This window comes from Papilio xuthus, unplaced genomic scaffold, assembly GCF_000836235.2.
Source record: "Papilio xuthus unplaced genomic scaffold, Pxut_1.1 DF827756.1, whole genome shotgun sequence".
Taxonomy (NCBI): Eukaryota; Metazoa; Arthropoda; class Insecta; order Lepidoptera; family Papilionidae; genus Papilio; species Papilio xuthus.
In genome coordinates, this window is record NW_013530893.1 from 807,836 (window position 1) to 874,899 (window position 67,064).

The 67,064-nt window shown below is 33.9% G+C and overlaps 2 protein-coding genes across 2 annotated transcripts in view; one reads left to right on the forward strand and one right to left on the reverse strand.

Moving 5' to 3' along the window:
- Positions 1-29,760: 29,760 nt before the first annotated feature.
- LOC106116206 (homeotic protein empty spiracles) lies at positions 29,761-55,235 on the reverse strand. The gene is made up of 3 exons (XM_013309961.1): positions 54,682-55,235; positions 46,110-46,282; positions 29,761-30,180 (listed from the first exon to the last, which is right to left on the reverse strand). Exons 1-3 carry the CDS (start codon positions 55,130-55,132, stop codon positions 29,983-29,985), a joined length of 822 nt encoding a protein of 273 aa, XP_013165415.1. The 5' UTR covers positions 55,133-55,235; the 3' UTR covers positions 29,761-29,982.
- An 11,281-nt stretch (positions 55,236-66,516) lies between these two features.
- Positions 66,517-67,064, forward strand: part of LOC106116075 (beta-1,4-galactosyltransferase 7) — a 5,953-nt gene continuing 5,405 nt past the window's right edge. The window contains exon 1 of the mRNA XM_013309814.1: positions 66,517-66,806. Within this exon, the coding sequence (XP_013165268.1) occupies positions 66,689-66,806 (118 nt within the window). The 5' untranslated portion in view covers positions 66,517-66,688. The remainder of the gene's footprint in view (positions 66,807-67,064) is intronic.

Genomic DNA, 67,064 nt, shown 5'->3' on the forward strand with positions numbered 1-67,064 from the left:
TCATTTGTTTTTGGATTTTTTTGTGTGTATGGAGTTTTATTTGAACATTACATGTCTAGTAGTTAAAAACATTAGTATACATTGTTATATCTATCTGATCGCTTGTTCATTGCATATCTTACTGTGTGTTGAGTCATATAATATTGCTATGCTGTACGCGGCCACATTATCGTCGCTACTAAATTGTCGCGCGTGCGACGAATACATTTGATAGTGCAACTAAAGTATTGTGCATAATGTTTAATTTTTATTATACTAGCTATCGCCGCGACTCCCTCCGCACGGTATAAAAAAATATCCTATGTGTTCTTCCATACTATGTTCGATATGTATAACAAATTTCATCTAGATCTGTTCAGCCATTTTAGAGATCAAACATCCATCCATTAAAACATTCGCATTTATAATATTAGTTAGACTAGCTGTAGCTCGCGAATGCCTCTGCGATATTGAAAATAGTAGCCTATGTGTTCTTCCAGACTATGGTTTACATCGATACCAAAATTTATATAGATCCATTTTACCGTTCTGCAGATACCTTCTAACAGTGTGTCCTAAGATGGATGTGTGGTGTGACAAGAAAGGATAAAGTTAAAAATGTGTATATTAGAGGAAGTTTGAAAGTAGCGCCAGTGATCGAGAAATTGAGGAGTAAAAGATTAGCGTGGTTTGGACATGTTATGAGGAGGGATGATGATGATATAAGCAAAAAAGTAATGAGATTGAATGTGGATGGCTACAAAGTTAGAGGAAGACCAAAAAAAGTATGGAATGACTGTGTGTAAGAAGATATACGTAGGAAACGGGTAGATTCGGATATGACGGCTGATAGAAATGTATGGAGGAGTAGTACATACTGTGCTGACCCTCAATAGGGGTAAGGGCAGGATGATTAGATACCTTCTAACAATCATGTATTCATCTATACATCTAAACTTTCGCATTTATTATATTAGTAAGTTACGTATCATTATTACCCTGTATTGTTTTTTTTTAATTCCGCATGCGACTAGTGTTTTATAAAATACTTATGTGCACTCACCTTAATGTACAGAGGTCCACCAATAGGTTAATTCATATCGACTTGTCGAAATTTAACGAATCGATTGACGAAAATAATCGTTCTAGGAATATACCTTCCGATTGACGAAACAAACTATTGTTTGAAACAACGACCAATGGTGAAGATTTCTACATCCTGTTTTAGCTACTTTTTAGCGTCTAAATGATTTGATTTACGAAAATACCTATTGATATAATAATTTAAGGGGATTTTCATTCAATGGACAACGTTTCTTGGTTTCTATATATGTATATATCCGAGATATTTTCGATAGTAGTTTTATATCTTATGTATAGCTTTCGCCCGCGACTCTGTTCGCGCGGTATTAAAAAAACTTAATTAGTAGCCTATGTGTTCTTCCAGACAATGTTCTATATGTATTTTAACAGTGGTAGAGCCCGTAACATCTTCGCATGAATTGACACGGCTCGCCCGGTGAAACACCACGACCACACAGAAGACAGGCGTCAAGTGAGTGCTTGAACCCTGAGCCACTGACGCTCTCATTAATTTATACGATGAATCAAATCGGTGAAGGAGATTTGACCTGCAGAGATGCTCTGCTATCCTGGTTAGTTCAATTCAAGCAATTCTTTATAAGTGTCCACCGGGCGAACCGGGTTAATAAGTGCGAAGATGTTAAAGCGGGCTCTACCATTGCCTTTACCTGCAACCTTGACGTTGGCGAAATCATCGAAATTAAACGATAGGGTCCACTAGTAATTAAAAGAACACACTGTAGTGCCTAAATTTTCCAAAAGATGTCTCTTAAAAGCTTATTTAAATCCCTCCAAACTATAAAATCGATTTAATACAACACAAAAATCGATAAAAACTCAACATAAATCTGATGACAAAATCCGTGGTTATACAAAAGTTTTATTGACCGCATTTTGAACACATATATCTTCCACAAAACGGCCATTAAACGACCTTAATGCCCATTAATAAGCTGAGATATAACATCAATTATAGAATGGTCGAGGTGTGGGTATGTTTTGCCCGCATAGCCTTACCCACGCTTCAAATCTTTATGTTCGTTTTGTATTGGGGACATCAAAACCCAATGACAATATCCCATTAAATCTGTAATTTAATTTTACAGATAATAATGTAACTTTTGATTTTTTAATTAATATTGCACGTTATCTGTAGAGCGTCGGCTCAGTGGTTAAGCAATTGACTTGTCTGCAGGTCCTGGGTTCGAATCCCGTCATGTACCAATGTGTTTTTCGATTTCCGATTTACATATGTACATTTATCCGACATTACGGTGAAGGAAAACATCGTGATGCACATATCTGAGAAGGAATTCAAAGATATGTGTGAAGTTAACCCGCACTTGGTCAGCGTGGTTGACTATGGCCTAATCACCCTTAACTTAGGGTAGGCTCTGAGCCCCTCGGTGGTGACGTATAGTGAGCTGATGATGATGATATATGTTTGTCTCAACGGATCTTGATGAAATTTGACAAAGATGTAGAACATAGTCTGGAAAATCACAACCCATTTAAGTTATTTTTTAATTCTGCACGGACAGTGTCGCGGTTGACAGTAATATGGGCAAATTAAGAAAACATTTTAAAAACCGCGATATTTTTTTTTATTTTTACTCTGTGAATGTCAATAAAACTCAAAAGTACATCAAGTCAGGTTTAAATTATAATCTTACGAAGTTAATGAAAATTTATTTACTTAATTTGATATCAATTATTTAAATTGCTTTAAGGGTATGTTAAGGAGTTATGGTAGATGTGTTTGTGAGTTGGGTTCATAAGTCGCGGCCAATTATCATGTAAAACAAACTGCATTGCCGCGACAAGCTACACGACGCGCTGGGATTTCACTGTCCATGTTTTTTTTGGGCTATCTAAGTGTGGAGTGTGCTTATTTTAAGCAGAAACAAGTTATAACAAATGCTACATAAAATTTAAGACAGACAAGATAATATTTTACCTATTATGTATATAAATAGTATTCACTTTTTGCAAAAGAAATTATGAACTTTAAATTTGACGTAAGAACAACTTCTTACGTCAAATTTAAATTGCGCATACATTCGTTGAACCGTTCTGGTGGTGCCTTTCAATACACATGCAACAAAAAATTAACATTTAATATTAATAAGATTTATATATATTTTTAAGTAAAAAATCCGCAATAGAACACTTAGGTGAATTACAGTTTATATAATTGTAAAGTATTTGAATAAAAGTCCGTTTCCATACTTAGCGGGCCGCGTGGTACAAACGGACGTTTATATTAAGTTGAGAATAAGTTATATCGCTTATCATAATCTAACAAAAGATCACAATACGATGTTACACCATCATCAATATATTATGTAGCTCTCAACGATTCACACGTTTTGATACTTTAATACAAGACTATTGATTCATATGCATTCTTATATAATATTAAAAAATCAAATACCAATATAAATCCTTAATTTTTACGTCGATTAAACCAAAGTAAGAAATTTTACTTATATTTCTAACAAAAAAATCGTAAATACAGTTGTTCTAGCAAGCTATTTGTGGTAATGCATGTAGAAATATTAATATTGATAATATCGTTCTAAAAGTATCAAGATGTATTATTCCAATTAAACATCCCACAATCCAGATTCACGGAGGTGAGAGTGGCGTGAATTACCGACGCAGCGGGGCGCAGCGGGCGCAGCACCCCGGACACCGCGGGGGGCGCAGCCCGAGGGGGGGACGTTCCGGGAACTGATGATCCGATAGCATTCGAGACTGATTCCAAACCCATGAGATGTACTCTCATCTAGTTATGCGTTCCTAGTACTTACAGCACAAGGGATTTCTACACAGACCTAATCTTCTAGTTATGTACTCCTAGTACTTTAATGGTTAAGCTCGCTACACACCTTTAGTTTCAAACTTTCTTCTAAAACTACGCAGTTCGTCTGTTTAGTTCGTCTGTTTAGTTAAATAAGGTGTGTAGCAGACTTTATACTAAGCAGTTTTTCAGCCAATGTCGTGGCATATACTGGGATATTGAGTCGGGGTTATGCATTCCTAGTAACTTCTTTTCACATGCAGGATGTTTAAAAAGATCCTAAAATCTAGCTTTAATAATTAATGATCGTTTTTTTATATTTATATAGCGGTCACCCGCGACTCCGTTCGCGTGAAAAAAAAACATAATTAGGCCTTTGTGTTCTTCCAGACTATGTTCTATATTTATGCCAAACTTCATCGAGATCCATTCAGCCGTTCTGGAGATACCTTCAAACCATCCATCCATCCAAACATTCGCATTTATATTCTGTTTATATATCTGTTTTCAACAGTTCATTTTACTTTGTAAAACTAACCAACAAAATAACTCATCAAATTAACAAACTTAATCAACGGCTATAAAACGATAAGTAACTTAAAACCAACACCATTTTAACGCGACAAATAATATAAATAACATTATAATACACAATAAATAAGTCTGTGTCGTAAACGTTAAAAATAACCATTTGTCCGGTAAGTCGCTTCGTTAGGAATGTTACTGGATAACTCAATCTTTCACCTACGGGACTACAGGACTATAAAATATGTATGTTATTTAAATTTCTTTTGGGCGAAGTACACTTTACTTATATTTTGGTTCCGTACGTCCAAAATTGTACATTCCTAATGCATTGTCACGTTAAGTTCAATGATTTTAACATTTATGTAACCTAGTTTAAAGCACAAAATGTACTCTTATAAGGCAAGGAAGCAGTCTGAATGTGTCGACATAGCGAACATCTGACCATAAAAATCCGAAATTACAAAAGCGCCTACCGTTAATGGACGCTGGCAACACACAGAAAGAGAATATTTCCCCTTCTTATGCATCACCTTCTTTGTCGAATCCACTTCCCCTTCTTGACTAAAATTAGGCCTCCGGGACACACTCATCAGACTGTAAACGGAATTGTTTCCAGTTGACGCCTGTCTACTGCATGGACGTATTGCACCGGTCAGGCGTCTTTATGTGCACAAATATTAGAAATGTAGACGAAGACTAAAAAATGTATGGAAGACGGCTGATGACAGATGTATGGAAAAGTACATACTTGAGAAAGGACATTATTATCTTGCTAATATTATAAATGCGAATGTTTGGATGTATAGATGTTTGTTGGAAGATATCTCCAGAACGACTGCATGGAAATCGATGAAATTTGGTATAGATGTAGAACATAGTCTACAACAGTCATTCCCAAAGTGTGCGATAACGCCCCCTTGTGGGCGCTGCAGGTGTCAAGTTGCGGGTTATAGTAAAAGTTTCCTTTACAATTCTCCGTTAATATACATATATAGGTCACAATAATTAATTAATTTAATTTGAAGTTATATTGGTTTTTAAATATGTGAAAATATGGGGGCGCTAAAAAAATCCTAATTCCCAAAGTGGGCAGTAGACAAAATAAGTTTGGGAACCACTGGTCTACAAGAACATATAGGGTACTAATTAAGTTATTATTAAATAAGCGAACGGAGTCGCGGTCTGAGTTTATAAAGTTTGTTTGTGGTGTTAAATACCTTTTCTTTTCTAAATAACTGAACCCTAAAAAGCTTTGGTTTACAATGAAAAATCACAAGCAACGATTCAATCGTGGTACTAAATGCCTACGCGAGGTATAAAGTATCATTTAAAGTATCAAGTTACTGATGTATGCACGGAGCGAGGCGTTAACTTATCCCTAGGGACGACGCGATACTATCACATCTTATTGTTTTACGATTTAAACGAATCGATTAATCGAAAATTTAATCGATGTTAAAAATAAAGATAATAAATCATTTTAAATAAAAGACTTTGTTTATTAGTGATATAATTCATCATCATCATCAGCTCACTATACGTCCTATACGGGGCTCGGAGCCTACCCTAAGTTAAGGGTGATTAGGCCATAGTCAACCACGCTGGCCAAGTGCGGGTTGACTTCACACATATCTTTGAATTACTTCTCAGATATGTGCAGGTTGCATCACGATGTTTTCCTGCACCGTAAGAACGTCGGATAAATGTACATATGTAAATCAGAAATCGAAAAAGATATTGGTACATGGCGGGATTCGAAGCCAGGACCTGCAGATTGCAAGTCAAGTGCTTGACCACTGAGCCACCGATGCTCCATAGTGGTGGATGGATAATTCATAGTGGATTTTAATAATTGAAAAACATGCAATAATTTTAAACTGATCTAAAAACGGCTTAACACTGACGTATATTCGTCCGGTGGCGGCATCGACTAGTTTCGAGCCCATCGGAGGCCCTTCATCAGGAAGAGTGGTACTAGTATTATTTCGCGGACGCGGCCCGTCGCTCGCTGAGTCACCGGACGAATATACGTCAGTGTTTAGCCGTTTCTATATCAGTTTATTATAATGTCTCACGAAATTTTGAATAATTTAATGTAATATTTTGTCATTTTTTTAATGTCAGTGTTAAAAACTCTCACTTTATGTAAATATACAAATATATAAAATAAACTTTCATCAAACTTATCCCAAAGTAACTAGTGACACGACCTAGGACAAATATTTCAAAATTATATATTAACTGTCGTCCCGAACTCCGTCCGCGCGGAAGTAAAAAAAAGCTTAATTTCAGCGAGATCCATGCTGCCGTTCTGATGCCTTGTAACAATCGTCCATCCATCCATCTCAATTTTTGCATTTATATTAGTAAGATAGTAAGACTTGTTGTCTCCCTTTCTCCATTCGCACAGAATTAAAGAGAAATTAGTAGCCTATATGTAAAATTTCATCTATGAAACCGTACTGAAGATAATTTCTAACAAACATCAATCCAAACATTCCCATTAATAATATTAGTAAGATTAACGCCTCTGTTTATTTTCTATTCTATATGATATTGATGAATATCTACATTTAAAATAATGGTTTGTCAGTCCCGTCACATTCGTCGGTCAATTATTTTGATTCCCCGCCGTCGAGCGCAACAGTGGGGGGTAAAATGGTAGTCACAGCTCCCCACCATTTGCTTAGTGAGAATGTTTGACGCCTCCATAACTCATTTCGTCTCAGGCGTATTGTAAATTACTTTTCTTATTAGTGTTTGACGGATTATTTTATGATACTATACGATAGAACCTTCTAACAAACATCCAAACATTCGCATTTATAATATACTAACTATCGCTTCGTGTGGAATTAAAAAAACTTAGTAAGCCTATGTGTCAGACAATGTTCTACATCTATGCCAAATTTCAGCAAAATCTGTTGAGCTGTTCCGGAGATTTCTTCAAACAAACATCCGTTAATCTTAACATTCAAACCACTAAAAGCTAGAGTTATTCGTTCTCGTCGAAAAACCTCTATAAGGTAGAAATTAAGATTAAAGAGAAATTTCAACCGTACGTGATTTAGAGTCCAAAATCTCCGTTTAAAACTTGCTATCTCTGTTTTGTCAAAGATAAAGACAGTGATGACTATGTTTTATATAGACATTTTAGTCTCAGAAACCCACGTTAAACGAGAAAAATACCGCGATCTTTGATTCTTACTTATCCAAGTATCAAGGCTAAAATTACAAAACTAAAACAAACTTAAGTAAACGTTAGTTACCTTATATTATAAATGCGAATGTTTGGATGGATGTATGTTTGAAGCTATCTCCAGAAAGGCTGAACGGATCTCGCTGAAATTTGGCGTACATATAGAACATAGCCTGGTAGAACACATAGGCTAGTAATTTTTTTAATACCGCGCGGATGGAATCGTCGGCGACAGCTAGTAAATAACTAAATAACAAACATACTAAAAATATATTCCGTTAAATCTTTATATATATAATTCTTCTGTGAGTGTGTATGTCACTGAACTTCTCTCAAACGACTGGACCGATTTTGATGAAATTTTTTGTGTGTGTTCAAGGAGATCTGGGAATGGTTTAGACTCACAATTTTCATCAAATATTAACTTCATATTAATTTATTCAAATTAAAGACGTGTAGACAGGACAACGTCTGTCGGGTCCGCTAGTTGTCATATAAAGTTGGAGTAACCCAACACTTGAATAGTCCTTTTGGTTTTAGAATTGTAATTCTCTGCCTTGGATGTGTGATGAAGACATTAAAGTTGATAAGTACCAATGTTCTATGCTATCGGGTTACGATTATAATACTATTTATTTTAGTTATAGTGAAATGTGTATAGGATTTTCAGCTTTAATGGTTTTATGTCGACATCGAAATCAATTTGTCTAATTTTTTACGTTCGACATCGATTAAGAAATATACTTAATAAGGGTCATTTTTTTTACTTTTTAGTACATTTTGTTTATGAATGTTTTTTATGAAGTCGGCTATCTTTTTTTTGAGAAATGTAGATATTTTTATGTAATTTTTTTTAATGGATGTTTGTTTTTCAAGTATTTTTAACAAAAATACAAAATCGAAGCACCAGAGGCGGAGTTACGCTGTGCTATACATAAAAGAACTACAGACGAATTGATAACCTCCTTAAAGTGTAATAAGTATTGATGGTTTAATAAACTGATGAAAAATTGTAAATATATATATTTTTACGGTATGTTTTTAAACTATATTGAAAGTAGAATACCGCGACTTTCCCTAATTGTACATTGTAGAGATATTCTGATAAAAACGGACTTAAAAATATGTAAACTTGTTTACGAAGCTTACATCACATTGTTTCAACTTAAACTTAGATGTTAAGTAAGATATAACTTTAAACATTGTCCGTCTCGGATTCACACTATTGTACATGTCACCCGCAAATCGAAAACACCGCACTTTTAAAATGTACCTAGGTCGTATAAAACTATGCAAATTTTATATCATATTTTGACACTTTCTCAATTTTCATTACTTCACTGCATCTAAAAAACATGAAAACCTTCACAAACTATCTTAGTTCATATCAGCTCACTATACGTCCCCACTGAGGGGTTTCAGAGCCTACTCTAAGTTAGTTGACTAGACTATAGTCAACGCCGATGATAATGAATTCCTTCTTAACACATTTTGTCCATCTATAACTATTTGACGTGGCAAATTATAAAATGGCGGTATTTACAATTTGTAGGTGACAGATTTACACTAGGACACATAAAATTTTATCACAAAGATACTTTTATTATAAAATTATTGGACGAAATGACCAGTTATAAAGCGTTTACGACGTCCTCGACTCGTTAAAGTCTTCTTTTAAAGTATTTGTTGCAGTTAAGGTATCTCTTTATAAGGCTATAAAGACTTTAATCGTGTGTTCAGTTTCTAAAATATACACAAACATTTCTAGTAATGTGAATTGAACGTGTACGCAAAATTCACCTTTAATGTTTTCATGACTTTTAGGTTTCGTAAAATAAGATCATTTGCTTACTTACGAGTAGTAGTAGTAGTTCCCGCGACTCCGTCCGTGATGAATTAAAGAAAAAACTTAATTAGCCTATGTTTTCTTCCAGACTATGTTCTACATCTATGACAAATTTCAGCGAGATCCTTACAGTCGATCTAGAGATACCTTCTAACAAACACCCATACATCTAAACATTCGCATTTATAATATTAGTAAGATAAAACAACGATTACTAACTAAATAATATGTTTTATTCATCAGAACACTTACATTAAGACATTCTCACATCAATCACGTGATAAAATTCGATTCCAACATTCGAGAATCGAGAATTAAAACAATTTAAGTTTAAATATAAGATAAAAGATTGTGAACAACATTAAATAACAACAATCGTTTAATCAAAAAAAAAACAAACCCTTTGAACTAAAATTAATTTTCACAAACAACGCTACAGAATAAAAAGTGACAAGCAAAACAAAATGGCGCGCTAATAAAGTGAAGTTCGCGCAGTAAACGTCGACGCCGACCATCTTTACGATGGGCAAAAATATTTATTTATTTCTATATAATTTGGACATTTGTTAGTTTAATTTTATATTGAGCTTTCACTTTTCTTAATTCGTGAAAATATAATTTCTATTCGCGTAATAAAGACGTAATTAATTGCAATGACCTTGACAATCTTACTTATAAATGCGAATGTTTAGATGGATGTTTGTTTGAAGGTATCTCCAGAACGTCATGGATGTAGCTAAAATTTGACTAAGAACATAGTCTGGAAGAACACATAGACTACTAATTACGTTTTTTAATTCGAGTACTTTCTTTAATAACAGATATATAAAATCCCTCATTTTTTGTACAAAACAAAGATATTTTTTTTTTATAAAATAAAATATTAGCAGATTTTTTTGTAAATTTACTAATATTTCTTTTATCATTCCAACTAAGTTTTATACTTGTGCTAGGATATGGTTTACAATAGTCGAATGACGGGATTCGAACCCCCGACCTCGTTCGGAAATCCGTACCCTTAACCATTAGGCTATTAACGCTTTTGTTTGAATACAAAGATTTCTACAGTTTATTTATTCGAGGCAAATATTAATATCTAAATGAATTTGTTATAAAAACAATTAAAACATATATAATATAAAAGTAACCACAAAACGATTCGCCAAAATGTTTATTCAAACGTCCGATCAGATTACAACAGCGCATTTGTTTCGACATCTTTATTTATATTGAATTAAAATTGCCTTCGACACAATAAGTTCACATATAACGCGTAATAAAATAAATTGGATACGATTGTATGGAGAACAATTTCGTTTATTCTTTTCGATCGTGTTCAAATACGTTTTTATATTTATTTAATTCAACTTTAGTTAAAAGAAGTTTGCGATATTAGTTTCAATTGATGATGCATTACAGATCTTACTAATATTATAAATGCGAATGTTTAGATGGATGTTTGTTAGAAGGTAAATCCAAAATCCTGAACAGATCTCGATGAAATTTGGCATACATATAGAACACTAGCGGACCCGACAGACGTTGTCCTGTCTACACGTCTTTAATTTGAATAAATTAATATGAAGTTAATATTTGATGAAAATTGTGAATCTAAACCATTCCCAGATCCTGAACACACACAAAAAATTTCATCAAAATCGGTCCAGTCGTTTGAGAGAAGTTCAGTGACATACACACTCACAGAAGAATTATATATATAAAGATAGTCTGGAAGAACACATATACTACTAAGTTATTTTAATTCCGCGTAGACTCGCGGGCGATAGCTAGTATTATAGTAATCTTTGAATAGAAGACTATTTGTACATTAAAAAACTAACAAATTATCTATGACACTCAGATGAAAAAGTCGTATTGAATTAACCGTCGGTTTCTGAGACCAAAACTTCTATATCATATCATCACCTCTGTCAAAACAAAGTTAACAATATGTTTCAAACGTAAATTTTTGTCTCAGAAATCCACCGTCAGTTGTTTAGGATACAGGAGTTAGCACGTATATGTTTATAATATTATTAATGCGAATATTTAGATGGATGGATGTTTGTTTCAAAGTAGCTCTAAAACGTCTGAACAGATCTCGATGAAATCTGGCATACATATAGAACATAGTCTTTAAAGTCCGAACAAGTGCAGGCTATATTGGGACTCAATATCACGACTGCCCTAAGACAAGCCGAAGACAGGAAGGCGTGGAGGCAGCTGGTCGACACAGCCGTTAAAGCTTATCAAGACAAGCGCGACCTTCAGTAATGAAGAATACGAAGAAGAAGAAGACTACTTATATTTTTTTTATTCCGCGTGAATGGAGTCACCGGTGATAGCTAGTTTTTTTTATATCATAAGGTGGCAAACGAGCGAGCGGCCACCTGAAATCGCTAAATAGCGAAGTGACCTCTGCCCATAGACACACGCAATTGCATATGCGTTGCCTACCTTTAATCGACGGAGGAGAGGATGCACAGAAAGAAAACATTTTCCCCTACCATGCATCCTCTTATCCGGAAAGTCCATTTCCACTTCCCATCCTTTCCTTATGAGAGAAAGGGTGGGAAGGGAAAGAGGACAAAATTAGGCCTCCGGGACGCACACTCATCAGACGAAACGCGGAATTTCATCCACTTCACGCCTGTCTTTTGTGTGGTCGTGATATTTCACCGGGCGAGCCGGGCCAAGTCGTGCGAAGATGTTAAAGCGGGCTCTACCACTGTTAAATTTCTTTTCTCATAAACATCACCATCTATTATGCTTTATAAAAGAGATTTAAAGATATAGAGCGGACATAAAGAAGTAAACGCCAAATAGATAAAGAAATTGTACCTATAGTAAATATTTTTGACAAGACTTAGTTTCGTCCTGTCTATTAATACGTATATCTTAAATGTCTACATATATTATTATATCTCGTTTCCACAAACTACTTATTAAAGCGATTATATAATAATAAATATCACATTACGAACATTAAAAACAAATTATTACATGTCCTGCTCACGGAGATACAGACAGACGAAACTGTTTATCTATTTAAATGACGATTAAGGTAATAAAATTAACATTTTCATATAAATTTAATGAAAATATAAATCAGAGAGTTTTATTTAACGACATACAACTGCCACGAGATGGCGCTGATTTACTTCTTCAATGTTTTTAATCTTATAATTATAATTAACTTGCTGCTGCCCGTGACTCCGACCGGATGGTTTTAAAAAAAACCTTAATTTGTAGTCTATGCGTCAGTGTTCTATATCTATGCCAAGTTTTATAGAGATCCATACAGCCGTTCTAGAATTACCTTCTAACATAAATACATCCAAACATTCCCATTTAAAATATATATTCGCTCAAAAAGCGATGCGTATGTCCATAGACACGCACAATTTTTTTTTATAAGAAGGGGGCAAACGATCAGCGGGAACACCGAGGTGATCAACGACACCCATGGACATCTGCAACACCAGAGGAACTGCAGATGCGTTGCCTTTAAGGAAATGGTATGCTCGCTTCTTGAAGTAGATCGGACGGAGAAGAGGACGCAGATATAGAGAATATTTCCCCTTCCTGTGTTTGCCATCTATCAAATCCCCTTCTGAAAGAGGACTGAAATCAGATTTTTTAACTACATACATAAGCTACTAGTTTTTTTTTTTATTTCGCTCCGACGACAACTAAAAAAAAAAATATTTTTTTTATAGATCAACCTAGTTTATACCTTAAAACACAGCAGTGATTTTTACATGTAATTACCATAGACATAAAATAAAGGAAGAAACGTGTATTCACGTTTTTATTATCGTCCCAAATAATTGTATGTTTTAATATTTTATTGACCAATTATAAGGAACGATTGGAATATAAACGATTAACAATCTTTGCCGTACTGGGCCATGATTAAACGCTTTTAAACCAAAATAATCGCCTTTAAAAATAAATATTTCGCTCGTTTTGGTCGCATCCTTATAACGCCATTATGTTCCCCGTTTCAAATCACGCGTAGCTTACAGAATAGTCCATCTCTGTCTCGCTACTGTGTTTTGTGTATTGTGTTGCAGCTGTCTCGCTCATCAAGTTTAGCAATTTGCTGGCATGTTGTTAAGTTGCAATCAATTGCTCTGCGCAAACACACGCCTATGATATATCCAATTAAGTCGCCTCTGTATAGAAATACGTAACTGTAAATTTTTAATAATTTATTATTATTAATATAATATTTCTAAAGACAATGGATATTTAATAAAAAACTACGTAATTTTGAATTTATAAAACTGTCAAGGAAATATTTTTATCTATGTTTAATAAACTTCTTTTTACTATATGGATACTAGTAGGATGAAAATAGTGCTACTGTTACATAAGGTTACTGTTATATAATGTCAGTCAAGGCTTATAAACTTACTAGCGGACCCGACAGACGTTGTCCTGTCTACACGTCTTTAATTTGAATTAATTAATATGAAGTTAATATTTGATGAAAATTGTGAATCTAAACCATTCCCAGATCTCCTTGAACACACACAAAAAATTTCATCAAAATCGGTTCAGTCGTTTGAGAGAAGTTCAGTGACATACACACTCACAGAAGAATTATATATACAAAGATAGTTTAAAAACTTTTTGTACGAGGCTTTTATGGCCAACTAGCTGTTGCCCGCGACTTCGTCGGTGTATATAAAAAAAAACTTAATTAGTAGCTTGTGTTCTTTAAAACCGTGTTCTACATTTTTGCCTAATTTCAGCGAAATCCATACAGCCATTCTGGAGATAATTTTATACAAACACCTTATTCATCCATCTAAACGTTCGCATTTATAATATTAGTAAGAAGTAAGTATAAATTCGTTGAACATTAGAGCTTACCTGAAATACACCAAAATTAATTCTTAGTTTCTTAAGTGATGAAAAATCTCACATACGTCCATTTTACATCAGAGCGCATGTCTCAGGTAACGCGGAGAAATTTACCGAGCATTAAATCTCTGAACAAACAAGTTGTTCGCGCTTACACACACACGCATAATAAACACTGTAATACGGGCTACGCACACATAAATAACGGTTAGGGTTGTACCAAATTGAATATTTTTTTTTGTACGAGATAAAAACGGTGATAGTATATATATATATTATTGTAAAGGTTATTTTACTATTACTGTATATTTACTACAAAGCAATTTAATATTTCATAATTTAATTTTAAAAAGCAATTAAATGTTTTTAATACTGTTCTCTAAATTAAATTTAACTACTTATTTAAAAAATAACATAGGTTAGAATTTTTTTTTATTTTCCAAATCATTAACCAATTAAAAACTTTTTATATTTTTCTTGACAGTCAATCTTGTGGCATTACGGTCAAGTTACCTTTGCCTCCACTTCAAGGAACACAGATAATGGCGCGCACACAGACGCCACCTAGCTGTCACGCCGGTCTACGATAACTAACTCGGCTAGTTAACAGCATTAGGCCAAATTAGATCCATGATTCAACTTGATTTATTATTTTATCGTTAAATTTCCTATTTGTTATACAATCTGTTAAGGAAATAACAGATGTTTAGTTATAGATTATATTAATATGTCTTTTTTATCGCTATATAACAAAATTATTACTGTTTATAATTTTAAATATTATTTAAAAATCTAGCATTCGGTAATTATATCTTATTAATTTAGCTGGGATGGATGGACGTTTGTTTGAAATCTTTAGAATGGTTGCTTGGATCTCGCTAAAACTTCGCATAGATGTAGAACATAGTCTGGAAGAACAAATAGGCTACTTTTTAAGTTTTTTTTTAATTTCGCGCGGATGGAGTCGCAGGCAGAGAGATTTAAAATATGACAAAGACACAGAAGAAGAGAGGCGTTTCGGAGGCCTAATTTTAATCTCATTTTCCTTCCCACCCTTGCTTATAAGGAAATGATGAAAAAGGTAAGTGGATGTGTCGGAAGAAGGGAATTTATTCTCTTTCTGATTAAAGGTAGGCAACGTATCTGCAACTGCGTATGTATATGCGCAGCCGTCGCTTCGCTATTTCAGCGAATTCAATACACTCAAATTTAGTAAGTTGTACACCATTTTAATAGAATTATTCTAAATTAGTTTTTTTTTATCTATACTAATCAATAACAGATAATATAATAAAAAATAAAAAAATTACCAAAAGATACCAATCGTTAAAGGTACTCGTTTAATGACCCTTCTCAGTTTTTCAACACAGAACCAGGGGGCGTGTCTGTTGAAATTACCCCAAAATGGGGTTTTAAACACCCACTTAACCCATCAACGTTGGCTGCTCGCTTAGTAGGATAACGATAGGTGTTCGTTTCCATTGTTTTAAACAAATTTACCGGAATTCATTCAATTTTATTATCAACAATTACTTTAGTAGTTTAAAAATGACACGGCATGAAGGTTAGACAAAGTCTATTCGCTCTGAAACGATTCCATAAAACACTTCAAAAATGTATAGAACTAGCAACTAATAAGTCACGTGATTGTCGCGTCAGCTCCATACATTTTTGAAGTTCGTTATGGAATCACTTCTAAGCGAATGCAATTTGTCTAACCCTTCAGATTAGCCAAGATTTTTTCAGTTTTGTTTTTTTTTAATTATAAAATACTGGCAGTTAAATTAATTTATAAAAAAATAATTTAAGCTTGTATTACTGTTAGTTTAAATCAAGAATAGAGTTAAATTTAATGTCAAATTATTTACGTAAAAGCTATAACTCGTATGAATCTTACAAGTAATAGCTAGAGTATTAAAATTAGCAGTAGGATAAAACCTATTTAGAGAAACTTCTAAAATTGTCCAACTCAGAACACGTCTTGTTCTAATCTCATTTTTAGGGTTCCGTACATCATTGGGAAAAGTCTATCTGTCAAGACCTTTTTTCTCAAAAACGCGTGAAGGTATACAAGCTGGAATTTATATCAAATACTAAAGTCTGCGGTCATCAACGCAATCAAAAGCTGCAATATCGTGATGCTGCACATATCTGAGAAGTAATTCAAAGATATGTGTGAAGTCAACCCGCACTTGGCCAGCGTGGTTGACTATGGTCTAATCACCCTTAACTTAGGGTAGGCTCCGGGCACCTCGAAGGGGACATATAGTGAGCTGATGATGAAAAGATGCAACCGTTTTTTGTCACATCTCATTTCCAAATGGTATAATGGAAACAAAGTATCATCGTTTATGCGTTCACAATTTGTTTAAATATAATTATATCCCTAACAATTTATAAAATATTTCCCTTCAATAGCTTCAACTATTAAACGTTAATTTATCCTATAACGCGATAATCTTTGGAACGTTTATTTTTTTTTATTTGACAGGTGCAAGGTTATTTATCTAATTTATAAATAATTATTAATAAAGCGTCCGTGGCTCAGTGGTTAAAGCACTTGGCTTGTCTACAGGTCCTGGGTTCGAATCCCGTCATGCACCAATGTGTTTTTCGATTTCTGATTTACATATGTACATTTATCCGACGTTCTTACGGTGAAGGAAAACATCGTGATGTAACCTGCACATATCTGAGAAATTCAAATATATGTGTGAAGTCAACCAACCCATACTTGGCCAGCGTGGTTGACTATGGCCTAATCACCCCTAACTCAGGGTAGGCTACGAGCACCTCGGTGGGGACGTATAGTGAGCTGATGATGATGATTATTATAAAATTTATTATTATAAAATAGTCATATTTTTATTAAATTAAATTATCTTACTAATATTATAAACGCGAATATTTAGATGGATGTTTGTTTGAAGGTATCTCCAGAACGGCTGCATGGATCTCGATGAAATTTGGCATAGATATAGAACATAGTCTGGAAGAACACATAGTTAAGTTTTTTTTTAATACCGCGCGGACAGAGTCGCGGGCTACAGCCAGCACTTAAGTTACAATCTTGAGTAAATTCTTATGTCGACTTCAAAATCAAAACACCGAATCGATTGTAATTAATAACATTCGGCAACTACACAGAAAAATATAACAAAATAAACATTACATACTAATATTTAAATTAAGCTCTATTTTAAAGGGCATAAAGTTCATATTAAAAGTCATATATGTAGATAAACGCACGTTAAAATTGTCAGAAAACTAATTATAAAATCATCCAGTAAATTCAAATTTAAACCTTAATCATACCACGCATAAGGACTAATTTTAAAATATTATTCTTATTCAATCTGTCAACGAAAATCTGTTAACGAATTTTATAATAAAAATACAAATTTAAATTATCGAACTATTAAAAATACCATGTCTTTTAAGTCAATGGAATAAAGATCAAATTCGTGTTGAATTATGTTATCTTGCATTTTAAATTCAAATATGGCGGTTAGTGACAATTATGACACATGTCATTTCGGAGCGCGCATTTATTTTAATGGCGGGAAACTGCGACGGCTTTTGTTTTAATACGCGTGATTGCAAACCACATAACTAATGTTATACTAGTTAACAATTTAACCAATAATTTAAATCTTACTAATATTATAAAAGAGCGTCTGTGGCTCAGTCGTCAAGGACTTGACTTGCAATCTGCAGGTCCTGGGTTCAAATCCCGCCATGTACTCATGTGTTTTTCGATTTCCGATTTACCTATGTACATTTATCCGACTTTCTTACGGTGAAGGAAAACATCGTGATGCTGCACATATCTTAGAAGAAATTCAAAGATATGTGTGAAGTCAACCCGCACTTGGCCAGCGTGGTTGACTATGGCCTAATCACCCTTGACGTGGGATAGGCTCCTTGCCCCTCGGTGGGGACGTATAGTGAGCTGATGATGATGATGAATATGTGAAAGTTTAGATGGATGTTTATTAGAAAGTATCTCCATAACGGCTGTATGGATCTCAATGAAATTTAGTATAGATGTAGAACATAATCTGGAAGAACACATAGGCTAATAATTTAGTTTTTTTTTATTACGTACAACGGTGTCGACAGCCAGTTCTTAATAATTATGTCAAAAAGAGCGCGAATCCTGTGACATTTTGTGATCTTCCCGCGTTGTTTTGAAACACATATAATATTTAGGCATAGGTTTAAAAAATAATTTAGTAGTAACTTTTACTGCAAATTAACTTCTTAATAATCAGTTATATAACATTATAAACTATTGAATAAATAAAAAACACTCCAGGCTAAGAGTTAACGATTTCAAATTACCGATAACCGCTCTTTTGACGTAGAATAAACTAATTTAACCGTACGATTTAACCCAAACTATACAAAGCGCAAACGACTATCCGCAACTCACCGATCCAAAGATTAAAACTATAAAAGAAAACAAACATTTATTTCACATAACCTCAAAATTTTTACATTCAACATTCACTTATTAGTACGTAAATAAAGTCTATATTTGAACGATAATTTAATAAAATAGAGTTGTTATTAATGTTGTTAGAACGCATTCTCTATTATTCGTCTATAATTTGATTATATTTATCAAGATCGAGCTGTCAATCGGCATTACTGACGGCACACGCCATTTTGACAGCCGCTCGACCAATAACAATGTGCGTGGTAGCGTTCCAAAACATTTGTTAAACTAATTTGAACATGTTTATATAAAAAGTAATTCGTATTAAGTGTTAAATAAGTAGAGATTATTCTAATTATAATAATATACTTTGATTTAATTAAAAATAAAATTAATTAGTAGCCTATGTGTTCTTTCAGACTTTAAGATCTGTTGAACCGTTCCGGTGATACCTTTTATAAACATCGATCCATACATCTAAACTTTCGCATTTATAATATTAGTAAGATTATAATATTGTTAAAAAAATCCATCATCATCGGCTTGCATTTATCCCTATGGAGGGTCGGCATAGTACTCCACCATATATCTCTATCAGCCAAATCTGAATTCACCCGCTTCTTACGCATATCCTCTTTCATACAATCCATACTTTCTTTGGTCTTCCTCCACCTTTGTAACCATACAATCTTATTATAATACTTACTTTAAACATTAAAAAAACTAATCAAGCAATTCTTTTTTTTATAACAGAAGGGGGAAAACGAGCAGCGGGAACACCGAGGTGTTCAACGACGCCCATGGACATCAGCAATACCAGAGGAACCGCAGATGCGTTGCCGGCCTTTTAGGTGATAAGCTCGCTTCTTGAAGGACCCTAAGTCGTAAGTACAGTTAAATAATTAAAAAGTTTAAGATAATAATTAGGTGTAAAGAAAATCATCGGCGCACAAAAACCTTTTACTTCAGTCAAATTAGCAACACAGTTAAATCTTAGCTTAAATTATGTTCCGTTAAAACTTTTTACGAATTAAAAATAAATCTATAAGCTTATCCATTAATACATTCAGAAAATTATTGACGCGTAAAATAGATTTAAAAATAAATTAAACACTTTTTTACAAAACCGACAAAAAAAATCTTTAAGAAATCGGCAAAAAAAAACATCGCAACCAATTTCTCACTCGTTATCTTTATTTTGTTTGTAAAATCTTTAATACTGTTAAAACCTCACCACCCGCGTTGATTCGAAGAAAATTGGCTTAAAAATCTAAAGAATCGAACCTACTACCTGCTTAGGATGAGTAATCCTTTTAGCCATTTAACTTTTCAAGCGTCAGTAATATCGGCACTTTGCAAACTTTAATAGCTTTAAAAAATCCTTTTAGAAAGCGATATGTACGGTTGAGAACTACCGCAATAATAGTGACATTTTTAGGGTTCCGTACCACATAGGAAAAAAACGAAACCCTTATAGGATCACTTTGTTGTTTTACTAATCCTAACTCTTATAAAATCTTATAACTAAAGATGGTTAGGGGTTTAATTTAAAAATGGATAGTAGTTAGAGTGTCGGTAGCGCAGTGACTAAGCATTGAACAAGGTTCAATCCCGTCTATATGTTTTTCGAATTTCATATAAATCCTACCGTGGAAGAGCGTTGGTAGCTCAGGGGTTAGGTCCTTGACTTGTAATCTACAGTTACTAGGTTCTACTCCCGCAATGTACCAATGTGTTTTTCTACGTTTTATATACACGTGTACATTTATCCGACGTTCTTACGGTGAAAGAAAACATTGTGATATACTCTGTATACATCTGCGATGTAATTCAAGATGTGAATTCAACACGCACTAGACCAGCGTTGACTATGGCCTAGTCACACCTAGCTTAGGGTAGACTTCGAGTGCCTCAGTGGGGACGTATGGTGAGCTGTTGATGAACCTATGGTGAAGGAAAACGCATACCTTGCATATATCTGCGAAGAGATTGCTGTGTGAAGTCAAATGAAATCACTAGCGCTGCGTGATTAACGCCTTGATACCCCTAATTTAAACTCAAGCCTCTCCTTGGGTGGTGAGCAGCGCTAAGATTGTACCAAATAGAATCTGTAATTTCTACCTTTATCGGGTATATACACTTATATTAATAAATAGGTCATAGCTTTTGCTTCGTTCTTGACAGTTAATTCATATTAATTATATCTTTAATATTAATTCGTCTCCTTAGCAATAAAACCCGCAACCGTCAGCGTCAAAATGGCGAAAATCAAATAAGCACAGAATACTTCGAAGCATGGATGTCCTGGAGCCCTAATTTAGTCCTCTTTCCCTTCCCACCCTTTTTTTTTACAACGAAAGGATGAGAAGTGGAAGTGAACTTTCCGGATGAGAGGATGCATGGGGAGGGAAGATATGTTCTTTCTGTGCATCCTCTCCTCCGTCGATTAAAGGTAGGCAACGCATATGCAATTGCGTATGTCTATGGGAAACGGTCACTTCGCTATTTCAGGTTGCCGCTCGCTCGTTTGCCACCTTATGATGTAAAAAAAAATGCCTATACATTGGTGGTATGGCGTGATTTGTTGTTGTTATCACGTATGTAGATGGCGCTGTCTACTTAGTAATCATGAGATTAAGTGTCGCGACACATCTCATGTGACACACGGCCGTTAATGTCGATAACTAAGGGTTCTCGTGACGTTTAGTGCTCGTAAAGTCTTTGTGCAGTGACGTTAATACGTGATCTAACATACAAAGTTGTATGTATATATAAATATATATGTGTACGTCTGTATACTTACATATTAAACTTACTAATACTAGTGAAAAGGCTTGACTTGTTGCAAGCATCATATGTCAGAAACACAAATATTTATGTTAGACCAAATTATAATAATTTCGGTTGTTAGCTGTCATGCGAAACTTTGTCCGCACAGAATTAAAAAAAAAAACTAAATTAGTAGTTTAAGTGTTCTTCCAGACTATGTTCTATATCTATGTCATATTTCATCAAGATCAATTGAGTCGTACCGGAGATACTTTCTAACAAACATCCATCCATCTAAACTTTCACATTTATAATATTAGTAAGATAAATAAATATTACTAATTTTACTGTAAATATTAATAATGTTATAAGCTATAAATTTAGTACCTTTCAATGTTTATATCATAAACAAAAGTTGATAAAAGTTACATCTAAGTTATCACAAGTTATAGCGTTGAAGTCTAATATATGAACCAGAATTAATCATCAAAAATATTCAACAACTTTACTCAAAATGTACTCTTAAAGTAGCCCACTAGACCGCGAAGCCTTTATATCAATCCACAAAAGTAGTTACTATAAGGTTCTAGAGGAAATCCGTCAAAAGTTTAATGTAAACTTATGTTTCTTAAAGTAAGTTAAAATATTTGCAAATAAAACAATGATTATTCTTAGGTACCGTCAAATACTTTGCTTTCCAAAAGGATTCCGAAGAAAATATCTACTGTACTTATGATTTTAACATTGTTTACGCTTAGATTCGGTGCTCCCGCCGCTCGTTTGCCATCTTCTCTTATAAAAAAATTCAAAAGTTAAAAATATTAAATTACTTTCTATCATCCGCGACACCGTCTGCGCGGAACTAAAAAACTTAATAAGTAGCCTATGTTTTCTTCAAGAATATAATATGTTCTACATGTGTGTAAAATTTCAGTGACATCCAAGCTGTTCTGGTGACACCTAACAACCATCCATCTAAACATTCGCATTTATAATATTAGTAAGATTTAAACATTCCTGAGACATAAAAGAGAGAGAGAGAGAGACAGAGAGAGATCATAAAATCATCGAGGGTCGGCACAGTATGTACTACTCCTCCATACATCTCTATCAATCATATCCGAATCTACCCATTTCCTCCACATATCCTCTTTCACACAGTTACTCCATACCTTTTTGGTCTTCTTTCACCTTTGATCATAAAATATATCTAGAAATAAACCTTGGCAATCAATATTTCTCGACACATAACTTAAAAATGTTCACAACAAACCAATGGCAGGAATAATGCCAAATCGATTGCCTACTTATCATTCTGAACATACATAAATAGCTGTTTGTATGCAGCCAACGTTATCGTAAAAGTGGCTGCACTCTGACGTCACTAACTTTGTGTGGTCCAACTTTGAAGCAATTAAATACCATTTATGAATACTGCAAGTTTCATTTCTAATATTTGATAAATCTTTATTATAGTATATATGTGGTGAGGTGGTGGGCAGAATAAAAGATTTTCCTCTTCTTATTACTTTATTCACTATTTTTAAAATATCTTTACACTTGTACTCGTTTCGTCTTGCCGTCCTTCACACTCATTCTATTCGCTCTCATACCTCCGTTCCATTCTTTCCGATCAGTCATTCACGCATCTAAATTAATTGTCTAACATTCGTTCAAAAACCACAGACCTACATATATTATATACAGACCGTAAATAGCCTAATAGTTAAGGGTACGGTATTTCTGATTACATGATCGAGAGTTCGAATCCCGTCATTTTACTATTTTGAACCATATCCTAGCAAAAGCCTAGCTTAATTGGAATGATACAAGAAATATAACTAAATTAACAAAAATGTGCTAATCTTTATATATATAATTCTTCTGTGAGTGTGTATGTCACTGAACTTCTCTCAAACGACTGGACCGATTTTGATGAAATTTTTTGTGTGTGTTCAAGGGGATCTGGGAATGGTTTAGATTCACAATTTTGTCCACTGGACAATGTTTTTTAATTTATTTTTAATTTATTAGTAGTTGTTGATTTTGGAATGTTTTACATTGGATCCGGCAGACGGCGCTACCATCGCAGTGTCATATTTTCAAATTAAAGACGTGTAGACAGGACAACGTCTGTCGGGTCCGCTAGTTTTATTATAGAATAGTAATTTTAACCTGACTTTGTTCAATAGAATGGTTTCATTTAGTACATAATATAACGTTATTGATAGATAGATGTTCTTCGCTAGTATTTACGGACCAACTAGCTGTCGCCCGCGACTCCATCAGTACTGATTTAAAATACTTAACTAGTAGACTATGTGAGATTCCAGAATATGTTCTACATCTGTGCCGTATTTCATCAATATCCATTGAACGGTTTTGAAGATATCTCCTAACAAACATCCATCTAAACATTCGCATTTATAATATTTGTAAGATAAATTAACGTTAGATCTTTAAAAAGAATATATATTCTTAGGGACCAGAAGCAGGAAAAATTAAAAACAAAACAATCTCTTATATACTACTACAATTCTGATTTAATAACAAAATTAACAGAATTAATTAAATTAATACTTAAATGGTTTTGAAATAAAACGTTAACTTGATCGATTGATTAATCAATCGGGCAGAGCTTCCGCCCGATTGATTAATCAATCGGGCAGAGCTTCCGCTAGCTTCAGTGTCTGGTGGAGAGTGTGTCTTGAAATGAGCGTGCGGTCGCTTATAAAAGCATCACCCCACCATCATTCTTTAAGTTCCACCTTCAGCTAACAATAAATATATTTTATAACCAAAAGAATCATTCACCTCATCCTGTAAGCTTCACGATGTTTTTAAAAAGATAAAAGGTAAAAAAATCTCACTAACATTTATTAGATAAAATAAAACCAACTCAGGATAAATGAGTAAAAACATATATTTTATATCACTCGTCTTTTAAATAACTACAATTCGCAGTGGAAACGGAACTTTACTGGGTACAGTCACAGAGAAAATTATTTTTAGCAGAATATACACACAAATACACTTAAATAGTTACACTAAGAAATATTTACACACATCTAGTTCATTAAATAGTCGAAATTTACACTAAAAACTAACATTTATATTATAACATTTTATATTTATAATCTATTTTTAATATTTACAATTCGTTTCTTTATCTATGGCATACATGAATTAATGCGAAATTAATATTATTTTCTTTTAAATAATTTAATAAATTTTACGTTTAATTTTTAATCTTTTATTGTATTAAATATTTTTTTTGATATTACAAAAAGATTTTACTGTATTTTAATTTAGTATTTTACATTTGACATATTAAATTACAGTTTGGCGAAATTTTACACATAAATATGTATTTAGAGAACCTTTAAAAATATGTAAAACATATATTAGTAAATAAGTAAATACAGTTAAAACTGGATAAAAGAGAAAACTATAAGCGAGTCATTGTTCGGTCGGACGAACTACATAAGCGAGAAACTCAGGTAAGAGAAACCGCTTTCCTCTCTCAACTCTGTTATCAACTCTCGGTTATCCAGCTTCCATTTTATAACATGTTAGTAACACAATAGTTTTTAATTTCTAAAGTGAATTTGATAATTATTAGAAATACTATTTTGTTTTGGATATTTTTTGTAATAGAAAAATAAAGTCAAATAAATCCTGTATTAGGCAAAATATAATTAATTTCTAACTTAATCTTCACATAGATTTTTAATTGTACTAACAATGCAGATGCCTTAGAAAGTCCAGGAAATCTATATTTACATTATCTGTCGCCCTCGACTCCGTCCGCGCGGTATTAAAAATAGATGTTGGTCGATTGTCAGACCTACTCAATATGCTCACAAAATTTCATGAGAATCGGTCAAGCCGTTTCGAAGGAGTATGGGAACGAAAATTGTGACACGAGAATTTTATATATAAGATTTTGACATTCACGAAATACGGCCCCTACGTAAATAATCATACCTCAAAATTTTATCATTTGTACAATGTAGCCAGAGATGGACTGAAGTGGAAAAAACTGGACCAAGTCAATGCCTGCAAAAGGCTATAGAACAAAAGTTTAATTAATATTCATGTTGAACTGATAAGAAAAATCTGTCGTTAATGTTGAATTTACAAGCTGTAGTGACGAAAGTTTTTAACATTTACTTAACAAACTTACGATTATTTACGTAGGAATATTAGCCTTTTTTCATTGGGAAATATACTATAGTGTATAAACAAACTACGATCGCTGATCGAACTGTACTTATTTCACACGAGGGCAGGAACATGTGGCACTTTTCTTTGCTGTGTGAACGTACAACATCCAGACAGTACATTACGTTATCAGCACCAACTTTTATAACAATTGCTTGGGTATCGTCAACGCCAATTATGTCAAAATTAGTATAAACTTTTTAGTGTATTTTGAAAAGCAATTGTCATAAATATTTGTGATTTACTGCAAATAGTACTATATTGTACCCTTGTGTGAAATTAGCTATGGTTCCTAACGCACTATGCGATTGCAGTTGCCAGGTCGCTAAACATAATAGCCGGACAGATTAGTCAGTTTGGCCGGACATTATTAAGGATTTTCTCTCAGTATTAATAGGTAACGTAACAAAAGCCGGACAACCCAGACACCGTTAATTTTGACCGGACATACAATCAAAACTCTACATATGTCCGGCTTTATCCGGACTCCTGGCAACGCTAATTGAAACAACAAATGAAATGAGTAATTCTTAGAGTATGTTCTCAAGAGATGATTTTTTTCTCTTAATTTTTTTTTCTTTTCCCGCTGACAGTACTTTCTTTACAACCTTATTTGTGAAACTCATAGTTAGTTAACTATATTAATTAGTAATACAAGATGCAAAATGTATATCTAATTCGCTTTATCCTAAAGGAACTGACTTTATACAACTACGTTTGAGCGATTTAGTTTATATAACTAGCTGTCGCCAGCGACTCCGTCCGCGTGGATATAAGATATTAATTAGTAGCCTGTGTCCAGACCGAGTTCAACATCTATGACATTCAGCAAGATCCATGCAGCCGTTCTGGAGATACCTTTTAACATCCATCCATACATCGCATTTATAATATTAGTAAGATTAATTACGCTCGGAACAGTCGGATTTGAATTTCTAAAATTTTTTACATATTTTAAATGTCTTATGAAGGTACAAAGAAAAACTACGATATAAGTTTTTTTTAACTTTACAGACAAAAAGAAACCTTTTCCCTAATTATAGATAATCAACTGGACCTGGAATCTGGAACTAAAGTGATCCATGTAACATTTTTGGCTAAACACATCTTATCTTTAAAGATAAAAACGAAAAAAGATAAATAAATCAGTATCATAGACTATTAGTTCCAGGTTAGGCAAGGATATAATTAAGTTTTTTGACTGTACTGTAAAGGGCAAACTTTGACATCTCATTTTTGACAATCCAAATGTCAAAGTCTCCTATGTAACTATGAAGGCAACACCAATGACTGCAATAAACAAATAATACCTAATCAGCAAATTAATACCAAGATGTAAGTAATTAAAAAGTCAACTTGCAAAGAATAGATCGTAAAAGTCGACATGGCCGCTAATCGGAAACAGTTAATGAACAAAATCTATCGATACAAAAGTTAATTGAGCTGAAAATGGAATCTAGGTTTCATTAGCGGATAGGTAACGTCGCAAAACACTTTTGCGCAAGACTGTACTTAAGAACACACGACTGTATTTAACATCAAGCCACAAGTGAACGGAATTATACATCTAAAAGATTTACTTCTTACTAATATTATAAATGTGAATGTTTAGATGGATGGATGTTTGTAAGAAGATATCTCTGGAACAGCTGATTGGTTCCCGATGAAATTTGGCATAGACAATTTTAGACTTTATTAGTTTGAATCATTTGGCGCGAATGGCGCGCTTTCGGTACCAGTGTCAGAATGAATAGTGAGGGGACATAGACATTTTAGTAAAGCTAGTGTTGCGCTAGTACATCAGCACAGTGTCGGATTTTCTTTCTAACAATAGTCTGGAAGAACACATAAGTAAGCACTACTAACAATGTCTGTTTTTTATTCCGCGCGGACAGAATCTCAGGCGACCGCTAGTTTGTCCCTCCTCCGTGTTTTTATATGTAAGTTAACTTACATAATAAAATGAATAATATCTTACTTTGTATTAGAATCTTTAAAATAAATAAAGACTCTACTTGTTTTTTTTAATTACAGTTCAATAACAAGAGACCCAACTCCGATGACGTCATAACCAATGATCGTAGTCGTACGCACAAACGTCAATTTTATCATCATCATACGTCCCAGCTAAGGGACTAGAGCCTATCATAAGTTAGGAGTGACTAGGCCATAGTCAACTCAGACCCACTACGAGTTAATTTTACATATATCTTTGAATTAATATCAGATATGTGCAGGTTACATCACGATGTTCTGATGATGATCCTCAACCGTAAGAAATTAGGATAGATGTACATATGTAAATCAAAAAACACATTAGTACATGACGGGATTCGACCCAGGTTCTGCAGATTACAAATCAAATGTTTAACCATTGAACAACCGTCGCTCGTACAACAATTCTTTAATTCCATACCAAGTAAAAATAAAATCGATATTAAACAAGAAATTCATCAATTAGTCGATTTTAAGAATAACAAACAATGCCTTGGCTTTTCTGGACAAGTTATTGTGTTAACACGGCCGCTTGTCACGCTCCCGCGACGTCAAATTAAACGATTAATTTAACAATGGCCGCTTAATGCTGGCCACTAATTAAAAATGAAACTTTAATGGCGTTTGACGTTTCCGCGTTGACACATGGGTGGTGGTGTTGCCAGTGTAGTAATTGCGGATAGTAATTTGGTAGGAAATAAAGTGAACTGGTTATCATAATATTTATATCATAAAAAATATAATATAAGAGATTTATTTAAATAATTATATTAAAAAGAACTGATATACAATCAAAATTATCTACGCGTTCGTATATTTTGACATTGTTAAATTACTTCGTGAAACAATATCACAATACATGTCAAAACGAAATAAGAACGTGAGATCATAATCGTTAATACCGGACACCATAGACAAATAGCCGTCCGGAACAATCGTCAACAGTTTAAAAACAATTTGATTTCGTCGCGAGCAATTACCGACTAAGATGCCAAGCGCCTGATACCGAACTATACACATCTCTTAATAACAGCCCACAAACGACGCTAACCATAGACTTTTCAAATACATCCCTCTCGCTCACTCTTATAACCTATCATATAGCTGTCTCTTTCTAACGTTGACAGCTCCAAAACCATATCCTATCAACGTTTAAAATCAAACCGTCTAATTATACCCACATCACTAGAGGAACGCATCAAAGAAGGCAGTTTTAATTAATTTAATACCCCCCAAACTATAATAATAGGCCCCCAATTTTGTTATCTAATTCGTGACGCGCTAACAAGAGTCGTTCTGACGCCATTTTGAATACCGTTAATTTAATGACACGGTTACTTGTTTAGGATTTAATGAATGAGCGCTTTATGAATTGAGTCAAATTAATGATTGAATTATTTATGAATACACTAGCTGTGGCCCGCGACAACGTCCGCGAGGAATTAAAAAAAAAGTTAATAAGTAGCCTATGTGTTTTTTTTGTGACTGAGTTGTCACTGTTTGCCTTGAGAAGGCATTTACAACTTCACCGGGCTTGAGGTGGCCGAGCGCTGATGGCACATAGCATAAGTCTCGTTTAAGAGTAAATGTGTTCTTCCAGACTATGTTCTTTATATATGAAAAATTTCACCGAGATCCGTTGAGCCGTTCTGGAGATACCTTCAAACAAACATCCACCTAAACTTTCGCATTTATAATATTACTAGCGGTAGTCCGCGACTACGTCCGCACGAAATTGGAATAATCGCAATAAGTACTTATATGGTCTTCCAGAATATGTCCTACAACTATGCCAAATTTCATCAAGATCCGTTGAGCCGTTCTAGTTGATATCTTCAAACAAACATCCATCTAAACATTCGCATTTATAATATTACTAAGAATATTTTATATTGGAGACATCGCAGTAACAGTTTTTTAATTAAAATATTAGCAGATTTTTTAGTAAATTTACTAATATCTCTTTTACCATTCCAACTAAACTCTAGGCTTGTGCTAGGATATGGCTTACAATAGTCGAATGACGGGATTCGAACCCCAGACCTCGTGAACGGAAATCCGTACCCTTAACTAATAGGCTATTGACGCTTTTAATTACGATTGATAAATAAGGAATGACTTAATTTGACATTTTACATGACACTAAATGTCTTAATACATTACTATTGAAATAAATAAGAATCATTTGCCTATAATTATGTAATAAAAACTATTTACACCAATGTCTTATGTATCACTGTTATCTACGTTTCATTTTCACTCTCACTAAGTTCATCCATATCCATATCTATAAGTTCTTCGTCTTCATCATAAGAGTTATTAAACTGACTGCCATCATCAGGTTTCGTGCCGGATGAACCAGATTTGGTGCCAGTTTTAGCTTCCTCTTCTTGCTGCATTCTTTTATGTTTCGTTCTTCTGTTTTGGAACCATACTTTCACCTGGGAACAAAAGATTTTTATTTAGAATTGATCGTTTGAATTTAGCAAAAAAAAACCGTAAATAGTAGTCCATGTGTTCTTACAAACTATGTTCTATATATATGTCAAATTTCTATGGAATCCCTTCAGCCGTTCTGGAGATATCTTCTAACAAACATCCATATAAACTTCCTATAATACATAAAGGATTACATAATAAACAATACATAAAGGTTTAATATAAACTTTATAAACATAATGTGCCATCAAAAATAACAAAAGAATGTCACCCTTTGCTAAAAATCATCCCCTCGATAACACAATTGAACGAAAACCATAGACAATTTTCCGCTAACAAAAGCTTTTCCCGCGTAAAAAAGCATCCGCCATCTTGTTACGCTATTTGTCACAGACGTAATGGCTCGTGAAATCTATTCAAGTCTCTGTCGGCTTTGAAAAATTATACTAAATGCAAAAATACGAAATGTTGGCAAAGGGGCAAATTGCATAGTAAGCTATTTGTTTCCTTTAAGTTAATTCATGAAGAACATTATTGCTATGTATTCATATTATAGTTTGAATTGTCGTAAGATTTTTTTTTTAATAATTGCTTTCGACAAAAGAACGCCTATCGAAGGGTAGGGGAAGACCAAAAAAAGGTATGGAATGACTGTGTGAAAGAGGATATGCGTAAGAAGGGGGTAGATTCGGATATGACGGCTGATAGAGATGTATGGAGGAGTAATACATACTGTGCGGACCCTCGAAAGGGATAAGGGCAGGTTGATGATGATGATGAAAAGAACGCCTATCTCTCAGTCTTTTCAGCAAGACTAAGCTGGACATTCAAATTAAAAATTAATTTCTAAACACCATTTAAAATTCTTCAGTAAATTCGATTAACAAAATGAACAAGCATTTAGTACCTAAGACTTCGTTCGTGATGAATTAAAAGCAACTTAATAAGTAGTTTATGTTTTCTACCAGATTATATTCCACATCTATTTTAAATTTCATCAAGATTTAAACTGATATAGAAACGGCTTAACACTCACGTATATTCGTCCGGTGGCGGCACCGACTAGTTTCGAGCCCATCGGGGACCCTTAATCAGGATGAGTGGTACTGGTATTATTTCGCGGACGCGGCCCGTCGCTCGCTGAGTCACCGGACGAATATACGTGAGTGTTTAGCCGTTTCTATATCAGTTTAATATAATGTCTCATGAAACTTTAATATAATTTCATCAAGATTTGTTGAGCCGTTCTAGAGATATCTAACAAAAATCCATCTAAACATTCGCATTTATATTAGTAAGAAGTATTTGTACATTTTTATCGTCATATTTTAATATAAATAATTATAACACATGTAATATTGAAAATAATCTGCGCATACGCAGTTTCATTTCACCGATAACGGTTTTATACGTGAAATATAATTTATAACATGATTATATACGGGAAAATAAATAAATCGATTTAATAGAAGGCAATTTCTTACAATCTGAACATTCGTACAGCGAGCAAATTGTAATATTATGATATGAAATTTAATAGAAAATGTATGTAGAAACGATATTTTTTTCGATGAAAATCGAAGCGATCGTGCAATTGAAGATGCAACCTTTACTCGACAGAGGAATAGATGCACATATAGAGAATATTTACCCTTTTTACTCCCATCTTCCGACAAATCCCCATACCATTTACATCCTAGAGTAACTAAAATAAGGCCTAAAATAAGTAATAAGTCGATCTAAGAAAACTATTATAAGGCTTTCAAGAAGCAACGATTGTTATTTTTAATACCATCATCATCAGCTCACTATACGTCCCCACCTAGTGACTCGGAGCCTACCCTATCAATCTAAATCAAATAGGCACAAAATACTGCCTCTTATAGCCAGTCTATGTATCAGTGATGATAGAAATAAACCACGAATTCGTGTCAATATAAAAAGACAAGGACAAATGCGATAGAAAGAGACAAAAGTTGGTATTGAAATTGAATGTAAACAAAGTAAACCCTTAGGTTATAGAGGGGGATTCCCCATTCCAAATTAGATTAGTCTGTACGGTACATTAGCGATATATCGACATCAAATATCAATTTAGTCATATCCTATATCACCCTTTATGTTATAGTTAATCGTGCGTGGAAATGGGTGATTTTCGAACCATGAACTTATGGATAAAGTAGCTATTTGTCTGCAATTTCTGCAGCGTAAAAACAGAGTATTTATTTCATTGTATTTATAAGTAGCTATCGCCTGTGCGTCTTCCGTGCGTATGTATTATAAAAAACGTAATCGGTAGCCTATGTGGTCTTCCATCTATCTATCTATCTATGCCAAATTACAGCGAGATCCATGTAAATCTGGAGATATCTTCTAACAAACATACATCCAAACATTCGTATTTATAATATTAGTAAGACTACAGACTTTAATTTATAACTGTGACAAACATTCAAACAGTTAAATTTGTTTTGCATTGGATGGATTGGTTTAATGGATTTCATCCAAACTTTCACATTTATAATATTAGTAGTTATTTTTAATATTTGGAAATCTATTTTTAGCATAAGTAATACGTGCAACAAAGAGTATATTCTTTTTTGGTCTTCTCGATCGGTACCAAAGTCTGTTCATATCCTTTGTTGTGATTAAAGAAATACGTGTAAGCCATTTCATATATTCTGTAATTCCTTAACCTAAAACGTTATTTAGTCTATGCTATAAGTCAATAACACTTTTGTTTATTTAATATAACAACATTAATGATTTGTATTAACATCCAAAAGATTATTTAAATATTTGATTCTCAAATATAAAATAGAAGTATTCAACTTATCATGTTAATTATCTGACGGTATTTCGTTATTGTAAATTAAAAGTATTTTAATTGCTCGTCTGAATGACGGCCATGTTTTTCTGGCATTCGGGTAATGGAAAAGACAATGTAACAGCGGTGTTTTTGAAAAAGTTGTTGTTTACAATTCTAAAGGAAATATATGAGTTAAAGAAGACTATGTTTTATTTGAAAAAGTATTCTCCGGCTGTGACTCCCACATACGTATTTTGCAAACGTGTTCCGGCAATGGAAACTCAGTTATCTGATAAATTAAAAGTTTTATTACGTTGTGTTTTTTTTAACAAATAACGTACTTCGTTTCATGTTATTAAGTTAATTATCATATTTTTATAATTAACATAAATAAATGTAGTCTTAATACGATGTTTAACACATTGCAATGATTTATCCGTCCGTCTGTCTGTTACAACGTTTATTTATATTTATTACAATGAAATAACGTTAATATAGTTTATGTAAATTCAACTTTATGTATATTATTATAAAGTGCTATTTTCTATGAACAATAGAGCATCTGTTTTTACACCTGCAATTTTTGTTTACGATGTTATAAAGGTAGTGATACACTATGGGTGCGTTTCGCAATGTGTTAGTTGTAAGTACTTTTGTTTGTCTGACTTATGATCATACTAATATTAGTTGCCCGCGACTCCGTCAGCGCGAAATTAAAAAAATACTTGATTAGTAGCCTATGGGTTCTTCCATGATCTATGCCAAATTTCAGCAAGATGCATGGAACCGTTCTGGAGATACTTTTAAGATAGTAATATTATAAATGCGAATGTTTAGATGGATGTGATGTGGATGGATGGATGGATGGGTGGGCTACACTAATTAAGTTTTTTATATATCCACGCGGACGGAGTCGCAGGTGACAGATAGTTTATAATAAACTATAAATAAATTAAGACAATATTTATATTTTACTAGCTGTCGCCCGCGACCCGTCCGCGTGGACATATAAAAAATCTTAATATATAGATAAGTTAAATAAAAAGCAGCTCTTGAAGGCATAAATTTGAAAAAAAAAATAGTATCCTATGTCCGTCCCATGACTCTAAGCTACCTCCTCACCAATTTTCAGGCATGTCGGTAAAGTCGTTCTTGAGTTATATATAGTGTAACTAACACTACTTTCTTTTATATATATGTATATCCAGTCTCTAGCACTATTAGTACCCATGCAATGTGTCACAAACCTAAAGCACAAGTACCCAATCATTAGCATCCCATGTGCGAACGAACAACATATAAATTACAAATTTAACATCATTTTAAATGCAATATTTGAACAACGAAACTTTACAATAATATCCATACAAATGATATGTTAACACAAAGTTATTTAAAGCGATTTTAAGCATTATTCCCAAAGCTATAAAGTTGTTATTAGCTTGTATTGGAAAGGATGTTTTAGTACTGTTAAAGGTAGATTTACAGTGCCTAAATACAGGTATAGCTTTAAAGGTAATGGGTTTAAGATGTTGTTAAGTTGGTACAATGTAACTTGCAGTATAGCCAACATAATAAAATTATAATGTAAAGGTTATGCGCGGTAGGTGCGAAAGAGCAGAGTAACAGAAGCGTTTTTTATAACCTCATAAAAGTAATAGATTTAATAAGATATTTAGTATATTATAATTTAATCTTTATAAATATGAACACACGTCGTTTTCTCTTTATATTAATACTAGCGGACCCGACAGACGTTGTCCTGTCTACACGTCTTTAATTTGAATAAATTAATATGAAGTTAATATTTGATGAAAATTGTGAATCTAAACCATTCCCAGATCCTCTTGAACACACACAAAAAATTTCATCAAAATCGGTTCAGTCGTTTGAGAGAAGTTCAGTGACATATACACTCACAGAAGAATTATATATATAAAGATTAGTCAACAATCTGCTTAACACAGATTTATACTACATTGTTTGGAGCACAAAAGGAAGTATGTTAGAATTTCAGAAGCCATTTTTGTTATGTTTTATTATTATTACTTACTTATATTATAAATGCGAATGTTTAGATTGATGGATGTTAGTAAGAAGGTATCTGCAGAACGATTGCATGGATCTTGATAATATTTGGCATACATGTAGAACACATAGGCTACTCACTAATTATGTTTTTATTTATATCATAAGGTGGCAAACGAGCGAGCGGCCACCTGAAATCGCTGAAATAGCGAAGTGACCGTTGCCCATAGACATACGCAATTGCATATGCGTTGCCTACCTTTAATCGACGGAGGAGAGGATGCACAGAAAGAAAATATTTTCCCCTTCCCATGCATCCTCTCATCCGGAAAGTCCACTACCACTTCCCATCCTTTCCTTATAAGAAAAAGGATGGGAAAGGAAAGAGAACTATATTAGGCCTCCGGGATGCACACTCATCAAACGAAACGCGGAATTGCTTCCACTCGACGCTTGTCACCGGGCGAGCCGGGCCAATTCGTGCGAAGATGTTAAAGCGGGCTCTACCACTGTTAAGTGTAAATGTTTTTTTATTCCGCGCGGACGGAGCCACGGGCGACCACTAGTGTAAAATAAATATAACATTTCTACAGCATTCAAAATACTGCTTAGAAATACTGTTAAGAAAAAAATGTAAAGAAAAGGAATATAATCTCAAATCTCATCCCTCTAAACCACAGTAACACGTCCCATAGGCCCATTTGTCGTTTAGGGTTAACGCATCCGTCAAGAACCTCCCACCCTCATCCCTTAGGGTGGGTATCAAGTTTTATGTTATAACCATTATGGTGGGATTTCTTATTACTTTTGATATATTTATTATGGTTATACGTTATCAAATTATAATATTAAACGTAAGATAAAAAAAAAAACGTTCTGAAAAAAAAAACCTTAAACAAAATACAATAAAAAGTAACACAATAATGTCACGAACAAATATCCTCGAAAGTAATAAATCTTTTTTCTTTTTCGATTTTTATTTTTGAATTTTATATAAATAATATTTGATTTGTGAAGTCAACCAACCCGCACTTAACCAGAGTGGCTCACTATGGTCTAATCACCCTTAACTTAGGGTAGGCTCCGAGCTCCTCGGTGGGGACGCATACTGAGCTGATGATGAATGAATGAATGAAAAATATTTAAATTTTAATTAAACTGACAAAGAATCTAATGAAATCTTAATCTTTTTTTTAAATATATCTATCATCATCATCATCAGCTCACTATACGTCCCCACCGAGGGGCTCGGAGCCTACCCTAAGTTAAGGGTGTATACTATACTTTATAATTATTGTTATTTCGGAGTCGGTGTCGGTCTTATGTCTTAGACCTATTTACGTTTAAGATAGTATAATACTTAGACCAAATTGTTTAACAATTTATATAGAAACATATGAAAAAAAACTAGCATCTTTGTTTTTTTTTTGTGAAAAAAATAATAGCAGATTTTTTTGTAAATTTACTAATATTTCTTTTATCATTCCAACTAAGCTCTATACTTGTGCTAGGATATGGTTTACAATAGTCGAATGGCGGGATTCGAACCCCCGACCTCGTTTGGAAATCCGTACCCTTAACAATACACAGAATGTTAATTAAACATGTATTTTATAGTGTAAACTCATTATAAGTTTGTAAAAAATACAACGAATCTTGGTAAGCGAGAGGAAACGCGATATATTTCTCGCTTAAAGGTTTCTCTTTAACTACAGTTTCTCGCTTATGGTCCGTCGGTTCAGGTCAGGTTTCTCGCTAACCTAAGTACTTACAGAATGGTTTAGATGAAAGTTTGAAGATATCTCCAGAACTGATAAACTGTTCTCGATGAAATTTGGCATTATAGAACATAGTTCGGAAGAACATATAGGCTACTAATTATTTTTTTTTTATTTCTAAGTGGACAGAGTCGCAGGCGACAGCTAGTACAACTTACTTAATAGATTATTGAATTTCAATTTAACTATAAACTAAATAAACAAGCCATTAAACAATTATAATGATCCGTTGCAAATTTAACACCCGAATTTTATTATAACAATACGCGTTAGAACACATCTGCGATATAACTATTATCCGACCACTTTAAAACGCACCCTAAAAATGTTATAAGTTACTAAATTTCAAAGGTCAACTTTCCCTATACGAGTTAACAATGATTTAACAAGGGGACTAAGACCCCGCAATATCGCTACCAGTACAAAATAAATAGAGGGAATTCAAAACATGCCCAGAAATACGATTAAGTACTTATGTACCCTATTATACTAAACCCCGACGGATTAGCCAGCGCATGAGACAGATATACGATTTTACACAAGAGTGAAAGAGATAGCAATCGAAAGGGGAGATGCGGCAATTAAGGGGTAGAGCGTGAATTGGGCCAAAATTTAAGCGGAAAGCTATTTATTCGTATATTACTTTATTGTCGATCCATTAGCGTGTGAGAGAGATAGCTGTGTACGATAGAAAGAGATGCCACGATGCGACAAATTGGGGTTGTTAGACATTCGCAATTTTAACGAGATGTAGGGCTGTTGAGGGTTTTTATAGCTTATTATTCTTGTATATCCTGGGAGAAATATGTAGTATAACATTTCTGAAATGTAATTTTAGGTTATAATTATATTGTGACCCTAAGGAATAAGTGTTAATTGTTCGATTTAAAAGTGACATTAGCTAGATAGCATGCTTATAATTTAGTAGCTAATCTACATTTTTAAGTATATGTCTAGCACAGAAAACTCGTAGTTTAACGGATTCAGTTAGGTTGATTTTTTAGACATACCTTGGCTTAACTCATTAGAGAAATTTATTATACTAACATAAAAATATATATTTGTAAAAAGTAAAAATCATTAATGCCTAAAACGACATATCGAATCTTTTCTCTACATTACAATGCTTTTCCTTTTTTTTAATCCGTTTCGGAAATAGAAATCAAATAATATAAGCTTACTAAATAAATACGAATGTTTGGGTGGATGGATGTTTATTTGAAGTTTGCTGAACTTTGGCATACATGTAGAATATAATCTGGAAGAACACATAACCAAATTAAGTTTTTTTTAATTCCGCGCGGACGGAGTTGCAGGCGACAGCTAGCTTATAAACATCATTCTAATTTAACAAAAGTAACAATTATCCTCAATATCCCCAAAGCGAAAGAGACAGCGTGATTGGTAAGAGAGAGACAGCGCGATGACATTTAATATTGTTATGAAATTGTCAACGGGTTCTTAATAATGAAGTCTATTTTATCTTATAATTGGACAGTGAACAGTTAAGTTTATAATCAAATTATAATCTATAGAAAATTATGGGGCGCCATTTTGTAAATAAATTAATAAATAATTGGCTTGTATAATTTTTTTTAAAGTTAAAATCAACCACTGATCGAATACAAAGCCAGAGTCCGCGCATTAAAATGAAGTATAAAGGAGATTAAGTGATAATATTAAGTTAACCTTATCTTCATAAAGAATGTAATAGATTTTTTTGTACTAGCTGTCACCCGCGAGTCTGTCCGCGCGGAATTAAAAATAGTAGTAATTCTTCCAGACTATGTTCTATATTTATGCCAAATTTCAGCAAGATTCGTTCAGCCGTTCTGGAGATATCTTCAAACAAACATCCATCTAAACATTCGCATTTATAATATTAGTAAGAAGCAAGAATTAAGTAGTTATTTTCTAGAATTAAAATGTTTAATTTAAATATCAACTTTTTTAACAGTGGCTGTAAGGATCATGGACCTTTGCCTTTTTCTGTGGAATATACTTTTTAATACAGATAACGTAATCCATTAATTTGTGACTAGTGTCAAAACAGAGTTGTACATCAAATCATACTAATATTATAAATGCGAATGTTTAGATGGATATTTGTTTGAAGATATCTGCAGAACGACAGACCGGATCTCAATGAAATTTGGCATAGATATAGAACATAGTCTGGAAGAACACATAGGGCTAAATAAGTTTTTTTTTTAATTCCATGTGGACGGATACGTGGTCGACCGCTAGTAATAAATAAATATGAATTAATACAGTGTTAGTCCAAAATAATTAAACACAATGAAATACAGAGAGTGAAAGACATAAAATTTTATTGCAACCTATTTTAGGGTTGTCAAATCCGGAAGCAAATCGACTTCCGTTGCGAATCGACGGTCGTTTACGAGCGCACATCCCTATTTTGGTACTGTAAGCTATTTTTTATTGTCAATGGTTATAACTGATATCCGTTAAATAACTGTTTCGTTATTAAACGTTAATAAAGCTTAGTTTTTTTTTTTATTAATTAAAGAATGTTGACTACAAAATATTCGATAAATAAAACACAAAATAAACGTATATTTTCAAATCGATTTTTAGATAATTTACTTATCGCTTACTTATTTATTTTACTAATATTATAAATGTTAATGTTTAGATGTATGGATGTTTTAAGGTATCTCCAAAACGGCTGCTTGGATCTCGCTGAAATTTGAACACAGTCTTAAAGAACACATAGGTTACTAATTTACTTTTTCGCGGGGACGGATTCGTGGACGACAGCTACTAATAACAAACTGTGATAAATCTTGTTAAATACAATTTGAATAACGTAATTCTTTACATCAAGTTTACTTAGTACTTTAAGTTAACGTTCCATTTTTGCAAACTTTATTAAGTTTTATTATTTTGAATCGATTAAAGATGTATCTTACTAATTTCTTTATCAATTTAATTTCTAACTCAATTTAAGTATTTGAAAACTTAATTTAAGTTTTCCTTCATAATAATGATGAGATTCATCTTGTCTTGAATATTGTGGCGTTATAGAGATATGAGAGGCGTTTCGCGCCCCCAGCAGGGGGTTGTGTTGACACAGCCCCGCCCCTAGGGGTGACGGGGAACATTGGGCATGCGCCAACACCTATACACATATTTGAATCAATACCTTACAGTATCTTTTATATTAGTTTAATATATAAGATATTACCAACGCCTGTGACTCTGTCTGCGAGGAATTAAAAAAAATAACCTATACGTTCTTCTAGATATGTTCTACATCTATGCCAAATTTAATCAAGATCTGTTCAGCCGTTCTAGAGATATCTTCATACAAACATCCGCCCTTCTAAACATTTGCATTTATAGCATAACTAGTTGTCGCCCGCGACTTCGTCCGTGCGGAATAAAAAAAACTAAGTAGCCTATGTGTTCTTCTAGATATGTTCTACATCTATGCCAAATTTAATAAAGATCCGTTCAGCCGTTCTGGAGATACCTTCCAACAAACATCTATCCATCCATCTGAACATTTACCTTCATAACATTAGTAAGATTACTAATAGTTTAGTTACCTTATTCTTTAGGTTTTCTATTCCTTTCATCATTATCATCAGATCACTATACGTCCCCACCGAGGGGCTCGGAGCATACCCTAAGTTAAAGGTGATTAGGCCATAGTCAACCACGCTGGCCAAGTGCGTGTTCGTTGACTTCACACATATCTTTGAATTTCTTCTCAGATATGTGCAGGTTGCATCACATCTATTCCTTTAGTCTCAATAAATAGATCCATAGAAGCAACCCATCTGAACTAATCCAACTGGAATCCAATACCCATGTATTATAGATCATTGTCCTTGAAACATCAAGTTAATACCAACATTGTGCTTATTGTAACTTAAAAAAAACTAATAAACAGGTTATAAATTGCCACCTCAATAGTACACAAGTTAAGTATACCATTTCACGTATCCTAACAACCTTATTAAGCCCTTGAAATAATTTCAGAGATCGTTAAGAAGAAAATATTACATTTTTTCCAATAAATAATAGAAATAAAGATAAACTAGTAGCTTAAAAAGACAGATCAAAGTCAGATCTCTGTAGTAGTTCTGGAAATACCTTCTAACAAACATCCATATATTCGCATTTATAAAATTAGTAAGTTTAATAAACTGTTAAGGCCATTCATACACGAAGCAACGTAAATTATTTATACTAAAATCGTAAGGTTGCGTACATACAACGTTAACTCGTCGACGCGTCTATTAGGACAGTATAGACTTTGGTACTACGTGTCAACTGTATAGATTTACTCCGCCATCTTGAAAATTGCTGACGCTATTCTCACGACCAACACGGTCAACCAACCCGCAGTGGGCCAGCGTGGTTGACTATGGCCTAGTCACCCCTAACTTAGGGTAGGCTCCGAGCCCCTCGGTGGGGACGTATAGTGAGCTGATGATGATTCTCACGACTATCTTGATAGGTTGCAAGCGGTCTTTAGCGATGACAAATAGAAATGTCGACGACGCGCACTGTGTAACTCTATGACTTTGCTTAGCGACTTAAATTTCCGGATTACCAATTCACCTGGCCTTGTGTATAAAGAATCAATTTCTTTAACTATTTTAACAGTGGTAGAGCCCGCTTTAACAACTTCGCAAAAATTGTCCCGGCTCGCCCAGTGAAATACGACGACCACACAGAAGACAGGCGTCAAGTGGAAGCAATTTTGCGTTTCGGCTGATGAGTGTGCGTCGCGGAGGCCTAATTTAGTCCTATTTCCCCTCCCACCCTTTTTCTTATAGGAAGTGGAAGTTGACTCTCCGCATGAGAGGATGCATGGAAAGGGAAAATATTTTCTTTCTGTGCATCCTCTCCTCCGTCGATTAAAGGTAGGCAACGTACATGCAATTGCGTATGTCTATGGGCAACGGTCACTTCGCTATTTCAGCGATTTAGGTGGCTCACTCGTTTGCCAACTTATGATATAAAAAAAACTAACTTGTAATATGCTTCTTTATTAAGCTAATAAAAGTGTATGAAAATGTCATAAATCATATTTTATTACGGAACCATATTCTTTAATAATATTTTCCCTCTTTCCCAATAATCATCATAAGACAACAAGGTTTGAGACAGGTTGTACTCGATAGCTGTAATTTTATATTATTAAATAAATTACAAGCATCTGCCTGTCCGTCCGTGCGTCCGTAGCAAACGAGCTATTAACGTTAAATATTTACTGTTCATAATTTGGTTATTGAGACTTGAGGAAATGTTATTTTTTAATTGTTTTTTACTTACTTAGTATGTTTACTTAATCATTACTAATATTATAAATGCGAAAGTAACTCTGTCTGTTTGTACTTCTTTCATGCAAAAACTACTGAACCGATTTTAATGAAATTTGGTACATAGATAGTCTAGAGCCTGGAAAAGGACATAGGCTACTTTTTAACGCTAAAAAGGGGTTGTAAGGGCTTGAAAGAGGGGGGTAGAGATTTGTATGGGAATGTCGTAATTTCTTTATAATGAAGCTTGAAACTTTTTTAGACTTCTAATTTGGTTTCAATAAATATGACATTAAATTTTTGTATGTTACCCTCAAGGGTGAAAAATAACAATAGGGAAAAGGGGATGAAAGTTTGTATTAGAATATGTGAATGTTGTCATTCAAAGATATGTGTGAAGTCAACCCGCACTTGGCCAGCGTGGTTGACTAAGGTCTAGTCACCCTTAACTTAGGGTAGGCTCCGAGCCCATTTTTTTCCAGAGAGGAATGCTTTATGCATACTCCGCGTCCCGGGGGGACGCGGTAGTTATGTGGGATTCTCCTCCAAAGCGGAGGCATACCCACTAAACCTCTCTGTTCCTCCAACGCATCGGAACGGGGCCACGGGCTCACTTTCGCTGTCGTCCGCGACCAGGCTCCAAGCCTCAGTGGTGACATATAGCGAGCTGATGATTTGAATATTTTGTGATTTTAATATGATTTGTCGTTATGTACTATAAGTTTTCCTAAAATAAGTATTTTAAATACGCTTCCCTAGCCTTTATTAGGGAATGCGTCTTTACTAGGAGATTTTTCTTGAACATAAAGATGTTCATGTTTCAAATTGCAAGAAAAAAAAACCTCATCAGCTAACATACAGTATTCTACAAGGCTTATTACACTCTCAAACACTCTCATACATACATAATCAACAGCTAACGATGTTGTTTTACAATATAAGGAATATACATCATTCATGGAAGTTAATTTTTTAACTTTTTTTATATTCGTTTCTATTTAAACTGGACGTAATGCTGCAGTTAAAACAATGTCATATAACAATTAGAACGTACTTGAAACTGTTAACCGTTAATTTTAATCACAAACAACCAAAGAATGCTAAGTTTTTATCAAAAGCTATTTCTACCTATGAATACTCGACTCCAGTAATATCATAGTTAGTTTAATCGTATAGGAAATTTGAGGAGACAAATATACAAACAATTTTTTGTATAGATCATATATATATTATAAAGCTGTAGAGATTGTTTAAACGCGCAATTCTCAGGAACTATTGGTCCGATTTGAAAAATTCTTTTTTTGTTGGTTACTCCATTTATAGAGAAGATTATTATTATAGAGGAGAGAGAGAGGAAGGCTTTAGGCTATATAACATTACGCTGCGACCAATAGGAGCGAAGCGTCAGTGAGAAATGTTGCAAAAACGGGAAAAAAATTTGGTTCGTTCCAAAATTCAAATAATTTTAGGTAACTAATTAAGTTTTTCTTTTCATTTCACGCGGACGGAGTCGCGGGCGACAGCTAATAGATAATATTTAAGTAAAGATAAATTTGACCGCCGACCTACAGGCTCGTCCAGATACCACTGGCGAGAGTAGGACTGGACCTGTTGGTTTGCACAGGACAGGCAACTTTAGCGACCTCTTTTGTCGGAGACTAAGACCTACTTTAAGTCGCTGTGATAGCTAAGTATTTAAAAACATAATATAACCTTAAAAGCATCTTGCTATTGTAAAATTCAATGGACAAATTACTATGTAAATTAGTTTAGTAGAGGGCAAATAAAAAACATAGGTCGAATGAGCTACTGACCGTGAACCCGAACTGACGTTTAACTTGTAAAAAAACATATCTGTTTTTAGGGTTCCGTATCGCAAAAAATGGAACCATTATAGTATCACGTTGTTGTCCGTCTGTCTGATAAGACCCTTTGTTTTAAAATATATTTTTTTTTATAAGTGAAGGGGGCAAACGAGCCGCGGGAACACTGAGATTATCAACGACACCCATGGACATCTGAAACACGAGAGGAACTGCAGATGCGTTGCCTTTAAGGAAATGGTATGCTCGCTTCTTAAAGGTCCCTAAGACGTATTGGTTTGGAAATACCGCCGAGGCCAGACCGTTCCACAACGCGGCTGTGCGAAGCAAGGAATTGCTCGAGAATCGCACCATTGTGGAATGCCAGTCATCCAAGTGTCGTGGAACCTAGCGGCCTGTCGAGTCGTCCGATGACGGAACTAGGCAGGAATCGTTCCAAATAGTTCTTCGGAACACTCCCCATGGTAGCGGTAAAAATGCAGAGGGAACTAACGTCCCTCCGTAAAGCCAGGGAATTATTTCTTTAGAAAACAGCTACAAGGTGTGTAACATAAACGTTAATCAGGCAAAAACAAGATTGTCTTATATGTGAACTAATGATTTAAACATTTCGTTTAATTAAGTTGTTAACTGGCTTTAACTAAATACGATTAACTGTGACTAGGCGTGGTTGAGAAAAATCCGGTTAAAAATTAAATAGCGGGAAATGTTTGGAAAACATTTAGCATTTTTCACTTGAACTGCTAATCATCATCATCAGCTCACTATACTTCCCCACCGATGGGCTCGGAGCCTACCCTAAGTTAAGAGTGATTAGGCCATAGTCAACCACGCTGGCCAAGTGCGGGTTGGTTGACTTCACACATATCTTTGAATTTCTTCTCAAATATGTGCATCACGATGTTTATCTTCACCGTAAGAACGTCGGATAAATGTACATATGTAAATCGGAAATAGAAAAACACATTGGTACATGGCGAGATTCGAACCCAGGACCTGCAGATTGCAAGTCAAGTGCTTGACTTCATGATTAATTCTTTAAAATAATTGTTATTGGAAATTAAATACGACAGAGACAACGTACAATTTCTGGTTTATCTATCGTATATATGTTACTATCCTTTACACGCGACTCCGTCTGCGCGGAATTTAAAAAAATAAGTGACCTATGTGTTCTTCCAGATTAATTCTACATCTATGCCAAATTTAAGCAAGATCCGTTGAGTCGTTCATTCAACAAACATCCATCTAAACATTCGCATTTATAATATTAGTAAGAAATAAGATTTTTGATCGTCCCATGTTTCTTTAGCCTTCCTTTTTTCCGTCTATTAGATTTTCTATAAAATTCAGTCGTTGACATTTACGTTAATTTTAAAAAGCAAAAGAAAAAGTACGTTTTGTTTATTTTCAAAGAATAAATTAAAGCATACTACTGGCCAGCTATATTTAGTTAATCTTAAAAACAAGAAAAACTGCATCGGTTAAATACAAGACTGTATTACAAGCTATTTGTGTCAACTGTTGAAACTGACATAAAAACATTTTTAGCCAGTTATGGAATAATTAATATCGCAATGAATCGATTAACGAAAAAGGGCGCGTTAGTGTTTCAAATACGAAATTCCAAATTCAAAAATTATCGTTGAATTTCTGACAAAAATAAAAAAGGTTATAGCTCTATTATCGCCCTGGGCAATTTCTAACACTTTTTACCAGACCTTTAGGGCGTTAACAGGGTTACATGAGATTGTGTCCAGCGCCCTGGGTCGCTCAACCACGCCCAAACTAATTCCTGCCTTAAACATTGCTCACAGTATTTACTAATAGTAGTGTATAGAAAGCCTTACATTGGTCACATTGGTGACATCCTATAGATTAATGATTTAACGACAGTCATACACGGACTGTTGCAAGCGGGCGTTATGTAATCAGCAGTTGATACCCATACACGGTATATATTTTGCAGTTCCCCTAAAAAGCCTGCATGTAAATGAATACGTTAAAAAATGAGAGAGGTGTGCCAGGATTATGCCAAATTAAACGTTTGCCTATTATGAATTTTGTTTCTAAGATTTGAAGTTTGCATAACCGTAAAACGTATTACCTCTCTCGTTCTCTCTTTCAAAACACAGAGATACCAACATAATATATTATAGTACAAACGTCTTTGTAATTTGTAGTATTCCAACGTACCTGTGTTTCAGTTAAACTGAGCGCCTGTGCCAACTGTTTTCTCTCCGCACCGACCACGTAATGATTCTTTTCAAACGCGTGCTCCAACTTGAGCAGTTGCGACGGAGAGAACGCCGTCCGGATCCTCTTCGGCTTCCGGAACGGTTGCAGCAAGAAACCCGGAATGTCCGGACCTGAGAAGAAAGTTACATTATAAGTTAGGCCTACGATAATTCCGTGGAAAATGCTTAAAATGATTATTTTTGCTATCCAAGTTTTCATTGCTGCAACATATGTCTACCAAAACATATAAAAGATAAAACTTTTCATTATCTTTGAGAAAAAAGAGATATAAATGTTTTCATACAAGTATTTTGGACAATGAAAACAGTTGATTGTCAGAACAGAACATATTTTTCCAACGTCAATCTTAATTAGTAGCCTATGTGTTCTTCCAGACTATGTTCTCTATGTATGCCAAATTTCATCAAAATCCGTTGAGACGTTCTGGAGATATCTTCTCACAATACATCCAAACAATCACATCTTATCTTAACTATATATAGAAAAGAAAGTCGTGTTAGTTACACTATATATAACTCAAGAACGGCTTTACCTATATGGTTGAAAATTGGTGAGGAGGTAGCTTACAGCCAGGAGACGGACATAGGATACTATTTATTCTTTTTTTTCGAATTTATGCCTTGAAGAGTTGCTTTTTATTTAACTTACTAATATTATAAATGCGAATGTTTAGATGGATGTGATGTGGATGGATGGGTGGGCTACACTAATTAAGTTTTTTTATATATCCCCACGGACGGAGTCGCGGGCGACAGCTATTTTATAATATTAGTAAGAAGTAAGATTACAATAACACTGCAATCTTTTAAACTTTACAAACATTAAAAAGATCCATATCTTTTTCGGTAAACGAAGTATCCTTGAAGTTATCCTTCCATTAAAATTAAATTAAACAAAGATTACCGCTAAACGAGCGTCGTTCAACAGGATCATTCATCACTACTTACGTCATTTCAATAACTGACGAGAAACAAGTAATGCGGCTTGAAATTATTACCAAGTGTGTTTAATCAACAGTTGGTAATAATTGGTAATAATTTGAACTGTATATTTTACATGAAAAACGGAAAATTACCTTTGATTTGAGTCACTTAATTTAATTTAAATATACCTTGAACTTTCCTGGTTATCTTACTAATATTATAAATGCGAATGTTTAGATGGATGGATGTTTGTTAAAAGAACAAACGGCTACATGTGTCTTGCTGAAAGGTATAGATGTAAAATATAATCTGGATAAACAGACTATAAATTATTTGCTTGGGGTGAGAAAAATTAGTTGCAATACTGGCTGTCACCCGCGACTCGGTCCGCGCGGAATCAAAAACACACTTAATAGCCAAATTCTCTTAGATTATGTTCTACATGTATGCCAAATTTGAGATATCTTCAAACATCCATCCATCTAAACATTCGCATTTATAATATTAGTAAGATTTACTACTGTTCTTAGATTGGTCTGTACAATAAGAAAGAAAAGATCCTTAGTGTAGATTTCTCAAATTAAATCACTAAAGACCACTTAACAATTCTGACCGGCAGTTAGTTTTGTAAGAATTTCTAAAGTGATTAATGAAAAGGGCGCGTAATCGTGCCCGCCATTTTGAAAATCGCAACCGCGACGGAAGGCAAAAGCATTCAACGCGTGCGGTCTCCCTCGACGATTAATTAAAAAAAAAATGGCCGCTTAAATATTAACATTTTGAATGTAATCGTTGTTAACGACACTATAATAATACGTCAATGCAAATGCGTATTTCGCGTGCATCAGGCATTACGCAAATGACGGTTGATGTGGTACTAAAATTATTCACGCCTTTCATAAGATTTATTTTTTGCCAAAGAAGATATCTTTCATCCCTTTCTTCCATCTCTCTCTGTCGCAATGTGTCAAAATTAATCCATAAAAATTCAAACGTTATAATAATGTTATTAATCTCTAGCCGTCGCCCGAGAGTTGATCCGCGCATGATAAAAAAAAACTTAATAAGTAGTCTATGTGTTCTTCCAGACTATGTTCTACATCTATGCCAAATTTCATCGAGATCCGTTCAACCGTTCTGTAGATACCTTCTAACATACATCCATCTAAACATTCGCATTTATAATATTAGTACGCACATTCATTTAAAAGAGCTAAACGGTGAATAATTCTAGAACACACAAAACAAAAACAAAAAAAAAAAGAAGCATGTATTCTTATCTGTACTAACTCTAGTGACACAGAATCTAAATCCATTACATTAATAATAGATAATTTTGTTATCTGTTGTCTATTATACAATATGATCGTACATCACTAGAATAACCGATAAAATCGATATTTCAAATCGATTATTTAAATAAATATTTTTTATATCTTGTCATCTCATAAGCTACCAAATTTTTTATGTTTGTTCTCAATATATGCAATATAATAAAAAAGCTTCTATTTTTTTTTAATATCGTATAATTGTCAAATTAATCAGAAATCTAAAGATACAGAGAAAATGATAACAATACCTATATTATATTGTCAACTAGCTGTCGCCCGTGACTCCGTGCGCGCGGAATTAAAAAAAGTTTTCTTCCAGACTATGTTCAATATGTATGCCAAATTACCATCCATCCAACTCAACATTCGCATTTATATTATTAGTAAGATATATTTTTAAATGTAATTAAAATAAAAATCATAAATCTAATTAAAATTTTCTCTTATACGTATAACGCGTAAAGCGCTTCAAGCATAAACATAAAGTGCTGAATCTAATTTAAAATGGACACTTATAAATGCGCGGTCATAAAACTTACAATAAATTCTAAAACGTAAAGCACTTTATTAGATAGATTGTTAAAATCTCATTATTAGATGCGCTGACGCCATGTTAGCGTTATTAAATTGAAACCGGTAGGTCATAGATAATAAATTATAAGAAAACTAGCTGACGCCCGCGACTCCGTCCGCGTGGATATATAAAAAAACTTAATTAGTTTACCCTATGTGTTCTTTCAGACTATACGTATGCCAAATTTAATCGAGATCCGTTCAGTCGTTCTAGAGATATCTTCAAACACCCATCCATCTTAACATTCGCATTTATAATATTAGTAAGTTAAATAAAAAGCAGCTCTTCAAGGCATAAATTCGAAAAAAAAGAATAAATAGTATCCTATGTCCGTCTCCTGGCTCTAAGCTACCTCCTCACCAATTTTCAGCCATATCGGTAAAGCCGTTCTTGAGTTATAAATAGTGTAACTAACACGACTTTCTTTAATATATATAAGATAATAAAATCATTAAACTTTAAGAAACTTTGCCTTTAACATCGCTGTTAATCGTAACTTAGATTATTTAAGTATTTTGAGGTTATTATATGAATAAAATATAAAGTAATCTCTTTGTTTAAATTAAAAAAAATGACGCAATGATGGCAACCCTCAGAACGTTAATACTATCTTCGTAAACCATACCAACATGAAGGCTATAATTATGAAAACACAATTACAATTATACGCACGAAAGCAAACATCTCGTTTAAATACTTTGAGTATTTAAACACGGGGCCCTGTAATTACTGGCCGACAATTAATCATCATTTCCCGCCCATACTTCAAGTGCCCAAAACGTAAATCACTACTAACCGCAATGTAATCCAAGATGGCGGACGTTAGTTAATCCCACAGTCGTTCGCCCAACAAAGTGGTCTCGAATTACATCCAATTATGACCTATTCAATTCGTTTTTTTTTTCTTCGATGTTAAAAAAGCTCATCCGGCAACAATCGAGGTAATTAAGAAAAAGAGCGCGTAACTAAAGTTTTGACGTTCAGTACTACCAACATTTTGAACAAGACAACTAGTGATGCGCAATGATCGATAGAAAGGATAAGTAATACTGAATTTTATACTTTATTATTTATTTACTTTAATTAAAAAGAAAATTGAGACGGAATTAAATTCTTATATATATTTTTTTTTTTTTTTTTAAGAACAATACGGAATAGCGCAATTAATTGTTCTAGCCTTCATTATATCAATTGGTATAGTAAAAACCAAATTATTTTACGATTCAAAACCATTTGCAAATAGCTTTATTACTGCTAAAATGCCAAGTTTAGGTCATCGAAATATAAATTTGCTAGATTAAATCTTTAGATTATAATTCCTGGATAACAACTCAATGAAATCTTAATTGTTAGATGTAAATGGTGTGTAATAAAAACTCTTTGCAATGATTTCTACACCACATTAATATAATTGATCAATTGTTTAACAAAGTTTAGTGACAAGTTACATGTCACAATATGGCGACTATAAATGACAACACAACATAATTCCGCATTGTGCTTTAATAGGAAAGGAATTAGTAGAATTAAAAATATATTTTATAACCTGTCATTATTATATGACGAGCCAATAAATACAGTAAAAGAATTTTATATCGTAACTAGCTGTCGCCCGCGAATACGTCGACGCGGAATTAAAAAAAACTTAATAAGTAGCGTTTGTTCTTCCAGACTATGATATACATCTGTGCCAAATTTCATCAGATTTCTTTGAGCCGTTCCGGAGATAATTTCAAACAAACATCCATACATCCATCTAAACATTCGCATTTATAATATTACTAAGATATCTTACATAGTGGCCTAGACACCCTTAACTTAGGGTAGGCTCCGAGCACCTCGGTGGGGACGTATAGTGAGCTGATGATGATGATTATCTTACATAGTTAGTAAATAAAAATCATATAGAGAACGAAGAAGAGATAAACCGATAAATATCTTTTAAATAACCGATAAATAACCTCAATATCGATTCGAGAACATCACTAGAGCTACCGAAATGATCAAAAATCGGTAACAAAGGCGTCGTATAATCGCGGGCGTTTTCCCGCCTTGTCACAAAGCGTCTTTGTCAATGCTCTTACATTACTATTGTGTGACGTCCAATTTTTTTTTTAACAAAAAGGGCGTTAAGCCGGTTTAATTAAATTTGAACAGCATTTTATTGTAGCGGGTTCATAAAAATAACATTGTTAGTTTACGAGGGGTTGGCAGTCAATTGTCCTCGTTTCGGATGACACCGAAAGGTTATTTGCTGAATATTTTCTTTATAAACACCCCTTGTATATTAAGTATTATTTTTTTATTTACACAGATAATGAAATTTCATTTTAGGGTAGGTTTTAGTAGAATCAATTACTACTGAACTGACACGTTGCTAAGTGGCATATATAATAGGGATGTGCGTTATTTATCGGTTATTTTTATGCGTTTATTCCGTTAATAATTGTCTCGTTTTTCAATGAGAATAACTCATATAGGTCATCACTAAAGATGATTAGATTATTCAATGTAGTTAGTTAATAGATAAGTTATATTATAAAACAAGTTATATTAATAAGCAATAACATATTCTATTTAATAACAACTATTATTATTATATTAGTTACTAGCCGTCGCCCGCGAATCCGTCCGCGTGGATATATAAAAAAACTTAATTAGTGTAGCCTATGTGTTCTTTCAGACTATGTTCTATACGTATGCCAAATTTAATCGAGATCCGTTCAGCCGTTCTAGAGATATCTTCAAACACACACATCCATCCATCCACGTCACATCCATCTAAACATTCGTATTTATAATATGTGTAGGTTAAATAAAAAGCAGCTCTTCAAGGCCTAAATTCGAAAAAAAATAAAAAAAATGAATAAACGCAAAAGCTTTCATTTTCAAGCAATCACCTATCCATGTATAGAAATCAGCAGTCGTAGCACTTGTATAAAATTATATTGCCATCCCTTTTATTCTCGTATAATAAAACAGAGACAACAATGCAAGTGTCATTTTCAAAGGAATTTCACAGTAATACGCTCTAAAAATACGTTAAACAAACATACAAATCAATTGATTATTAAGTGATTGTATTAATGTCGGGCATCATAACAATTTTATTATCTTCTATATAATTACGACTAATGGTCAGATTGTTACATTGTATCTGGCTGGAGGTTATCAGTTCACTCCCCAGTAATTATGTATAATACTTCAAGGAGGTTAAAAGTCGCACAGATAATGACAGAATAAGTTTTTAATTACTCTGACAGATGATGTTTAACGCGGGAACGGACGCACAGATAATATAGACTTATTTAACAATTAATATGGATTACTCTATTAATTTGTTAAATATAAGTATGAAGCTATGAAATTAAATCTTACTAATACATATTTGTTAAATATAAGTAGTAATAGTAGTAATTGTGAGCGTCGGTGGCTCAGTGGTCAAGTACTTGACTTGCAATCTGCAGGTCCTGGGTTCGAATCCCGCCATGTACCAATGTGTTTTTCGATTTCCGATTTACATATGTACATTTATCCGACGTTCTTACGGTGAAGGAAAACATCGTGATGCAACCTGCACATGTCTGAGAAGAAATTCAATGATATGTGTGAAGTCAACCAACCAGCACTTGGCCAGCGTGGTTGACTATGGCCTAATCACCCTTAACTTAGGGTAGGCTCCGAGCCCCTCGGTGGGGACGTATAGTGAGCTGATGATGATGATGATGAATACATATTATAAATGCGAATGTTTGCATAGATGGATTGTTTGTTTGAAAGTACATATCTCCAGAACGGCTGAACGGATCTCGGGCTCGGAGCCTACCTTAAGTAAGAGGTGACTAGGCCATAGTCGATGCTGGTCAAGTTCGGGTTAACTTCACATATATCTTTGAATTTCTTCGCAGATATGTGCATTACGAAGTTTTCCTTAACCGTAGGAACGTATAAATGTACATATATAAATGAATAATCGACCGCGGGCGAACGCTAGTAAATAAAAAAAATCAATTATTTTGTTATAGATAAAGCAAAATTTAAAAAGTTTTAAAACAATTACAGGCAACCGTTAGAATTTTAAAAATCGAATACAATTTCAAAATAACGTTAAACACGCACACATATGCACTCAATCACACATGCAAACGTCACACATTCGAAACAAGGTGACCCCTTACATTAGCCTACACAAATTAATTAAACTGACAACTTTACGATTTAAATTATAAATAGACATCGTAATGCGAACTAACTTCTTTTAATTTTTATAAATTAATTATATTTCGATTATAAACTTTTTAATTAATTACTTTTGATTATACGGTCTTCATTGATTATGAATAATATTTATAATTAAAAATGAAGTTATAATGCTTATAAAATTCTTAATTATTGCCATTTAACGGTACACTATAAACTCAAAAACTAAATGAATTCGAATAGGGTTGTCACAATTCGATTATAATATTTTTTTATTTAATTTTTTAATATTTAATACACTGGTAAATTGAGGTTTTTTCCTGATGATGTTTAATATTTTTGTTGAAACTATCTTATCTTTTGTAATTTTTATCTTTAACAAAGACACGCGAAGACACAGGCAACAGATAGTGTATAATAAAAGATTGATTGATAAAAGGTCTTTGTTAATAACCTTAAAGAGTCAAAGTTTTAAATGCGTAAAAATGAACATGCTATTATTATATTATGAATGTAGAAAAAAAGAATAACCTCAGCCTTTTAATATCACGGCTGTACGTCTCTGTAACTTGTGTCTCGAATTAAAAAAAAAAACAACGTTCCGTGTCAAATGTCAAAAAATTTGACTTTCTTTTTTTTCGAATGATAAAAGACGACGTCAACATTTCTGAACGCATCCACAGATAATATTTATCTTAATTGTCTCTTGTTTCGGATAAGCTACCTATATTGCGCAAAACTTTAATCTGCGTACATTTTGTTTTGGAAACTTTAAGATAACAACATTGTAGTTAATATTAATTGGTTATTTACTTTACCAATTCATTGTTTTAATTATTTATGATAAGATTTTGTTAATTTAATTATTATTAATTTAAATAAGAAATATATTTTTGTCTATACTTTTAAAACATTTTTTAAATATGTCGCACACCTTATTAAATGTTTTAACTTGGTCACGTAATTTCGAATTTGTTAAAAAAAAAATACGTCTAAATAAGTGCCTCAAGCTAACATTTCGAATATTTATAAAAAAAAAATAAAGAAAGAAAGCATTAATCGAACACATTAGTTGCCGCCGGCATTATGTTACGGACGCTATAAAATTATAATTAAAAAGTAAAACTTATATGAATATGTTTAATCAATTAGTTTTTTTATGACTGTATTTGCGATAAAATATCTAAATATAAACGTATTACAATTTCCTTGTATCTATTACAGATAAGAAAAAATTACATAAATAAAATTCACGGCAAAGATTTTGTCGGTTTATAATTAATGTTGTTCGTAATTTTCAACGCCTATTTTCTTTATTTTTATTGAATTTCACTGATTAAAATTTAAACGTTTTCTTTAATAATTTTATTTGTTATTTTTGTCAATTAATGGTAAGAGACTTTATACCTATGTGAAGTAAAAAGTATATTAAGAAACCTTTGCTATCAACAGTTTTAAGTTAGCTTAATCCTAAGTCTTACCTCCGGGAAACCTGTGGGGGAATATTCTGCCATGCCTATTGATAAGCCAGGGGTAGAGCTGGTAGGATTCGCGAGGCACGGGCGCGGCGGGATGATGAGGTGGGTGTGGCGGCAGCGGCGCACCGAAGCCCTGCTGCTGGTGCGCGAGCGCGGCGGCCAGCGCAGCGCCCTGGAAGTGAGCCAGGAACTGTTGGTGGTGGCTCTGCGCCTCCAGATAAGGTAGCCGCTTCAGCTCCGGTGCCGGGAACACTGCAGGCAGCGCGCTCGGCCGCAACAACGGCCGCGGCGATGGGCTGCGCGGCGAGGCCAGAGGCGACGGCGAGCCCGGGCTGCCCGGCGACGGTGACGCCGCCCGCGGCCGCTCCGAACCTCCCACTATACTGTCTATACTGAAACCGATCTTCGGCTTCGATGGCACCGCCACCACAGGAGTCGGTGCGAGAGGCATCATGCTTCACCGCAATAGTACCGTCACAAAATTACACCGAATCGAGATCACATGTGCACACACAATCCATTTTCGTGACGCGAGCGCGCGATACGAACGCCAGGGCGGCGCGCGGCCGAATGATCCGGTCCAGTCTCCCCGACGCCCGTCGCGCGGAAAAAAAAACGACGAACATGGACTCCCGAGTTCCTATTGGCCGAGGAAATCCTATGGGGGTCGGCTAAATGTCGCCTCGGCGTTCTTTATTTGAATACTTGCGCTGTGATTGGTCGGCCGTGGTGTAAAGGTGGAATTTGAATTTGGAACGCTTTAGAAGTGGGCGGCTCAGCGCGCCGCTCTCGGCTTACAACCGGCCGGATGGCGAGTCGGCTCGAGTTGGTCTCTATCGCTCGGGGTGGATGTGCTTTCGAATTTCGTCGGTTGTGATTCAATTAAGGCGCTATTGGGTGGGTTAACGCGTCGATGGTCGCTTTTGTTTTTTTCTCTGGCGAGCCGCGCCGGGCGAAGGCGCGTCGATTTCTGCCACGAACCGAGTAATACTTTTTAATTAACTCCGATGCTTTATTAGCTTAATGCCGCGAGATAAAGGTGCGTTCGAATAGAAAATAAATCGATTTCAAATCGTATTGAAATACGCTTCGGCGTTCGTAATTATTTTTGTCGTTAAAATAATTGGCGGCCAATTGTTTTGCAAAGTTGCGGAATTTAATTTTAATAAAACGCGATAAGATTTGAATTTCACGCAAATTTTCCGCCATTAAAAACTAAACTGTGTTTGGTAAATACTTTGATTTTTTTTAATTAAATTTCTTATGCTTATGATTGTAGGCGGGATTGATTTTTGCATTAAAATCAACAAAAGCTTATCATTTTGTTGCGAGCTGTGTGATTTTTATTACACTATTTCGTTTTATTTGCCAACTTTGTTATATAATATTTTCATATTGAATATTTTCAAATTTTTTAACATATCGTTTCTATTATAAGCAACAAAGTAAAATTAAATTAAAGGCAAACTACTCATTGCTAGTCACCCCAAAATTAAAACAAGATCGGATACGGCGCGTTAATAATATAAAAAATTATAAACTCTTTAAATTAGAAATTTAGCATCTCTATAGAATGTATAGCTTAGTTGCAATATGACAATATTAAATAGAACTTTCCCGCCAAACGTAATTCATAGACGTCGCCATCTTTTTAACAAATTTGAAACACAATTAACGCAGAAAAAAAAACAAAGAATCCAAAAAAAATGACAATCAAAAATTAAATAATTTCTTACTAATATTATAAATGCGAATGCTAAGATTTATAGATGGATATTTATTAGAAGGTATCTCCAGAACGGCTGCATGCATCTCGATGAAATTTGGCATAGATGTAGAACATAGTCTGGAAGAACACATAGGATACTAATTAAGATTTTTATTTCCGCGCGGACGGAGTCACGGGCGACATTATTTAAAAAAAACAGAAGGGGGCAAATGAGCAGCGGGAACACCGAGGTGTTCAACGACGCCCATGGACATCAGCAATACCAGAGGAACCGCAGATGCGTTGCCGGCCTTATGCAATAATTACTTTATTTTTGTACACTTATGTGTCTTCATAGAAGGTGTAAAAAACAAAAACTATCAACTTCTAGCGCTTTACCGGTCAATATTGACCGTACTATCACGCCGCGGGTTTGTAGGGCGGGCAGAGACGTGACTTCATTTGAATATCTGAATACAGGCTCTGTTTACACGACTCTTATCTTATTATCTTTATTGTTTAAAGGCCGGTTTCCACTAGACCTATATTTTCATTTCGTTTCTTCAGCCAAGGAGTGGAATGACCCTTTAGTGATTCCGACATAGTAAACAGTGGGAACTTTCAAGTAGGATATTACGTAAAATATCGTACGTTTGAAATGCAATTAAAAACAAACTTTTAACTAATACTATTAAATACGACGCAAACATGAACGATAGACAACCAAAATCTACAATTCTTCATGTTTAATTTAAAATTAACAAATTATTTACTATTTATTATGTTTAATTAAAAACATAGAAGAAGGTGCAAATGGCAATAGTGGTATAGGATAGAATTTACTACGATAATAAGATTACTAGCTGTCGCCCGCGACTCTGTCTGCGCGGAATTAAAAAAAAACATAATAAGTAGCCTATATATTCTTCCAGACTATGTTCTATATGTATGCCAAATTTTATCGAGTTCAGACGTTGTGGAGTTAAATTCAAACAAACATCCATCTAAACATTCGCATTTCGTGGATTATGGTCAAGTACATGTCTATTCAAAAAAAGAAAAAAACACCTCATTTTGTTAATAGGACCTCCTTTTTTAAAACTGCATAAAGATTAAAAATTAACAATAGTATACGTACCGTTAAGATTATTTTTAATAACAACAGCTTTAAAGATATTTAATCTGTATTATTTGTTAAGAGATAAACATTATAATCTGTTTAATCTGTTTAAAAAACATATCTATTTTTGGTATAACGCTAAAAACTTATGCGGCGCGTTAAGAGACACAGCGACAGAGACATCGCGGCTAGTTCTGTTAGAAAATACGTAAAGATTTACTTAAAAAATATAGCATTTTAATGCTTTATTCCAATTCTTTATAAAATATTATTATAACTAGCTTTCGCTCAAGACTTCGTCAACGTCGTCACGACTAAGTAAACTATGTGTTCTTCCAGATTATGTTATATATGTATGTCAAATTTCATCGAGATTCATACAGTCTGGAGATACCTTCAAACATCCATCCATCCAAACATTCGCATTTATAATAATAGTAAGATAATTTCATCATCAGCTCACTATACATCTCCACTGAGCTCGGAGCCTACTCCAAGTTAGTGACTAGGCTATAGTCAACGCTGGCTCAGTGCGGGTTGACTTCACATATATTTAAATTTCTTCAAATATATGTGCAGTTTGTTAACGTCGGATAAATGTAAATTTAAATTATAAAACACATTGGATTCGTACCCAGGACCTATCAGAATTGCTTAACCCTTGAGCCACCGGCGCTTAAACTTAGTTAAAGCTATAAGAGATTAATTCTAGACAAATTACTTGTTGAATATCAATAAGTTCCCGATAATATTTGCATCAAGTAATTTATTTATTACTTTCATTTGTTAAATCGCGTTCGTAACTTAATATTTATTCACTAACTTGATTCATTTTAATAACTTAAGTAAATTGCATATGCAATAATAGTTAAATTTATTCACGTTAATTTATTTTATTTTTATTTATTTCTTATTATCACGTATTAATTTATTTATCATATCCAAAAATAAATATACAAAACATATATTAAAAATAGAACACAACCGGCTGCGGAATCCCATGACTCAAACAACCAGTGGTCAGGGCTGCAGAGACAGGAACCTTCTCACGATGCGCGCGGTTCCTAGGATAACAGCCTTCTGTATCGGGCCCTTAATACAACTGTTTAGCGAGAGCTTTTTGAGATGTTGTTTGAAGCTCTTCGCTATCAGTCCATTCTTATTTACTTCTTATATTAGTAGGGTCCAAAAAGTTCTGAAATTTCTGCCACGGCGATCGACCTATGTCGACGCAGCGTAGACAGGCTACCCGCAATGGACCGAATATGGTCATATAGGTGGAGTATCCTGGATGCGGGTAGTGCTGGACTGATAATCGTGACGATTTTTGAAGGTCTTTGCTCAACAGTGGGCGTTATATAGCTTAAGAGAGAGAAAGAATAATAATATTAGACCTCCATACACGCTCGTCAGACTGTACTCGGAATTTCTTCCACTTGACGTTTGTCTTTTTTTTTATTTATTTTTTTATATCATAAGGTGGCAAACGAGCGAGCGGCCACCTGAAACCTCTGAAATAGCGAAGTGACCGTTGCCCATAGACATACGCAAATTGCATATGCGTTGCGCCTACCTTTAATCGACGGAGGAGAGGATGCACAGAAAGAAAATATTTTCCGGAAAGTCCACTTCCACTTCACATCCTTTCCCTATAAGAAAAAGGGTGGGAAGGGGGAGAGAGAGAAAGAGAGGAAAAGGTCTTCTCCGTGGTTGTGTGTTTGTTAGTGTGTACACAACGCATCTGAAATTGCATATGTCTAAGGACAGTGGTCGCTTCGTTATTTCAACCCCGAAGTGATTCCATAACGACCTTCAAATATGTATAGAACTGAGAATAACTTTGGATAAGTCACGTGATTGTTGCGCGTCTGTTCCATACAATTTTGAAGTTCGCTATAGAATCGTTTCGGAGTAAATGCACTTTGTCTAACCCTGGTGGTTTCCACTGCTTTTATCTAAATAATATTTTATACTAAATTTACTCGTTTTACTAAAGTAAAAGCATTTATACTCACGTTATACTTACTAACTTACTCCGCTGGCGCATCGAACCAAAGTGGGTCTTGCCCTCCGTTACAAGAGATCGCCAAAGTCGCCTAGCGCCTTCTCCTGCCAGTCCATCGCTTGTAGCTTGCTGCTGTTGCTTAACGCTCACGTTATACAGCTAATATTAATATTTCTTATGAATATGAATATTCGTGTGGTCTAGTCTAACTTGTTTGAGCTTGAAGTAATGACTGCTTCACGACTTATCAATGTAAGGTGGACAGGACTACGATGTTAGTAAATTATAAGCAAACTGTTTTATTCAATTTAATAAATATTACCGCACGCGTTCACGCTGAATTAAATAAAAACTTAATTAGTCTGTGTTCTTCTATTCATTATTGTTATAAAATGTTTTTAAGTAAATAGAATCAAGAAGAGAATGCTTGTGTTAATCTTACTAATATTATAAATGCGAATGTTTGGATGTATGTTTGTTAGGTATCTCCAGAATGGCTGCATTGATTTCGCTGAAATTTGGCATACATATAGAACATAGTCTGGAAGAACACATAGGCTACTTATAAGGTGTTATTAAATCCGCGCGGACGGAGTCGCGGACGACATCTAGGAGTGTTATTAATGCGAATGTTAAGATATATAGATGTATATTAAAAGGTATCTCGCTGAAATTTGAATGACAAACTAATAAATATTGAAACGTATGGACTTAGGAAGAAAATCCGACACTGTACCGATGTGATGCAACACAAGCCTTACTAAAATGTCGACGTTTATGTCCCCTCACTAATCATTCTAACACTTGACTTTGTAATGAAAGCACGTCATTCGCGCCAAAAGATTTTAACTAATATTGTCTAAAAGTACGTAGATTGTTGTATTAAAGCCGTGTAGTTATTTGCTTGCTTTATAAGTACAAATCTTTTAAATGACATCATCTTTTTAAAGAGAACAATACGAATATATATATTATGTGTTTTGTTTTTAAATCACTTATTTTGTTTCGTATTGGCTTTTTGTGTGCGTATATAGAAAGATTATGTCTCATTTAAATACTTATGTAAAACTAGCTGTTGTCCACGATTCTGTTCATGCTTAATAAAAAATATATTAGCCTATGTGTTCTTCCAGACTATGTTCTATATGTATGCCAAATTTCAGAGATATCTATGCAGCTGTTCCGGAGATATCATCAGCTCACTGTACGTCCCCACCGAGGAGCTTCGAGCCTACCTTAAGTTAAGGGTGACTAGGTCATAGTCAATGTTGGTCAAGTGCGGGTTGCACACTTATCTTTGAATTTCTTCTCAGATATGTGCAGCATCACGATGTTTTCCTTTACCGTAATAACGTCGGATAAATGTACATATGTAAATCGGAAATGGAAAAACACATTGTTACATGACGGGATTTGAACCCAGGACCTGCAGATTGTGGGCCGCGGACGAGAGCGAAAGCGTGCCCGTGGTCCCGTCCCGATGCGTTGGAGGAACAGAGGGGTTTAGTGGGTATGCCTCCGCTATGGAGAATCCCACATAACTACCGCGTCCCCCCGGAACGCGGAGTATGCATAAAGCATTCCCCTCTGAAAAAAAAAATGGATCTGCAGATTTCAAATCAAGTGACCACTGAGCCACCGACGCTCCATCAATCTAAACATTCACATTTATAATATTAGTAACTATGAAGTGGAATTTATAAAAACCTCAGTATATATTTACTAACGTGTCAAATAATCTGACCAATACAAAACATCGTGACATCTTTGTTATATTACTTGATTTGAATATAAGACAGTCTTAATATATTTTTCTTAGTAATTTGAATACTTTGAGTTACTAATAAAATAAGTAATGTAATTCTTTTGAACATTTTTATAGCTTCGATGAATTGTTAAGTGTATGTGTTAGAAATACTACGCGACCACAATAACATAATTTTTTTTTATATCATAAGGTGGCAAACGAGCGAGCGGCCACCTGAAGTCGCTGAAGTAGCGTAGTGACCGTTGCCCATAGACATACGTAATTGCATATGCGTTGCTTACATTTAATCGACGGAGGAGAGGATGCACAGAAAGAAAATATTTTCCCTTTCCATGCATCCTCTCATCCGGAAAGTCCACTTCCACTTCCCATCCTTATGAGAGAAAGGGTAGAAAGGGAAAGAGGACTAAATTAGGCCTCCGGGACGCACACTCATCAGACGAAACGCGGAATTACTTCCACTTGACGCCTGTCTTCTGTATGGTCGTGGTATTTCACCGGGCGAGCCGGGCAAAGTCGTGCGAAGATGTTAAAGCGGGCTCTTATGACGTCATAGTAAATATGCGTTATGTTGTAGTGAAAATAATTTTAATAAATATTGTTCAAGGAGTTTTTACACTTTAGCTGCCATTTAATCCAAGAAAAAAGAAGAAATTTAAACTTTTCAATTCAGTAATTTCAGATCAGTTTTCTACGTCTTTTTGTTATTCATATTCTACAATACTAACACATTTTTCTTCAAACAAGGGTTTTTTATTTAAACCCCTGTACTAATATATTTTAAATATAAATTTTGTCTATGATTTGATTACTGTTAAAACGTAAGCAAAGACTCATGTGACAAATTTTAATGCACAATCTTAATAATATTATAAATGCGATTATTTGGATGGATGGATGTTTGTTAAAAGTGATTCTTCAGAACGGCTGCATCGATATAAAATTTGGCATAGATGTAGGATTTTTTCTGGAAGAATACATAGGCTACTAATTTAGTTTTATTAATTCCGCGCGGACGGAGTCACGGACGACGACTATTTTTTATAAGTATGCCCAATAATCATGTAGAAATCTGGTAATTGAAGACTTACAGCGCCATCTAGAATACACAAGCGTGACTTATTTTATTCCAAAATTTGTATCTCATAGTCGACAAGAGATGTCGCTACTCATCTCTTGTAATCAATGTTTATATTTTTTATTCTCTTGTTTCTCATAAATTAAATTTAAAATGTAAGATTTGACACAAAAATCTTCTGTTATTATTTACTCCAAGTGTTTGTTCTCAAGCGTTTGTTTTTATTTTTACCAAAAATAATTTCTTAAATCTAAATTGAAAATTATATGCAATGTTTGACATTTGACGTAAAAATGAGCGGCAAAAAAAGAACAAAGTAATGTAAAAGTACTTAATTTTGGAGGCAATTTTAAAAAAGGAACATTGGAATTACGAATTGGATCTTACAATCGACATTTCATACTACATCTGCGCGTACAGTCAACCGCGACTTAAAGCCCAAAACATAAATTGCCGAGTTAAAAGTGTAACGGAAACTTAATGGGACGTATTGCAGCAACGAAGCTACCGATTTCTCGTCATAGTGATGGGAAAATATCGATAAAATGTTTCACTTCAAACTAACGCCTAAATTAAAAAAAACTGAGAAACGTCAAATTACAAATATGGCCGCCATTACGATATTTCATTTATTCATCTATGATTTAAACAATTTTAGTTTTTTATTTAAACGACATAACAAAGTTGCTCCGTTATTTTTCAGATGGGTAATGACGCTTACATAACTTCATAACAACTAAATTATTTTAAGATGGCTATCACACAATTAGCAATAATTAAACATTCATTTGCATTCGTCAAATCAAAAAATATCAAACAATGTTATTTTTTTATTTAAAAATATATTCTTCGATGTAATAATATCGATATTTATCACATCACTAAAGGAATCAATCATAAAAGTGTCGTTGTAGAACAATGGCGGCGCGTGTGGCCGCTCGCGATGTGTGCGGCCGCGCTTACATTACCACTTACATTTAGCTAATAACCAGATATCGATATTTTCTGATTTTATTTAATTAATAACCTCTCTTATTTCACTACACTGTTATTCTGTTCCAAAAATTATTGTCATTAAAGGTATTTGACAACATAATATTTAAGTTGGTAAAATAGATCTGCCAACGTTGCCAAAAATAGAACCCAAAGTTTTTTTTAAGCACACGTTAAAAGTGACAAGTATTTGTGGGAGTTATTCTGCCAGAACTACTTTCTTAATAATATTATAAATGCGAAAGTAACTGTGTGTTTGTCCTTCTTTCACGCAAAAACTAATGAATAGATTTAAATGAAATTTGGTACACAAATAGTCCAAAGCCTAGGGAAGGACGTAGGCTATTTTTTATCGTGAAAAAAAGGGTTGTAAGGGGTTGAAAAGGGCGTTGTAAATTTGTATGGAAGTATCGTCTTTTCTACAGATAGAAGCTTGAATCTTTAGGCTGTTAAATTTTACCATGAAGGGTGCAAAATAATAGGGAATAAAAGATTGTTTTAGAATATGTTTATGAGAATTTTTTGTGAGATTAATATAGATGACAAAGTCGCAGACACAAATAGTTTTTATAATTTATATTTTACAGTATATTCAATAATCCACCTTGACCTTTAATTTTGTCAATGATATTCAAGTATTTTCATTATCAACAATATAAATTCCTCTATTAATGCTTTCGAGGTGTTACTAAAGAATTTACTGACAATTGTGCTTTGTGAAATAACCTAAAATAATATAGTATTATTCGAATTTAGTTCTTATGTTAAGTGAATAAGATCTGTATTTGAAATTTAAATAATTTGTCGCGTGCAGACAACCTTATCTAAATACCCTAATTACTAACTCGACACATAACGCAAATAGCTTTATTCAAATGGTTTCAACTCATGGTCAGTATTGTTAGAAAACAATACGAAATTCAAACACAAAAGTTTTTTTTTTTAATTATTTGTCACAGACAACATTGTCGTGTGTACTACTATATAAAAATATTTTATAAAAATTAAAGAATTGAAAAAAGTCTTTGCTATTTTATCGTAATTATTTTATTAAGCGAAGACACGAAGGTGTCTTAAGCAAAATTTTAAATTCCAAATTCTTTATAATTTCGTAATTCATAATGTTATTAAAACTACTAATAAAAAAGTGATTATTACAAATTACTGGTGTAAAATCACATCACTACAATTTTTTACGTATTTTTGAATTAAAAGTGCGCCTAAAATATAACATTTACTAAATAAATCGATTCCTCCACTATTGAATTTAAAACATCGATATCGATTCAAAAAACAAAGCACGTTTCCCGCCATTTTTCCCGCCATTCTGTTAAACATGGCATTTACGATCGAACGCGCGCGTTTTAATGGCGGCAGATTAATTTAATATTTTGTAATTACTGCCCGCAACATCGGAAGTTAAACTTAATTAGAAAATGTTTTCTTACTAAACTATGTTTAGTGTTAACGTAATGTTAACGATGTTAAATCGAACTTTTTATATCGTGATTTACTTACTTTTACTCACGGAATTATAATTTACTTACAGTAAATAAACTGCACCACAGATAAAATATGTAAACTTACGATATAAATATTTTCTATTATCTATACCACACTAATTGATTTAAATTAATACTTAAGGGTTTAAATAATTTAAAGTACTGTATTTGTCTTGTTTGTAATATTTGCATGGAATTTTATATATTAAATAAACAAATAGGATAATATAATACGGTGTACTATAACTACGTCCAATTAAAACCCGCTCAGCGCTTCGGGCGTACAAATAATAAACATCTTTTATCATCTTTCTGTTTGTTAATTCCTTTAATTACTTTTGAGCTAGTCCAAACCGTCAATTATTGTTTTAAAAATAAACTTCGAAAATGCCACAATACGTGTTCCGACTGCTTATTCTTAATTACTTATAAGTGAGACGTAACTCAAACGTTGAAAGTAGGTATTTAGTGAACTTATCTTTGAGTATAGACATTGATGTATTGCTGGTGAAACGGAGCGTGTTTGTTTTTTTTAATGACCGCCGGCGGCCGCGGACTCTCGATCGTTCAGCCACACCGTGTAATTAGTTGGTTATAAAAACTTTAGGTAATTAATTGTGCTTTGTAAAGCCCAAACTGATGGCGCTGTGCTTATAAAATTGATATTAATCGTTGACATTTCATGACAAGCGGTAATTGTGTTTAAGATAAGCGAATTGGGATTTTTAAAAATTAAAGAGGAGTTGTGGCAGAAAAAAAACAAAATTTGTTATTTTTTTGAACCCCATCTTTTCTTTTCATATCGCCATTTTCCATATGGTAATACTGCATCTTTGGATGATCCAAAAGCAAATAAATTAGAAATGTAATAAATTTCTTTAGTAACAAAAGACGATACTTTTGTTTAGAAACCTCTGACTGTACAAGAAAGGCCACGTTTTCCTTTTTTATACATATGGCATCCTTAATTAGAAGTCATTAATATCGCTGTGGCGCACGGTATTGCGTGTGCGGGAATCGTTTCTCAACGATTAATTAGCAATTCAAACAAATTTAACTAATAACAACTAAACGCAGTGTACGATTACGTTTGGTTGAAATAAAGTTTTTATTAACATGTTGTTCAATTCTCTACTAGTATTGTTAAACTAAATTAGATAACCCAACGATAAATGAATTAACCTTTTAAGTTGACACATTTAAAAGTGGATTCATATCGATGGCTGTTTTTAAATTAATTGGGGTTGGTTTATCTTAACACTAAGGTATTTATAGATCTCGACGATTTTGACGCAGCCGGAGAGCTATGAAAGGTGTAAACATGTACAATGCCGCTGACCTTCCTTTCAAATTTACTTTGTTTCAAAAACATAGTTACACGAACTTTAGAAATTTTTATAGAGATTTTTATATTCTACAGAAAAATACAAAAGAAATTTTCGAAGACCGCAATAAAATTGTTTAAATGAGATAAAAATAAAGACTGAATAATTTGTCATCTAAAAGTATTGTAAATATTTGGAATGTACAGTTATTTTTTTTTGAGATAAAAGGTATAAAATAAATTGAAGCACTAATTTCATTTAAAACTTTTTATCACAGAAATAACAAATTTCACAATAGCAGTCTTTGTAAATACATTTTATCAGTCATGAATTGTCATTTGTCAAACTGACAGTTGCCGATCGGCTTCGGTCTGCAAAGGGTTTTTCAATCAATCAGTTTTAAAATCGTAATGTAATTTTTAAAAACATGTTATTATTTATAAAAATGTGATATTCAACATGATATTATGAGCTTAGTTTATTGGATCTGTGTGTATAACTTGATTTATTCATGTACAGAAGTATAAATTTAATGGGGCACCGGCTTAGCAGCTCAAAATGTCTCACAGTTTGTTTGGGACTAACATTTATTATGGGCTGCTTTTTAGCTTCCTTACCAATACAAAGCGGTGAGTATTGTGCACAAATATACTTAAAAAAAAGCATATTACACTTTTTACTTGCTTAATACTTATTTTCCTAAATGACTGAGGTTTTATATTTTTTTACAAAGCAGCAGTCTTAAAACCCAAGTATATTGACTCATAGTTTAGAAATTATCTAATGAATAAACAATTTATTATAATATATTGTATAATTAATGGTTTATATAAATTAACACATGATAAAATAAGTAATTAATTCTTTAAATATGATGAATTTTATTT

Excerpts from the sequence above, each read along its gene's own strand:
- LOC106116206 (XM_013309961.1), bottom strand. The coding sequence starts at position 55,132 with ATGATGCCTCTCGCACCGACTCCTGTGGTGGCGGTGCCATCGAAGCCG. Across the intron at positions 46,283-54,681 it reads CCCCCACAGGTTTCCCGGAG|GTCCGGACATTCCGGGTTTC; the intron begins GTAAGACTTAGG and ends CTTTCTTCTCAG. Across the intron at positions 30,181-46,109 it reads TCAGTTTAACTGAAACACAG|GTGAAAGTATGGTTCCAAAA; the intron begins GTACGTTGGAAT and ends TTTTGTTCCCAG.